Below are 72,089 nucleotides of genomic sequence, written 5' to 3'. Positions count from 1 at the left end.
ATTTAAGGACCATCATACCACCCCCAGTGCTCACAAGTCATACTTGCACTTTCTGCACTTTCACAGGGTCATGTTTAATCAATTGGTCCAAATGACATCAATGTTCAATTTTTTTCATTTTTTACTGTATAATAAAAAGGCAACTTTCCTTATTTCCAGGTTATCGGGGTTGCTTATCCCGGGGCTGTCGGAGGCACTTGTCCGACGCGCGCGTTTCGCCAAGGCTGCTTCAGAGACATCCGATTCAAGCTCTCCAGATCCAGCAATTCCCCTTGCTTAGCGGGGTATCTAAACAGCATTTATTTCATGCAGAATGCTGCGGGTCCATAAATTTTTCTAAGATGAAAAAGCTTATAGTTAAGAATTTTTAGTTTTAGCGGTATATAATTTTAGCAAAGCAACATTTAACGATGTATTTTTGCAAGTGGGAAAAAGGAACAAATTAATCTGACTCACCGGACACCGACGCCGTCTCCCTGCTCAGAAAATTTCAGCAGTGAGGCGGCTCGGGCCGGTCTGATTTTTAAATGCAATGGTTTTTTGCGTCCACCTGACAGTCAAGTGATTCCTGATTTCGGCGGGCAATCACCAAAAATGGAACCATTCAATGTCCTTATTCAGGCCACCAGGAATGACTGATTTCAATTGAAAGATCCACTTTTGCTCACATTGTCTTAATGTTTGAATGCGATTCCCGCCCCGCCAATGTTGATTGATGATTTCAAGCACTGTCCATTTAATATCATCAAACTCGTGTTTACATTCCTTGAAATGAGAAACCAAAGGTTCCTCAACCCGGTTAGTGTTGATACAACACTTATGTTCGGTAAGACGGGTCTTGATTTTCCTTTTAGTCATGCCCACATAAGTTAAGGGACATGGGCAGAAGATCGCGTAAACAGCATGAGTCGAGTGGCAAGAAAATTCAGGCAATAAAATTGTCTTTCCTGATGCTGTGGTGATGTGGGTCTGGGATGATTTCAATGGACAGAGTTTGCATTTAACGCAAACTTGAGTTGGTTCAACGTTTATTACAGGTTTTGAGCAGTTTGAACGTACAACATGATCTCGGATGTTTTTGCCTCGGGAATATGCAATTCGTAGGGGTTGATTAAATAGAGGGTGGATTTGCTGAATAATCCTCCAGTGCATTCTCATGGCTCTACTGATAGGTGCCGAAAGCAAGGTATGCTTTAAAACCACAGTCTGTGGGTTCGATCCTGGCTCTGGATTTTTTGGCAAAAACAAATAATCTCTATTAGAATAGAGTGCTCGCCGATATGCCTTCTTAACACACTGGGTTGGATAACCACGTTGTAAAAAGCGATTAGCCATTTCCTTCGCTTGAGTCTTGAAATCATCGCGATCCGTGCATAGTCTCCTTAATCTGAGGAACTGGCCCACGGGAAGATTGGTTTTGAAGCTGGTTGGGTGGAAACTATCAAATCGAAGCAAATTGTTGCGATCATTTGGTTTCCGGTATATAGATGTGGCTAAAGTGGTATCTTTTCTCTGGATCAATATGTCTAAATAGGCTATACGATCCCGATGAAACTCCATGGTGAATTTTAGACACGATTCCAGATTATTTAGCCATTGATGGAATTCCTTCAATACAGATAAAGAGCCTTCCCATATAACGAAAACGTCGTCAATATAACGTTTCCAGCACTTCAGATGGGGTGTCCAGCGACAATTTTCTATGTGTAAGGCCTCAAATCTGGCCACAAAAATGTTGGCCACGTCTGGAGCCATGGCAGCTCCCATGGCTGTTCCTCTAATCTGTAAATAAAAATCACCATCAAACATGAAGTAGTTCTTACTTAGTGTGAGATCAAGTAGTTCAATAATATAAGGAATTGGAATTCGTTTAAGATGTAAATGTGTCTTTAGTGCCTCTGAAACTGCAACAAGTGCCTGATCCTGAGGGATAACCGTATAAAGCGATTCAATGTCGAATGTGACTAACAAACACTCCTCAGATAATTGTACCGTGTCAAGGAATTGTAGCATACTCGTACTATCTTTGACATATGACGTGGATTTGGACACACAAGGCTGAAGAATTTTGTCCAGGAAGATGGAAATCGGTTCTAACACGGATTCATTAGCCGATACTATTGGACGTCCTGGTGGGTCGCAAAGTGTTTTGTGAATTTTGGGTAGTAGGTACAGAACTGGTGTTCTAGGATTTTCATTGATCAAAAATCGCCGTTCTGAACCGGTCAAAAATCCAAGTTCAAATCCTCTTTCCACAGTCTCTTTAATTTCATGGAGAATCTCATCCGTGGGGTCTTTATCTAAACGGTGATAAAAGTCTGTATTGGAAAGTTGACGGTTAACTTCTTTCAAATATGCTGCCTTTTGCATTATAACTACAGCTGTAGTTATAATATTGCATTATGCCTTTTGCAAAAGGCATTTATGCCTTTTGCATTATAACTACAGCTGTAGTTATAATGCAAAAGGCAGCATATTTGAAAGAAGTTAACCGTCAACTTTCCAATACAGACTTTTATCACCGTTTAGATGAAGACCCCACGGATGAGATTCTCCATGAAATTAAAGAGACTGTGGAAAGAGGATTTGAACTTGGATTTTTGACCGGTTCAGAACGGCGATTTTTGATCAATGAAAATCCTAGAACACCAGTTCTGTACCTACTACCCAAAATTCACAAAACACTTTGCGACCCACCAGGACGTCCAATAGTATCGGCTAATGAATCCGTGTTAGAACCGATTTCCATCTTCCTGGACAAAATTCTTCAGCCTTGTGTGTCCAAATCCACGTCATATGTCAAAGATAGTACGAGTATGCTACAATTCCTTGACACGGTACAATTATCTGAGGAGTGTTTGTTAGTCACATTCGACATTGAATCGCTTTATACGGTTATCCCTCAGGATCAGGCACTTGTTGCAGTTTCAGAGGCACTAAAGACACATTTACATCTTAAACGAATTCCAATTCCTTATATTATTGAACTACTTGATCTCACACTAAGTAAGAACTACTTCATGTTTGATGGTGATTTTTATTTACAGATTAGAGGAACAGCCATGGGAGCTGCCATGGCTCCAGACGTGGCCAACATTTTTGTGGCTAGATTTGAGGCCTTACACATAGAAAATTGTCGCTGGACACCCCATCTGAAGTGCTGGAAACGTTATATTGACGACGTTTTCGTTATATGGGAAGGCTCTTTATCTGTATTGAAGGAATTCCATCAATGGCTAAATAATCTGGAATCATGTCTAAAATTCACCATGGAGTTTCATCGGGATCGTATAGCCTATTTAGACATATTGATCCAGAGAAAAGATACCACTTTAGCCACATCTATATACCGGAAACCAAATGATCGCAACAATTTGCTTCGATTTGATAGTTTCCACCCAACCAGCTTCAAAACCAATCTTCCCGTGGGCCAGTTCCTCAGATTAAGGAGACTATGCACGGATCGCGATGATTTCAAGACTCAAGCGAAGGAAATGGCTAATCGCTTTTTACAACGTGGTTATCCAACCCAGTGTGTTAAGAAGGCATATCGGCGAGCACTCTATTCTAATAGAGATTATTTGTTTTTGCCAAAAAATCCAAAGCCGGGATCGAACCCACAGACTGTGGTTTTAAAGCATACCTTGCTTTCGGCACCTATCAGTAGAGCCATGAGAATGCACTGGAGGATTATTCAGCAAATCCACCCTCTATTTAATCAACCCCTACGAATTGCATATTCCCGAGGCAAAAACATCCGAGATCATGTTGTACGTTCAAACTGCTCAAAACCTGTAATAAACGTTGAACCAACTCAAGTTTGCGTTAAATGCAAACTCTGTCCATTGAAATCATCCCAGACCCACATCACCACAGCATCAGGAAAGACAATTTTATTGCCTGAATTTTCTTGCCACTCGACTCATGCTGTTTACGCGATCTTCTGCCCATGTGCCTTAACTTATGTGGGCATGACTAAAAGGAAAATCAAGACCCGTCTTACCGAACATAAGTGTTGTATCAACTCTAACCGGGTTGAGGAACCTTTGGTTTCTCATTTCAAGGAATGTAAACACGAGTTTGATGATATTAAATGGACAGTGCTTGAAATCATCAATCAACATTGGCGGGGCGGGAATCGCATTCAAACATTAAGACAATGTGAGCAAAAGTGGATCTTTCAATTGAAATCAGTCATTCCTGGTGGCCTGAATAAGGACATTGAATGGTTCCATTTTTGGTGATTGCCCGCCGAAATCAGGAATCACTTGACTGTCAGGTGGACGCAAAAAACCATTGCATTTAAAAATCAGACCGGCCCGAGCCGCCTCACTGCTGAAATTTTCTGAGCAGGGAGACAGCGTCGGTGTCCGGTGAGTCAGATTAATTTGTTCCTTTTTCCCACTTGCAAAAATACATCGTTAAATGTTGCTTTGCTAAAATTATATACCGCTAAAACTAAAAATTCTTAACTATAAGCTTTTTCATCTTAGAATAATTTATGGACCCGCAGCATTCTGCATGAAATAAATGCTGTTTAGATACCCCGCTAAGCAAGGGGAATTGCTGGATCTGGAGAGCTTGAATCGGATGTCTCTGAAGCAGCCTTGGCGAAACGCGCGTGTCGGACAAGTGCCTCCGACAGCCCCGGGATAAGCAACCCCGATAACCTGGAAATAAGGAAAGTTGCCTTTTTATTATACAGTAAAAAATGAAAAAAATTGAACATTGATGTCATTTGGACCAATTGATTAAACATGACCCTGTGAAAGTGCAGAAAGTGCAAGTATGACTTGTGAGCACTGGGGGTGGTATGATGGTCCTTAAATATACATTGTAAAAATTGATAAAAAGATTTACATAGCGTTGTGATTGTTCAAAATTATCAAATACCACGTCTTTATATATAAGTTCATTTCAATCGTGGGATTTTCCATTAAGAGAATCTTTGTGTTTAGATTTCAATTACCCCAATATTGACTGGGTACATGTAACATCAGGACATGCTAGTGACATAACATTCCTGGATGTAATAAACAACTGCTTCATGGAGCAATTGGTTCAAGAACCAATTAGAGAGGGAGCTATTTTAGATTGAATTCTTAGTGGAATGCAGGATTTGGTGAGAGAGGTAACGATGGTGGGGTCTCTTGGTAATAGTGATCAAATTTGAACTAAACACTGGAAGAGGGACAATAAATAAATCTACAGCTCTAACACCAAATTTTCAAAAGGGAAACTTTGATAAAATGAGGAAAATAGTTAGAAAAAACTGAAAGGTGCAGCTGCCAAGGTTAAAAGTGTACAACAGGCATGGACATTGTTTAAAAATACCATGTTAGAAGCGCAATCCAGATGTATTCCATGCATTAAGAAAGGTGGAAGAAAGGTAAAACAGTTATCGGCATGGTTAAAAGGTGAGGTGAAAGAGGCTATTTTAGCCCAAAAAAATCCTTAAAAAATTGGAAGAAGGATCCATCTGAAGAAAATAGGAAAAAGCATAAGCATTGTCAAGCTAAGTGTAAAACACTGATAAGGCAGGCTAAGAGAGAATTTAAAATTAAGTTGGCTGCAGAGGCAAAAACTTATAATAAAAACTTTAAAAAATATATCCGAAGCAGGAAGCCTTCAAGGGTGTCAGTTGGACAGTTAGATGACCGAGGGGTTAAAGGAGCTGTTAGTTTTTCTGCAATGGCCTTCTCTTCCCTAAGTGAATTCTTTGTTTCTGTGTTTACTAATGAGTGTTTTGGGGAGATACCGGTTCTGGAGATGGTTTTCAAGGGTGATGAGTCAGATGAATTGAACCAAATCACTGTGCACCTGGAAGATGTAGTAAGCAAGATTGACAAACTAAAGTAGCAAATCACCTGGACCAGATGTATGCATCCTAGGATACTGAAGGAACTAAAAAAATTAAATTTCTGATCTATTAGTTAAAATTGTAATCTGTCATTAAAATCATCCATTATACCTGAAGACTGGAGGGTGGCTAATGTAACCCCAATATTTCAAAAGGGCTCCAGGGGCGATCCGGGTAACTATAGACCAGTTAGCATGACTTCAGTGCTGGGAAAAATAGTGGAAACTATTCTAAAGATCAAAATCACAGAGCATATAGAAAGACATGGTTTAATAGAATACAGTCAGCATGGATTTACCCAATGGAAGTCTGGGTAAACAAGCATGGGGGTAACTTGCTTGATGCGGCGGTTAATACCCTTAACCATTAAGCTTACGATTCACCTTTGATGCAACTCCAGCATTACTCTCTGCATCAATGACAGGGGATGGCAGGAAACTTGAATCAAACAGTTACCAGCAAGGGCCCTGAACTTGGTGGTCAGTGAAACAGATAAGTGTGGGAAAATAATTGTGGAAGCTTGCTGGGCAGACTGGATGGGCCGTTTGGTCTTTTTCTGCCGTCATTTCTATGTATATATATATATATATATATATATATATAAATCTGCTTCACTTTTTTGAAGGAGTTAATAAACGTGGATAAAGGTGAACCGGTAGATGTAGTGTATTTGGATTTTCAGAAGGCGTTTGACAAAGTTCCTCATGAGAGGCTTCTAGGAAAAGTAAAAAGTCATGGGATAGGAGGCGATGTCCTTTCGTGGATTACAAACTGGCTAAAAGACAGGAAACAGAGAGTAGGATTAAATGGTCAATTTTCCCAGTGGAAAAGGGTAAACAGTGGAGTGCCTCAGGGATCTGTACTTGGACCGGTGCTTTTCAATATATATATAAATGATCTGGAAAGGAATACGACGAGTGAGGTTATCAAATTTGCGGATGATACAAAATTGTTCAGAGTAGTTAAATCACAAGCAGACTGTGATACATTACAGGAGGACCTTGCAAGACTGGAAGATTGGGCATCCAAATGGCAGATGAAATTTAATGTGGACAAGTGCAAGGTGTTGCATATAGGGAAAAATAACCCTTGCTATAGTTACACGATGTTAGGTTCCATATTAGGAGCTACAGCCTTCACTACATATGGATGTATTGGTTAAACGCGAGTAGTATCCCCTTCTCTAGTCCTCCCGTTCCACTTCACACCTTTCCCAGCTTCATGTTTCTCCCCATCTTTCACTCCTACTCTAGTCCCCCATTTCTATCCTCTGTACTAACCCCTGCCCCAGCCCTCATCAGCTTTCTTCTGCCTTTCATCCCCTCACCTGCTCAAACTCCTTCTCCGTTCCCATCTCCCCAGCTCTAGTCCCTTTCTTGTCTCTTATCCCCTATCCAGCTTCCCATTCCTTCTCTCCTTATCCCCCCATTTACCATCTCTCTCCTCCCCTATCCAGTCCTCCGGGACCTTCAGATCGTCTCTGTTGCCCATTCCTCACTTTTAAACCTCCATGTCCACCCCACCACTTGCATGCCCTAGCTGCAGATCATATTCACTGCTCACACTACTTGCTCTCCGTCCCACACATCCTCGCTCAGGTTCCCAATTCCCAGTCTGACTCCCTCCAGTCCCCGTTTACCCAAGCCCCCTAAAGCCACCACTGACCTCCCAATTTCTGCTTTCCCTAGACATCCACCCCCAATCTTTCAGTCCCCACAAATCCCCCTCTCCTCCTCAGTGGCCCAAGTGCTGCTCTCCCCGCTAAATCCCGCAGTCCCCATCCCCCATTTACCGCGCCTTCTACTCCTAATCTCCCAGTCCTTCCTCACTACTCTCACCTCTCTCCCCAAAAACCCTCCCACCCGCAATCCATGCTCTCCACGTCCAGTCCCAGTCTTCCACTCCATGTTCATCCCCTCCCAACCTCACAGTCAAACTGTTCCCCTCCCACACCAGATCCCCAGGTATTTCTCCTCCCCCTCCTAACCCCCGGTCCCCACACTGTCCTCAAATGCCCCAGGTGTGGCCTTCCCTTCTCCCAAACCTGACCCCACTCGGCTCCCTACTGTCCTGGGTATTCCTCTCCCCTCCCTCACTCCCTCCGGCCCAGCCCAAGCTGGATGCCTCTCTCTTCCTCCCCCCGTGGTTTACGCTCAGAGAAGCAGTTTGAATCACGAGGTGCACCTTAGATTTCTAGGGAGCTCCCCCGTGCTTCGAATCCTGAAGGGCCTGAGAGGGAGGGGAAGGCGCCAGCCCCAGTCAGTCTTCCTTGGGGGTGTGCTGGGGCAGCTTGCTCACGTGTTTTGGCTCAGCTGGTGGCTGCAGCTTCTACAGCCCCCACATTAGCTGGCTAGGGAGGGAGGGGGGTCCCATGGCAGAGCATTTTCTGTTTGGCCCCACAGGATCCAGCAGAGTTGGCGTTGGGACAGATGTTCCTGTCTCCTTCTCCTCACTCTGACAATTTCTGTGCCCATGGAGCGGCCCAGTGTTACGGCAGTGGCGCCCTATGGCCACGGGCTCACTCCCGCTCTGCAATAAAGGGGCGTGCTTTAGAAATTGACAAGAGTAAAAGAACCCGCAGTGTTTTGTGCGTGGTTTTGTTTTTTTTTTTTTTATTTCCCTGAGGATTCTCTTTCCCACCAAAACTACACATAGTGTCACATAGTGACCTGTGCCCCAACCTAACCCCACCCTGGGAATGTCTCACCCATGGCTCCTTCCTGCATACAGGGGGTTCAACACAGGGAAAAACGCTTTTAACTGACTGAACCGGCTTTGAAAATTGCCCTCTTAATCTCAAAATCAGCCACAGTGTTGAGGCCCAAATTGCAGCTCATTTAGGGTACAAGGTGGCTGGCCCCCTTCCTCACACATCCGGCCTATGGCTTTAAAAGCGCACTGGCTCCACGAAGGGGCACGAAGGGGCCTATAACCGCAGCAGGGGTGTTATCTTCTGCTGCAGCTCCTGCACTGTCCCTGCCGCCCTCATTAGTCTTTGCGCTGAGGCGCCTTTGTATCCTGGGTGAGGGTGCAGCCGCTATGAATAATTCTTTTGACTTCTTTTCAAACTGCGATTTGCTCTAGATGTAATACAACATGGTCAGTCTGTGAAGGTGCTCGGCGAATCTGGAGAGAGAGAGACTGATAATTCTACACCCCCCCCAGAACTCCTGTGTGCTTTGTCCGGTGTCTCATTAAGATTTTTCTCTCTTTGGAAGCTTCTCCACCCAACGGTGAACAGAAATAGTTTCTCTCATGGGGCAACGTCTCCAATGCGGTTTGTTCTGTGCATTCCATGACAGCAGTGAACCTCACTCGTACGTTGGGCAACAACTCAATAGCTCAAATTTACTGCCGTGCTCACATTAATACATTGTGCCAAAGAGACTCCTGCTGGCATTCATAAGGTTTTATATGACCAGGCAACATCTCAAGGGGCGCCTTGTGATCAGTGGCACCCAATACGAGTGGAACTATTTTTGTATCTTTCACCATATTTCCTAGGCCTCCGATGGCACCTTTTGGTACTTGACTATTAGCCCTCTCTTTCTAGATGTGGTACAGAAAAGGCACTTGGGAGTCATGAACTGCACTTGTAAGCCAGAGTGATGCCGGGTCTGACTGTAATCCCTCAAATTCACTGCTAATATCCTTCTGCATATTTGCATTTTGCCAAAGAGCCTGTCCATCTGGTGTGCTTTCTCTGTAAAGCCCCTTATTTAAAGATAGGATTTGTGGTATAACAATAGCAGCACATTATCCCCTTTTTGGCTTTGCTGGTTCACGTAACTGTATCTCTTCCTTTTTGTTGTTTCTCTTCCTCTTTAGGTATTCCTGCATGGATCCTTTGGTGCATGTTCAGTTCCACATTTTCATCACATTCTGCCCATTTATTTATTTAAAACAATGTATATGCCACATCATCTAAAAGTCTGAGCAGCTCACAATAAAACATACATAACGATTACAAGTTACAATATGCAAAATTGCCACAACAAATGACAACATACATAATAAAACCAATAAAATAAATCATAATCAAAGGCAAACATAAAACAACAAAACTAAACAAAATAATAAACCAAATATCTTCTACTCTCACTGCTAAAGTAAAATAGTTTAAAAAAAATAAAAGCCAATTCAAACCAGTGCATTTTGAGTTGTGAACGGTTTCTCTGGGGAGGGGGTAATGTCTCCAAATGAGTTTGCTTTGCTTTTACCTTGACATAAATGAAATCTCAACCCACGAAAAGTCCAAAAGAATGCAAAACTAATAATGGAAGACTGAAAGACACTCCTTACTAATGTCTCCAAACTGGCACTGCATCTATTATTTTTAAAACCCGGGCATGGCTTAATCTGATCTTGACTGGCTGCTTGATACGCCCCACATGCACTAATTGACAGGGGGAAATATGGATTGACAGGTTCTCTACTTCTTTCTCCGATATTTGATATTGGTAACAGGATGTGACCATTCAGTCCCTTTAAGCATTTGAGCACAAAAAGAGCAAGTGCCGCAAGTAGAATGTCCTCATTATAGAGGACTGATCCCATTATCCTCCAAGGGCAGAGCAGAGTGAATGCCGATGTCTCTTATGTTCTTCCCCCCAGTGCATTCTGTGTTTTCCTTCTCAGCAATCCTGCATCACACATAGATGGGGGGAAGAACATAAGAGACATTGGCATTCACTCTGCTCTTCCTTGGAAGATAATGGGGTCAGTCCTTTATAATGAGGACATTCTACTTGCGGCACTTGCTCTTTTTGTGCTCAAATGCTTAAAGGGACTGAATGGTCTCATCCGGTTACTAATATCAAATATCGGAGAAAGAAGTAGAGAACCTGTCAATCCATATTTCCCCCTGTCAATTAGTGCATGTGGGGCATCCCAAGCAGCCAGTCAAGATCAGATTAACTGAACACCATTACCACTGTCTTTCGTCACCCATTGCACTGACTTTGGAACATGTTTGTGCATATTTGCAAAGGGAGAGTCATTGAATTGATTTATCCACCTGCTCAAGGTGACAATTTGGTTGCACTGCTCAACTATAGGGAACAATTTAGGATTTTTCTACTAGGCTTCGGCCATCACGCAGGCTTGAATGAAGCTCTAGAATGGCCTTCTGGTCGCCGCATCTCAAAAAAGATATAATTGTGATGGAGAAGGTACAGAGAAGGGCTACCAAAATGATAAAGGGGATGGAACAGCTCCCCTATGGGGAAAGACTAAAGAGGTTAGGACTTTTCAGCTTGGAGAAGAGACGGCTGAGGGGGGATATGATAGAGATGTTTAAAATCATGAGAGGTCTAGAACGGGTAGATGTGAATCGGTTATTTACTCTTTCGGATAGTAGAAAGACTAGGGGGCACTCCTTGAAGTTAGCATGGGGCACATTTAAAACTAATCGGAGAAAGTTCTTTTTTTACTCAATGCACAATTAAACTCTGGAATTTGTTGCCAGAGGATGTGGTTAGTGTAGTTAGTATAGCTGTGTTTAAAAAAGGATTGGATAAGTTCTTGGAGGAGAAGTCCATTATCTGCTATCAAGTTCACCTAGAAAATAGCCATTGCCGTTAGCAACGATAACATGGAATAGACTTAATTTTGGGGTACTTGCCAGGTTCTTATGGCCTGGATTGGCCACTGTTGGAAACAGGATGCTGGGCTTAATGGACCCTTGGTCTGACCCAGTATGGCATATTCTTATGTTTGTATATGACATGTTTTGCTATGGTTGGTCTGTTGACTTTTAAATACCTAACTCGAGGCTTTTGTATCGGTTACAGCAAATTCGTTGACGAGATAAGACAAGATGGCCGCCTGCGATTAATGCTACGGACGATTACTCCCCCAGCAGCAGAAATTCAGAAACATGGCCAGTACTGGGAGGTTTCCTTAGTGTTCAAGTTAAATGTATTTGTGTATAAAAAAAAAAATTCTAAAAATGTTGGATTTCAGCCATGAGACTTTATCATAACCGACCTGATGATTGAAACATTAGGTCTTTGCATTCAAAATGGCAGCAAGCTTGTTTCTGATGGTCCCAAAAATGTAATCATGGCAGGGTCAATTTGGATACATTAGTAAGGAGTGCGTTTGAACTTTCCATAACTGAATCCCATTCCTAAGCCAGCTATGTCTGAAATGATCTCCGTTCCTTAAACTTACTGCTAATGCTCTTAAGAGGATAACTTTCAAAACTGTTTGCATGTGCCCATTTACGTGTGTAGATGGGCTCACACAAAGCTGCCACTGCATTTTATAACCGGCATGGAAACTATAGGTGTGGGTTATATAATAAGAGGACGTATGCGGGCACAAATTCTCAACCCTGTAAAAAAGCACAAGCTGGGCGAGTTTGGACAGATCCGGATAAATGCTGGATTTATCCAGCCAAGCAGCGGTACTCCGTGCAATAATTCTGAAAAGAGCTACTCCGACGGAGAAGTAGTGCTTTTCAGACGTATCCAGCTAAACAGCACCTGCTGCTGCCGAGCCAGATAAATGAGACTAGAACTGGACCAGTGCCGCTAATTATCTGGCCAAGCTCACATTTGTTCATCTAAGTAACAACAAATGCACTACTTAGCCAGATAAATAGGAATTTGGCCCAGCTAAGTGTGCAAAGTGATATTTGTACCTCACCTTTTAAAAGGTTTCACAAGTAGACTTTTTCTTTGCATTCATCCGATGCTTTTACTGCCCCCTAAGTCGACTTTTACCTGCGTTAAGTCCGGGGATTTTATGCCATGCGTGCAGCAATTAAATCACCAGTTTTACCAAATCAGCTTACCCGTTCACCCAATAGGTCTGCAGCCCATGAAGACTGTCCTGGCTCTTCAGCCCGAAGTCCTCTCATTTTACCCAGATCCCTACTAGTCCTGTTTTTCACATACACAAAAGATTTATGCACATCACTTTGGAGATTTGTAAAATAGCAACTTACTCACATAAATGTTGGCCCCCTCCTTGGAATGGCCCCAGCCCACCCCTTTTTTTTTTTTTTTTTTATAAACAAGCAAATTTGCTTGTGAACCCTGATTTATGCGTGTAAGTTGCGATTTTTAAAATAGCATGGACTTGTGTGGATGCTATTTTATGCATGCAAGTGCTAAGTTTTACATGTACAATCTTTGAAAATTCAGCTTTTAATGCTTGCATTGTGCCAAAAAGAAGTGCCTCCTTCTGGAGCTCATAGGGTGTAATATATATATAACCAACTTATCGAGGGCTGCTTCAAAATTCTTAATCAGGCCAATGGCACCCTATGCAGTACAGTCCATGTGGTAGGTTGCTCGCCTGTGCGAAACCTTTGCTGCATTTTCAATTGACATTTCTGCCCAAAATCTTTATCATGCTCCATGCATGTGACTGGTTTCTCACCACTGTGGATCCTGTGATGCATATTCAATTCCAGTTTCCTACTGAAACTTTTATCACACTCAGAACATGTGAATGGCTTCTCTCCTGTGTGCATCATTTCATGCTTTTCCAGTTCTGATTTTGACACAAAGCTTTTATGGCATTCAGTACATGTAAATGATCTTTCACCTGTGTGACTTTTTTGGTGATATTTCAATTTTGATGGATAAAGGAAGCTTTTATTACATTCGCTACATGGAAATAGTTTCTCTCTAAGATGAATCTCTTGGTGAGCTTTTAATATTTCTTCATTTGCAAATCTTTTTCCACATTCACTGCATGAAAAGGGTCTTGCCCCTGTATGCATTCTCAGGTGTTGTGTAAGATACTGTTTCAGCCTGAAGCTTCCTCCACATTTAGTGCAAACAAAGGGTCTCTCTCCAGTGTGAATACTCAGGTGCAGTGTGAGATTCCTCTTCACCCGGAAACTTTTGCCACATTCAGAGCAAGGAAAGGGTCGCACTCCAGTATGAACATTCAGGTGATGCATAAGAGATTGTTTCCACCTGAAGACTTTCCCACATTCGGTGCAAGGAAATTCTCTCTCTGCACTGTGAAAACTCATGTGTTTTGTTAGAGATTCCTTGAGCCTCAAGACTTTCCCACATTCAGTACACTGAAATGGTCTTTCCTCCAAGTGCATTCTCTGGTGTTTTTCCAGGTATTTTTTCTGAAGGAATTTTATTCCACACTCAGGGCAGGGGAATGATTTATCTTGGTTAGTGTGGAATTTCTGGTGCGCTGTGAACTGCTGTTCCTGATAGAAGATCTTACCACAGTCTGTACTTGTATGTGGTCTCTCTCCTCCATGCAGTCTCTGGTGAGATTTTAGAGATCCCTGATCCATATAGCAGTCCCCACATTCATTACACACATACTCGTCTCCTATTTTCATTTTTTTCTGTTGCTCCATAGTGTGAGGGTTATCACTAGTACTTTTCACACAGGGAGTCACATTCTCAGCAGAATCTCCTGCAGAGTTTCTTGGCCTCTCCTTTGGTTTACATTGAGTCCAGCTGTTATTCCTCCAGTCACAACATAGACAAGTGTCCCCTACAGTTTCAGGCACTTCCAGCTCTTTAGTGGGTTCCTCAGGATGCATCTCCTCGTGTCGTCTCTTGGACTCAATCTCTGGATAAAAAAAACAAAGGACAGACATTACTTGATGTGAGGGAGACTCACAGTGACAGCAGTCAGGGTTTACCCAGCATTAACATCTCAGAGGGAACAGGGGTGTAAAGCAGCATTCATGGATGAACTAGACCAGTGTTTTTCAATCTTTTGAATGCCAGGGGCCGGCTAGCTACTTTCCTTAAATTCTGTGGGCCGGTGGTAGGACTGGTGGTAGAAATACATCCTCCCCCACCCACTCTTTAATGTCATGAGTCAGCCTGGCAGCTGATCTGTGTTATTTTAAGGAGGTAACTAGCCAATGTCATACCTTGTTTTGGGAAACAGTTGCTCTTAAAGTCCCTCTCCTTCTCCCCCAACCAGCCAACAGTATTGTCCACGAGGGGGGGGGGAACCCTCGCTCCCTCCCTCCCAGCCAGTCAGCAACTCTACTAAAATTACGGCCTCCTCTACCCCCATGGACTTTTTTTTTTTTCCACAGTTGGGGCCAGTTCTGATCTCTGGGAGGGAGCAGCTGCAGCTGAGTGTTAAAGAGTTGATGTGAGACCGCGTCAGTGCCTGCTCCGCTCTCAGGCCCTGCAGTGGCCCCGATTCCCTCCTAGATGTATAGAGCACAGCAGATACGGACTCAGACTCATCCTGGCTCATTAACATTTAGCTGTAGCTGCTTACCCGCCCAGTGTTTGAGCCTCAGAACAGGCCTAACTGGAATAAAATAAAAAAAAAAGGGCTACAAAGCAGGGTGGAGGGTGGGATTTAGGCAGCGGAAGAAGACCGAAGTCTCATCTGCATACTGTTCCCAGCAGCTCCTGGGAGAGGACCTCCAGAGGTCGTAGCGAGCGATCCAGGCTTCAATCTCCACAGCCCCAGCTTCCAAAGGCCCCTTTCCTTCTCTATAAAATCTGTAGCAAATTACTCCTATTAAATGTAAAATAAAAAACATATAAAAGCAAATAAAAACAAATAAGGTATTGCAAGTTAAATGGACAGACTACATAAGGAGGTTTGATGGTGCATGCTTCTGGTCCTCTTCTGGAATTTAATTCAAAACAAGAGGCAATTGTTATGGTTGTGAGGTGTTGGAGTGGATTCTTGGGTACTGCGGAGATGGCCACTCCCATGGGGAGGAGCCCCGTGAGGAACTGAAGTACCAGGTTAGACTCTTATTCAGACAGGCACAGAGAAGTAGTTTTATTGTACAGCACGGTGACACTGCCCAGGAAGCGGACAGCAGTGGAAGATAGCTCCAGCAGTGGTAGTCCAGGGATCCTCAGCCGAGAGGACCCGTCTCACTCTAGAGTTGCTGGAGACAGCGTGGTGGAAGAGGAACAGATCCCGGATGTAGAGCGCGGAAGCTGTAGGTGAGATAGACTGATAGGTTAGTACTCACTGAAGCAGAAGCTGTATCTTTGAGAGTCCTGGCAGGCAGAAGTTGTAGAGTGGCAGGCACCAGGTTAGGGAGAGCAGGCCCTCGAGGAGCGAGTACCTGGGATCCCAGGATAGGCACCTGAAAGAGAACATAAGGGCCCCTGAGGAGCGGGTACCCAAGTTAAAGTAGAATTATCCCGAAGGGCAGAGAGAGCTTCCTGCAGCAGCTAGGAAGCGGCAGAGCAGCTTAGACCGGAGCTATTCCAATCCTTGCTAACTCAGTTTGTTAGCAAACAAAGGGCAGGCTAAATACCCGGATGTCGTGACGTCACTCGGAGGGGACGCCCCCCGAGGTTCCCGCCATGACGTGGATATAGACGTGGATGGCGTGCATGCGCGCATCCTAGCAGGCCCTCAGGAAAAACATGGCGAACGCCGTCGCTGATCCGGGGACGCCGGGGAGAGCGGCATGAAGACGCGGTGGCAGCCATCTTCCCAAGGCTTGAGGAGAGAGAAGGAAGAAAGGCGAGGCACAGAGGTCGAAGCCGTCTGAGACCGGCGGATGCAACAGCAATAAGATGGGTAACTAGGAAGATATAGGTAGATTAAGTGTAGTGTTTGAGGGGTTTTGGCCAGACAAATATAAAATAAATGTATACAGTAAAAGTACTTTAGGTTACGTTTACATTCCTGCTCCCTTAGAAATTTTAATCTATAGAAACATAGAAAATGACGGCAGAAGGCGGCCAAACGGCCCACCCAATCTGCTCAGCAAGCTTCGCACTTTTTTTTTTTCTCTCTCATACTTATTTGTTACTTTTGGCCCTTAGTAACCTATTTGGTTCTATTTCCCTTCCACCCCCACCACTAATGTAGAGCAGTGTTGGAACTGCCTCTAAGTGAAATAGCGTAATTAGCTAGGAGTATTAACCACTCCAATAAGCAAGCTACACCCATGCTTATCTGTTTATCCAGACTATGTAATTCAGTCCTTGTTGGTTGTTGCCTGAATATAGATCCACCTTTCTTCATTCTCCCCTGCCGTTGAAGCAGAGAGCGATGCTGGCTTTGCATTGAAAGTGAAGTATGTCTTGCTCCCCTGCCGTTGAATCTGATAACAAAACAAAATTAAGATGCAGGAAGTAGTCCAGCAGTGGGAGGGAGGCTTCCCAGTCTTTTGCACTGAGTGCCACGTGTATGATTATCTCCCAGCTGGCGAGAGGTTAGTGTTTGGGAACGAGGTGCAAGGAGCTCCTAGCTCTCAGAGAACGAGTGATCTCTGGAGGCTGGAGTGGCAAACCTGCAGGCGCTAAGGGAGACAGAGAGGAGAAAAATAACCCTTGCTGTAGTTAGACGATGTTAGGTTCCATATTAGGAGCTACCACCCAGGAAAAAGATGTAGGCATCATAGTGGATAACACATTGAAATTGTCGGTTCAGTGAGCTGCAGCTGTCAAAAAAGCAAACAGAATGTTAGGAATTATTAGAAAGGGAATGGTTAATAGAACGGAAAATGTCATAATGCCTCTATATCCCTCCATGGTGAGACCACACCTCGAATACCGTGTACAATTCTGGTTGCCGCATCTCAAAAAAGATATAGTTGTGATGGAGAAGGTACAGAAAAGGGCAACCAAAATGATAAAAGGGATGGAACAGCTCCCCTATGAGGAAAGGCTGAAGAGGTTAGGGCTGTTCAGCTTGGAGACGAGATGGCTGAGGGGGGATATGATAGAGGTCTTTAAGATCATGAGAGGTCTTGAACGAGTAGATGTGACTCGATTATTTACACTTTCGGATAATAGAAGGACTAGGGGGCACTCCATGAAGTTAGCATGGGGCACATTTAAGACTAATCGGAGAAAGTTCTTTTTCACTCAACGCACAATTAAGCTCTGGAATTTGTTGCCAGAGGATGTGGTTAGTGCAGTTAGTGTAGCTGGGTTCAAAAAAGGTTTGGAAAAGTTCTTGGAGGAGAAGTCCATTAATGGCTATTAATCAATTATACTTAGGGAATAGCCACTGCTATTAATTGAATCAGTAGCATGGGATCTTCTTAGTGTTTGGGTAATTGCCAGGTTCTTGTGGCCTGGATTGGCCTCTGTTGGAAACAGGATGCTGGGCTTGATGGACCCTTGGTCTGACCCAGCATGGCAATTTCTTATGTTCTTATATTCTTATCTTCAGGGATGTAGTGGCGAAGTCCCACCTCCAATCTGGTAGCCCCTGTGCTGCCTTGGAGGAGAAAGGTCACCCTGAAGGAGAGCATCACTTTGATGAGGAGGAAACAATCCTGTAGCTAGGACCTGTCCTCAAGGTGATGTAGCATCCTCTCGCAGCGAGGTAGGTCTCTAGGAGGGAAGGGTTAGAACAACCATTATAATTGGCAATTCGATTATTAGGAAGGTTGATAGCTGGGTGGCTGGTGGATGTGAGGATTGATCGGTAATTTGCCTGCCTGGTGCAAAGGTGGCGGACCTCACACATCACATAGATAGGGGTTTTAGACAGTGCTGGGGAGGAGCCATCTGTCTTGGTACATGTGGGTATCAATGACATAGGAAAGTGGAGGAGGGAGGTTCTGGAAGCCAAATTTAGGATTTTAGGTAGAAAGCTGAAATCTGGAGCCTCCAGGGTGGCATTCTCTGAAATGCTTCCTGTTCCACGTGCAGGACCCCAGAGGCAGGCAGAGCTCCAGAGTTTCAATGCATGAATGAGATGATGATGCAGGGAAGAGGATTTTAGGATTTTAGGTTTGTTAGGAACTGAGCATATTTTGGAGAAGGGGGCCTTTTCTGAAAGGATTCACTCCGCTTTATCCAGAGGGAAGCAGGCTGCTGGCACTGTTAACCCGCGATTGAACGCATCGAAAATGCGCGTCCAACCCCCCTGAACCTAATAGCCCCTGCAACATGCAAAAGCATGTTGCGGGGGCTATTAGGTATGTGCACGGGATACAGAAAGTAAAATGTGCAGCCAAGCCGCACATTTTACTTTCAGAAATTAGCGCCGACCCAAAGGTAGGGACTAATTTCTCCGGGCACCAGGAAAGTGCACAGAAAAGCAGTAAAAACTGCTTTTCTGTGCACCCTCTGACTTAATATCATGGTGATATTAAGTCGGAGGTCCCAAAAGTTAAAAAAAATTGGAAAAAAAAAATTGAAATAGGCCCACGGCTGTCAAACCGGATGCCGGCAAAATTGAGCGTCGGCTGTCAAACCCTCTTTAGTCTTTCCTCATAGGGGAGCTGTTCCATTCCCCTTATCATTTTGGTTGCCCTTCTCTGTACCTTCTCCATCGCAATTATATCTTTTTTGAAATGCGGTGACCAGAATTGTACACAGTATTCAAGGTGCGGTCTCACCATGGAGCGGTACAGAGGCATTATGTCATTTTCTGTTTTATTCACCATTCCCTTTCTAATAATTCCTAACATTCTGTTTGCTTATTGGAGATATCCATGAGACGTTATTGAGAAATTCGCTAGGCCTATGATATTCACCTTTGCTTACTATTGGAGGACAATTCTAATGATAACACGGAGAGACCAAATCATGGTTCCTCAATCTGCAGCACAGGAAGAACGTTTTTTCCGACCCTCCATGCCTGCCCTGTTCACAGGTCAGATCCAGCCCACCTGTCTTCCTGCATTTCAGCCCAAACTGCCCGGGCCGTCAGAAGGGGCAGGTGGCAAACTGGGAAGCTGGAGAGGCTATAAGGCCATCTTGCTGCAGCCACAATAAGAAAGTGCCTCCTAGGTGGTGGAAGGATACCAAGACTTCACATTAAGACCTCTCCGTGACCCCCAGCAGTGTGCCATAACTTCAGAGTGGGAGACAAACCCCACTGCCACAGACTGCCCCGGTGATCCTCAGCCTCAGTCTTGATGGCCCTCCCCCTCCTCCTCTCCCACTGCTCTGATCCTCTTCCTTCCTGGGAAAGTGGCAGCGACTCCAGGGAGAAGGGGAGAAGGGAGAGGAGCAGCCACTACCCTCTAGAGACCTGGATTACTGAACGAGGTCTGTGAAAGGCCGGCCTGCCCAAAACTCTCCTGTCCCTGTGGTTGCAGCTCAGGCCCCAGCTCTCGCCTGTTACAAGCTGAGCCTCCACCGCTCCGGGGCGTTCAGTGGGGCTCTGTTGGGTCTCCCTGCCCCTGGTTATGCAGAAGGAGTGTGCACGGAGGCCTCTGGCTCCCTTGGCCTCCCGGACTGTAGGATGGGGGGGTTTGCAAGTGAGAGAGGGGACAGGAGAGATAAAAGAAAGGGAGGCAGAGGTGGTGAGCAGAGAGGGGAAGGGGTGAGAAGGGAAGTATATGTGGTGGTTGAGTGTGAGAGTGCGCGCCTCCACGTACCCAACCATCCCCCCATCTCCCAGCCTCCCTGCCACGTCCTTGGGAACCCTGCCTTCTGCATCCCCCCTTCCCACATCACCAAGGGGGGTTGGACTGGTTTGGCATCCACCTCGAAGGGGAAAGGACTACATCCAATCCTTTTGCTGATGTGCAACGCTGGGGGAGAGGGGAGGCGGAGGACAGGCCTGTGACAGATCACCTCGTCCCTTCCCCCCACATATGCCCCTCTGAGGGAGTGAGGGGTGGAGGGGGTGAATGACAGAGTGGAGTGTGTGTGTGTGTGTGTGTGTGTGTGGGGGGGGGGGGGGGCCGCACACTCTCCCTACAGTCCCCACCATCCTGCTCAGCAAACACTCCTTCAAGGGGCGTTTCCCCCACTCCCCCCCAATAAAATCCAACCCTCTCTGTGATTTTTTTTTTTATTTATATTTTAAGCATATGATTACAAATAACTTGAGCATTGCATATCGTACATATGATATAAACATTGCAAACATGTCGAACAAATAAATATGCTAATATACAAGAATATGCGTAGTGTGTCTTTTCTTTATTCCCCCATTCCCCCCCCCCTTCCCCTCCCACCCGGAGGACCTTACCCAAGAGCTGTAACTTATATAGCGAAAAAACAAATGAGACTGATTAAGTGACCAACGATCTAAAGTAGACCACACCATGACTGCAATGGGGTACATATCCAAGGTCAGAGGTTGATATATGTGGTCAGTAGGCCAATTGTGCAAGGGTTACATGGAACTTAATGTTAGGTAACAAGTAAAGGGAGGCAATTGTCCTATAAATACCCATGTACACTTTAGTAAGAATCTGATATCAATTAAAGACATAACTGGTTCTTCATGGGCCTGAAGTAGGCAGCAGAGTAGCCGCCTGTATCTCCCTCCATCGCTCAAAACTGGACCATTGGAGCTGATGCTTTTTCAAACATTTCCGTTTGACGGCAGTCAAATGGTTGAGATAACAAACTTTAGTTAAACGTTGAATCACCCGAGCTCGTGAAGGTATCTCCTTTTGCCGCCAAAGGGCTGCAATTTCTTCCCTGCCAGCTTGGATACTCTGCTGTATTACGTAAATATTCTGTTCATGTAACACAGAAGGGTAAATGTTCAGGAGAAATATTTTCGGCTGCATGGGTACTTGTACCTGCATAATATCAGAAATAAGGTTACTAATCATCGCACAGAAACCCTGGATAGGGATACAATCCCACCAGATGTGCAGAAAGGTGCCCTCAACTCCGCATCCCCTCCAACACCTATCGGTTAACGATGGGTAAAATTTATGCAATTTAGCTGGAGTTAAGTACCACCTATACAACATTTTATAATTTTGTTCCATAATGGTAGCAGAAATCATCCCTTTCCTAGCAGCATTATAACAGTCTGTCCACTCCTGTGAGGTAAGCTTATGGCCTATATCTTTTTCCCATTGTACAATATGTGAGGGTGGAGTCTCCAAATCCCTATTAAGTAAGGTGTAAATCTTGGAAAGAGATTTCTTAATGTTGTCTGCATGGTCGCAGAAGCCTTCAAAAAGTGATTTGCCTCTATTGAGGTCAAGTCTAATTGTTTGCTGTGATAAATAATGTTTAAGTTGTATATAAAAATACTGATCAGATTTTGGGATATGAAACTCCTCTGCGAGCTCCGTAAATTCTTTAATTTTCCCCCGGGCCCACACATGTTCAATAGCAGTACAGCCTAGAGATTCCCATCTCTGGAGATGCCTGGTGTAAATGCCTTATTATGAAAAATAGAGGATTTATGATAGATGATCCTATCTCCTACAATATCACCCTTCCATTTGTCCCAGGTGCGTAGAGTATGAGCAATGGAAGGAGCAACTTGTGACGGCAACGCTCTCGCTTGGGAGGGTAACCAGGTAAATACTTTTGGGTGAATACCATCCAGACTATCCTTTTCGAGTTGTACCCAGCGCTTATGAGCGCCTGCCATATGCCAATCTATAATATAACGCAATTGCGCGGCTATATAGTAGTATTGTAAGCAAGGTACACCTAAACCTCCCCTATCCCTGTGTAACTGTAGGACCCGGCCACAAACCCGAGGAGGCCGTCTCCTCCACAGAAAACGATACAAATGTCTTTGCCATAATCTAAGATCTACCTGAGGAATCGGTATCGGGAGGGTTTGAAATAAGTAACAGAGCCGTGGGAGAACATTCATTTTAAGGGTAGAGATCCTGCCCAACCATGAGAGTTCTATTCGTTCCCAATTCTGTAAATCAGCCTTAATATTGTGCCATACAGGGTCGTAATTTAAAGTATATAGGTCATCCAGATCTGCCCCAATTCGCACGCCCAAGTATTTGAGGGATCGCTTGACTAATTTGAAAGGAAAAAGTTGCTGTATTTTCTGCACCTCGGTAGAACTTAGGGAAATATTAAGTATTTCTGATTTGTCCATATTCAGTTTGTACCCCGAAACCCCACTAAACCGATTCAAAGCTCTTACTAGGTGTGGTAGCGAGTCCAGAGGTTTTGCTACCGTAAAGAGCACATCGTCTGCAAATAGAGAAAGTTTGTACTCTTGAGCTCCCAGTTGGACCCCCTTTATCTCCCCTTCCCTTCTTTATGATCTCAGCTAATGGCTCTAAATAAAGAGCAAACAGTAGTGGAGAGAGAGGACAACCCTGCCTAGTTCCTCTTTCAATCGGGAATAAGGGCGAGTAGCCCCCATTTACTTTTATACAGGCGTTTGGGTTAGCGTATAGTTTCCGGATCAAAGCTGAAAAGTTGCCTCCCAGACCCATTCTATGTAAAACTGAAAATAGAAACTCCCAGTGCACAAGATCAAACGCTTTTTCTGCGTCTACGATGAACAAAATTAGGGGTTGTAAGTTTGAACGTGCATGCCATATCAAATCAATGACCCTCCTAACATTGTCCCCTGCCAACCGCCCAGGTACAAATCCTGTTTGGTCTGGGTGAATTATGGATGGTGCTATATGCCCTAAACGTGTGGCCAAAATCTTCGCTAATAACTTCAGATCTAGATTGATTAAAGATATAGGTCTATATGATCCACACAAAGTGGTATCCCGCCCCGGTTTGGCTAGTATGGTGATCCCCGCTCTGTTAGTGTCCGTAGTGATTTCCCCTCCCACCAGTAAATTATTAAAGGCCGCAGCTAACAGGGGAGCGACCGTGGAAGCCAAGGATTTATAAAAGCTTGCCGTGAATCCATCAATTCCCGGAGACTTTCCCACCTTTAAGCCTGCAATCGCCTTAGAAACTTCCTCTTCAGAAATAGGTTTATTTAAATAATGTTGCTGTTTTTGATCCGCCTGTGTTAGAGAAATGTCCTCAAGATATGAGTCTATGTCTACCTGGGAAATCTCCTCCTGCCGGGTATAAAGTTGTTGGTAAAACTGTATAAACCTCTGACGTATTTTATCCGTATCAGTAAGCATCTCTCCAGTTTCGGATTTAATTTTTAAAATTTGATTCTGGGTGGCTCGGGCTTTGAGCCTACGGGCCAGAAGTCTCCCAGCTTTGTTTCCTCCCTCGAAGAATTCTTGCTTGGCCCTATCCATCTGGAAAGCAATCTCGCCCACTGATATATTTTGCAACTCTTCCCTCAACTCTTTTAGCCGATCTGCGAGGCCTGGTTCTCTTGTCCTCTTATGCCTAATTTCTATTTTACCTAATTTCTCCATTATCTCCATGCGTCTACTATTTCTAAGTTTCTGCAGGAAAGAGGCTCGCGAAATCAGTTTACCCCTGGCAACCGCCTTGAAACAGTCCCATGGCGTATTCGCAGAGACATCCCCTGTGTCATTCTCCTTAACATAGGTTTCCATTTCCCTCTGCAATTGTGCACTATATTCAGTGTCTGTGAGTAATACTGTCATTGAGACGCCAAAATCTCTCTCCTGATTGAGTTCCTAGTTTATGAAGTGTGATAGAGATAGCCGCGTGGTCGGACCACGCGATAGGGAGTATCTCTGAGCTTTTAGTCTTATTAGTAAGATCTCTGTCTACCAAAAAGTAATCTATGGGCGAATATGATTTATGCGTCTTTGAGTAAAAAGTATAATTACGATCTGCAGGGTGGTGAAGCCGCCACCCATCCAACAGATTCCACTCCCTCATGAGGGCTCTCAGCCCCTTCCTATGTCGACATGAGTAGCTCCCACCTCCCCCAGTGGAGTCCAAAAAAAAGGGATATCTAGTTAAATTGAAATCTCCTCCAATCAGGAGGGAGCCCTCCACCCATTGCTGAAGGGTACGAGAAAAGACTTTCAAGGAAAGGGCCCTGACCACCTGTATTGGGCGCATAAACATTTACAGCCGAGAAAATGTGTTGTCCTAATTTAAACTTAACCAAACTATATCTACCCTCGGTATCTCGTATAACAGAGAACAATATCTACTGCTAAGTCTTCAGAGAATAATATCCCCACACCCCCATATTTATGTCCCACAGTCGCCGCAGCGTAAAACTGAGATGGAAACTGCTGGGACACCATCAATTTCTCCCATTTCTTTCGGAGATGAGTCTCCTGGCAGAGTAGTATTTGTACCTTCTCCCTGACTGCATCTTGCAGGAATTGCTTCCTTTTTGTGAAAGGAGTTCAACCCCTTAACATTCCAAGATAATAGACGTATGTCCCCCATCAGGGTATTAGACTCCCCGTTCCTACAACGCACACTATTGACCCTGGTGTATGAAACTGTGTCACCCCTGCCTCCATTGCATAGCTAAAAAGTGTAACACAACGCGTCGCACATCCACTCTTCCATCTGAGGTCTCCCCCCTCCCCTAACCACCACCCCCACACACCCTTCCCTCCTCCAATTAGGACTCTCCCACATTGGGAGGACTAACGCCATAACAGTCCGGTCCAGCGTCCCCAAGCCGCTCCCCTCCCCTCATACATTCTATCTAGAACATGGTAACATTTACAAAACCTTAACTATAACCTGCTCCCAGCCTCCAAGGCCCCCCAAGGGAACACTTTTATAAGGAAAATACTGCAAATGATGAAACCCAGCAAATAGTGTCTCAGCTCAACAAAAGAACTGCAATCTCCAGTTATCCCACTCTGGCAAGATGGTATCCAAGACCAGCGAAAGGTCTGAAAAAAGTCTCACGACACAGCGTCTCTGAAGGCTCCTTGGTCTCCTGATTGACGGCGAAGTCGCTTGCCTCCATGCGTAACTCTCTGCCATTTCTGTGATGCTCCCGGCTGGTGACCTCCATCTCGGTGGCGATCAGTACCTGGTTGAAGTTTCATAAGGCCAGCTGCTTGAAGTAGTTTTGGCTGCTTCCTCCACGGTTCTCACTCTGGAGGAGACACCCTGTACTGTGAATTGAAGTCCAAATGGGAATAGCCACTTGTATCTGTAGTTTCCTTCTCTTAATATCTGAAGCACTTCACGGAACTCCCTCCGTTTCTTAATCGTAATGGGAGAAAGGTCTTGAAAAATCTCCACTTTGGCTCCATGCCACTGAAAGTCCTCCATTTGTCTGGCTTGTTGCAGGATCTTTTCTTTTTGTGCATAGCTGTGAAAGCACACCACGATATCTCTTGGTAAATTGCCCCTGGGTTTGGATAGGGCTCTATGTGCTCTGTCTAATTTGATCTCTGGGACTGTGCCCTCTATACACAGAGGATGTAGCAACTGGTCACATATGTCCTTGATAACTCTGTCACAGTCCTGGAATCCTTCACCTTCTGGTATTCCCCTAAATCTAAGGTTTCCCCTTCTGGAACGGTTTTCCAGATCCTCCAACCAGCAAGATTGATCATTTAAGCCTTTGGTTAGTTGCTCCATTTCTTTTTGTACGCCTAAAAGTGCTGAGCCCTGCTCCTCCGCCTGGGTTTCCAGGGTGTCCACCCGTTCCCCCAGGCCAGCAAAGTCACGCCGGAGCTCTGCAGCTATTTGCTGTATCTCACTTTTTAAGTTCCCCATCCCCTCTTTAAGCTCTCCAAACCATATTTGGAAGTCAGCACGAGTTATACTAGACTCCCCAGCTGACCTGAGTGTGTCTCCGTTCTCGGAGACCGATGGGGAATCGCCAGAGTCTTCGGGTTCCACGTGGTCGGCCATGTTGGTTTTTAGGAGATCCGCCGCTGCTGTGAACGAAAATTGCTTCAGGTCGGCGATTTTTTTTTCCGCAGCCATCGGGGGTGCCTGCTTGGTATAAACAGCAATTTCGCCGGGTTTTGATGAAGTTTGGGAGTGGATGTTCACCGATATCGCATCTGGTGGTGGAGGAGCTCGGGCTTCAGGCAGCCATCTCGGCGGGTGACGTCACTTCCTCCCTCCCCTCTCTGTGATTTTAAATTCCCTGTACGCTTCTTCACATGAAAAGTTTGGGCAACCCTGGACTAAATCAACAAAGATTCTCTGGGCAGGTAAGACAGGTAACCCCAGCCCAACCGTAAAGATGCTCTGGGGGGATCCTGTCTTGCCTGCCCATCTGGTCAGACTGCAGCGGTCTCTAGGGTCAGTCTTTGGGTCACTGCGTATGATGCTGAGACTTGGCCCTTACCTTAGGCCAATCAGATTTAACGACTGCAATGGGGGCTCTGATGACCTCAGGACTGGACGACTGCAACGTTGTGAACACTGGGGAAGGACGAGCGATTCCAAATACCGGGGTAAGAGTTTTCTCAAATTATCAGTTCAGGGGCAGCTTTAGCTTCACTGGCTCTCAATCCATCTCCAGGCCCAATGTTAAGCATTCATTTTCACTTGTAAAGCTTTAAGAAGGGGATTTTATAACAGCTTGCACACTTATGCAGGTAAAGTCCGCTTTGGAAAATTTGCAGGGTTGTCCCGGTGCGGGCACCTACGTGCATCAAGCTACACCTGCTCCTGCATAGGAGAAACGCTCTGCAAGTACAGTAACACAGCTACACTTTATAAAAGCAAATGCATGCACGAAAATTCTTACTCTGCAACCCCGGGACATCCCTTGCTGCACCCCCGTACCCTCTAGGGAGAGAAAAACATGCAAGACCCCTCGTTGGTTTTCAGAGCACCACTCAAGTCCTAGATGGGCCAGGACTAGACCAGCTTAGACAACAATTGGTTTTAAGTAGTCCAGCTCATACTATGAGATTAAGACAAGTGGCCCTCCCTCATACCCCTTCTTTTTCCAATGTTATTGGAATACCAGGCCAAGAAAAGACTACGTAGTGAGTGATTATTTTAAGTCCCTGGATTGTGAAGAATGAGTTATTTTGACAGACTTTGAATTGAGGATATTTTAGTGGCCTGGTCTGGGTACATACTCTTCTTAATCTTTGACTTTTGACGGCTTTTCTAACATGCATTTAGTTACTGGTTTACATGGTCTTCTCTTTTTCTCCACACCTTTCAGTAATTGTGACCTGTCCCCTATCTCTGTCCCATCCCCAGAGCTGTCTCCTTCTCTCTCCCTGCCCCTTCTGCTCTCTCTTGTCATTGATGTCATCCATTCTTTTCTCTCTCAAGCTTTCATTTGGAGAAATATAATGGATAAAGGCTTTGTTTACTCTAAACTTTTATTTGGTTTATAATGAAACTAGCCATTAAGCCCGTAACAACGGGCTACATTTAAAAAAAAAATTTTCGGTCTATTTCCTTCCTACTTCCTCCCCCCACCCTCTCTCCTCCCTCTCACCTCCCCCCTCTATTCTCCCTCTCCTCCCCCTCCCCCTCTATTCTCCCCTCTCTCCTCCCTCCCCCCTCTATTCTCCCTCTCTCCTCCCTCCTCCCCCTCTCCTCCCTCCCACCTCTATTCTCCCTCTCCTCCCTTCCCTCACTCTCTCCTCCCTCCCCTTTCAGCCGATCCACAACTGTCCCTCCCGCGCGCGCGCCGCTACTGCTCCTCCCTCCCTCCCTCCCGCGCGTGCCGCCGCCGCTCCCGCTCGTCGCCGCCGCTCCCGCTCCTCCCGGCCACCAATCCTGCTCCTGCTGCCGCTGCCGCCGCTCCTGCTCCTCCCGGCCACCGATCCTGCTCCTGCTGCCGCCGCTCCCGCTCCTCCCGGCCGCCGCTCCTGCTCCTGCCGCCGCTCTTGCTCCTAAGGAGCAGGTGCCATTTTTTTTTTGGGGGGGGGGGGGGGGGCCCGCTCTGCTCTGGCCGACGTGCTCGCATGCGCGGTAGAGCTGCTCTCTACTGCGCACTTGCGGCACGTCGGTCCGGGCTCCCTTATACCGTGTTTCCCCGAAAATAAGACATCCCCCCAAAAATAAGACCTAGTAGGGATTTAGCCGAATTCTTAAATATAAGACCTCCCCCGAAAGTAAGACATCCCTTGTAAACAGGGGCGGATTGACCTATCGGGGGATCAGGCTTCCCCCGGTGGGCCGGTCAATCCTGTGACGTCATTTTTTATTTATTTATTTATTTTTTTAAAATAAAGTTTCCAAAGTATTAGGAGCAGATGCGAGCAGTGGTATCCGGAGGGGAGCCGATGCCCCCGGGCGCAAGGAGGCTCATGCGGCTGCTGAGCCTCCTTGCCCGAAGAAAAAGATCGCGTTCAAATGCGCTGATGCTCTTTCTCCTTCCTGCCCGTGCGGCCCCGGAAGTAAACGTTGCCAGAGCCGCATGGGCAGGAAGGAGAAAGAGCATCAGCGCGTGAAGAAGAGGAGCCGCCGCGGGCTGCTGCGAATCCCAAGTCGCAGCGGCCCAAGAAGAGGAAGAGGCCCGAGAAGTTCAGGGCCGCTGCAGAGCCGATCCTGCGGCGACCCGCGAAGAGGAGGCCCAGAGGTGAGAGAGAGGCTGAGGGTCTGTAGAGGGTGCGTGCGTGTATGAGATGAGTTGAGAGATTGTGTGTGAGAGTGAGGATCTGAATGTTTGCAGAGGCAGCATGTGAGAGCCTGTGTGTGTGTGAGAGACAGCATGTGACAGTGAGAGCCTGTGCTTGAGCAAGACAGCATGTGGGAGTGAGAGAGAGCCTGTGTGTGTGAGCGTCAGACAGCATGAGCCAGTGAGAGACTGTGTGTGTGTGAGAGAAATGCATGTGAGAATGAGAACCTGACTGTGTTTGAGGGAAGAAGACGGAGAGAAAAGAAATACGGAAGAAAAAGGACAATATAAAAGGAATTGGCAAAAAAAATAAGAAAGGGAAGGTGGAAAAAAAAAAAGCCTGTGACCAACCGATTAGAAAACTAACATCAGCCAGCAAAGGTAAAAAAAAAAATAAAAATTACTTTTTAGTGATTGGCACATGTGATCTTTGGGAATGTGCAAGAATAGCACTTTCTCTATGCAGATCTCACAATGTACGAGATCAGCATGGAGGAAGTGGAAGCCCACGGGGCCTGCACAGAGGAGGCAGCAGAATGGGCTTCAGTGTCAGTAGCAGCAATCGGCGCCTCCCCAATAGCCAAGTGGCAGCAGTGACAGTGGCAGCAAGATTACAGACATCTGGGGATGGTGGCAGTACCAGTCGGGGGACCCCTTCCAAGCAGTGTGCAGAGGTTCAAAAGCAGCAGAGTCAGCCCAAGCTGACTACCATGAATGCTGCACACTCTTACCTCTCTCTGACAGCACACTGGTGAGGCATGGCTGACGCAGGGGCAGCCAGCAGCTCAACGGTATTAGACATCCCCTGAAAATAAGGCCTAGTGCATCTTTGGTACCAAAAATTAATATAAGACACTGTCTTATTTTCGGGGAAACAGGGTAGGTATGATAATATTCTATTCCTTCCCTTCCGAAAGTAACTTAATAAAAAAAGAAAATTCCTTTACCCAGTGATCTGAGGGTCTGATAATTCTCCTTCATCACCTCCTTGTAAAGCTCCTTCTGCCATTCTTCTAAACCCTCCCACTCCTCCTGGGAGAAACGGACAGCGACATCCTCAAAGGTTACTGGGACCTGAAACACAAACCAGAAACATCAGGAGACCTCCCAGCGCTGGGGCTCAGTGGAGCAGGGGGAGGGTTTCCTGTGTGTATATAAATCAAAGTCACAGAATGCACAGTTCCAGAGCAGGACTATAGCAGGTAGAAACCAGTTACACACAGAACCCAGGTTATAAAATCTCTCTCTTTAAGTGCCTTTTCTGCACCCCAGGTTTGCTCGGGGTTCCTCTGCAGCTCCCCAGGATAGAGCACTACAGTTTAGTAGTGGGGGTATACTACCATCCTCCAGACCAAATGAGGGAAATGTATGCTGAGAGCAAATGAGCTGAGAAAGTGAGGACACAATAATAAATTACCCAATCATCAATTGCAAGAATGTCTCCTCTGCTTCTTGGAGCAGTTGGTCTGAAAGCCCAGGAGTGAAGGCGTAATGGAATTCGTCTGGGTCTGGCCAACTCCAGATTAACTGAATGAATCCACAGCAACAGGCCTTAGAGCACCTTGTATCACACCCATAAGATAAGACTAACTGCCAATGCTTGCAAAATATATAAGAGGAACTGCTAAGAGAATAAACACTCCAAGGAACGAGGAAGAAGCTATGGATGTATCCCGGGTAGTTCAAACCTACCAAATGAAATAACTGAACTAGATTTCCGAGAGAAGGCCCCCCCTCCAGTGGCTTACTCTCAGCTCTATCACGGACACACATAAAAGCGGACAGTGCTGCCACTTTTCAGAACATTTGCTATCCTGAACTTCCAGAAGCGACAGATTTCCTTGGGCCCTTCAGATCAGTAAACAGTGTAAGCTTTTATTTATTCTGCTATATGACTTATTGTAATCGTTGCTGCTCCTTGTGACCCGGGCAAGTCACTTCATCCTCCATTGCCTCAGGTACAGACAGACTTGTAAGCCCTCTGGGGTAGGGAAATACCTACAGTACCTGAACGTAATCCGCTCTGAAGTGCCTGAAAGGCAGGATAAAGATAAAAACATATAATAAATAAATTATTACATTACCATCATGGTATACATTATTAATCAAGCTCATAATAAACCGGCTGCTATTACCTGGAATCTCAACGTGCAAGAGTACGTGTGAGAGTGTGTAACAGGGAGCTCTCATAAGGGATAAACTACAGCGAGGCTCCCCCGGGAGGAATAGTTGTGGTGAGCTCCTACCTGGGATAAACTGTCGGTGCCGAGGATGACCTGCAACACAAGGGGCTACCCTAGACCTGGCCCTCAGTGGGGTGCAGGAAGTTACAGTGGTGGAGTCAGTGGGCAGCATCCACTGAATTTCAAACACATATTGGAATAAAAGTCCTGAACAAAGCTGAATTTCAAGAAGAGGGCTCATGAAAGAATGAGGAAGCTGATTAGAAGGAAACCAAAGAGAATTGATCTAGATTTAAAGATACTGGCTAAAATATTAGCAGATAGGTTGAAGTGGGCAGATGACATACTCTGAACTAGGGAGGATGGCCTCCAATACGTGCGGAAAATAACTGATATTGCGTGGTGGGCGCAACAGGAAAACTTTTCTTCGCTGTTACTGTCGGCGCGGAAAAAGCTTTCGATGTGGTACAGGGGCCCTTTCTTTTTTGCACCTCGGAAAAAATGGGTTCTGGTCGTGACTTTCTGACTCGGTTGCAAAAATCATACCGTTCGCCTCTGGCCTGCATTAAAGTTAAGGGGGGGTTGCGCCAACAATTTCCCGGATGGGAGGGGAACTTGGCTATTTTCCTTGAACCTTTCGCTAATCAGATAAGAAGCAATTCCGACTACATCAGGATTTAGCTTAGGAAAAGAAACGTATGATCTATCTTTGTTCGCCGATGATATTCTTTTTAATTTTAATGGAGCCCCAGGGTGGAAAAGGAAATGGCTACCTTTAGTAAGGCTTCGGGGCTTAAACGTGATTGGGGCCAATCAGAAATTCTGAATATAAGGTGTCCCGATAATTTGAAACAGGCTCATCTTTTTTTTAAGTGGGCTTCTCATAAAATTAACTATCTGGGGGTAAAAGCAGAAGATTTATTTCCATTGAACTACCCGCCCCTTAATACATACAATTTGGAAGGCTCTCGAAAGGAGGGAGAGATCATCGCTCTCCTGGCTGGGAAGGCCTGCGGAAATACAAAAAAATGAAATGTTCTGCCTAGGACAGGATATTTATTCCAAACTCTGCCTACTGGCGTCCCTAACGGAATGCTGAAGGGATGGCAGACAAAGATGTTTTATTTTATTTGGAGAAGGAGAACCCCCCTCCGGCTGTGTAAAAGGATTCGGGCGGTCCTAGCGAGCCTCCTTTGGGCTGGTATTACGTGGCAGCAGACTGGCACAAAACAAAAGACATGAAACCTCGGGTGTCCACGGAACAGGCTTGGACGGGCACTGGGCCTCTATCGGCTTTATTACGGCAGCCGCCCCGCACCTGGCACCCCTGGGCAGGGATGGCTCCGAGTACCGGGAGCATTTTAAATATACAGAAGAGGGGGATTAACGGGTCTGGGGGCAAGAGCGAGCACTTCTACTTGAAGGACTTATTTCCTGACACGGCGCTCTCTCCGGGGAGGATTCTGGGTGCATTTCAAGTTTGGAAATCTTGTGGAATTACTCAGATGAAGCACATCTGGGAATTGGGGAGGAAATGGTGTCTTTCAAAAAAACCACAGTCAAGGTATAATCTAAGGATGAATTCTTAGCTACATAACCGCGGCGCTCTTTGAAAATTAAAGGACAGAGCGCTCATCTTTCCCTGGGGAAGACCATGTTTGAAAGTACTTGTCAGCAAGCTGATAAAATGAGGGAGGCAGTATCCAAATCGTGTGCGGTTCTGAATGCGAACTCAACTGATACCCGACGCGTCTTAGGGCCCCGAGAAAAGGACTTGGGTCAGGCTGTGACGGAGGACAAATGGAGCTCGTCTTTTGAAAGGATACGTAAAGCTTCTATATCTATTCCCTTAGCCGCATAAGTTGGGGGCATTACAGGGGCAGGCAGGAGGCGTTTCGGGGAGCAGCAGAGTTGGCGGCATAAACTCTGCGGCTAACCTTGGCCCTGCCTTGAGAACGCGTCGCGTGCATCCCTAAACTGCCTGGCGAGGGCCGCCCTTTAGAAATGTGAGTCGAGTCCATCGCTTCCCTCAGCCACCGCACAACTGCAGCCTTAGACGAGTCATTTCCCCTTCTTTGGACCCCGCCGCATTACAAAGAGGTGAAAGACTGTCCCTGGCTTCCCCCTCCAGCGGAAGAGGAAGATGAAATTCTTCCAATCAGGGAAACCAGCGGGAGAGAAGAGCCCCCTGCAGAGGCCGCAGTACGTGTGAATGCCCAGTGCCTCAATTCCAAAACCGATGCCATAGAACCCAGGACCTGAAAACGGTCCCAGACCCTGGGCCCCGAAAGCTCTATCAGAAGCCTAATCCGACGCTGCAATTCCAGCACTCTCTATCCATGAAAAACATCCTCTCCACCAGCGCATTGAACTGGAGCTCCCAGATACCCCAGAGTTTGAAAGCGGACTGAATGGCTCTTTGCCAGGTTCACCACCCATCCTCGAGACTTCAAGCGCATCGGTACCTTTTGTATCGACTGTCGACAGAGGTCATTTGATTTTGCACGAATGAGCCGGTCCTCCAGATACGGATGCACCAACACACCACCCCTCCTTTTGCAATGTGGCTGCCCCCACCACCCTCAACTTGGTGAAGGTTCGTGAAGCCATCGCCAGCCGAAGGGAAGGGCTCAAAACCAAAAAACGTTCCCTTAGGACCATGCACCTCAGGAATCTCTGGTGCTCCGGCCTGATGGCCATGTGCAGATGGGCCTCTGTCAAGCCGAGAGATGCCAAGGACTCTCCCTTGCGTACCGCCGCTAAGACGGACCTCAGAGTTTCCATGCAGAAACAGGGAACCTTGAAAGACACAGTTAGCTTCTTAGAATCCAATATCTCTTGAATTGAATATAGGAGGGAAAGAAACAGGATGCTTAACTTAAAATTGATCTCTGGCCACATTAAATGTGTTCAGGGTCTGAGCCAACAGACTCGGGCCATGCCCAGCATGTTCAGGGTCTGAGCCAACAAACCCAGCAAGACATCTTTGTGAAAAGAGAAAAAAAATCTGAGCAGAGTCTGAAGAAGCTCTCAGTCATATACAATTTCTCCCTCTTCTAGAGGTGAGAAAGTCAATTCTCCCTCAGGATCCTCCGGTGTCGCATGATCCACATCCCCTTGAACATAACCAGGGGCGGCCTCCCTCTGACATTTGCCCACCGTGACTGACAAAAGGGAGGCCCGAGCATGCGATCCCTACATACTGGTTGCTTCGCCTTCGCTGGGCGCCCCTGCAGAAAGGTCTGCAGGCCCTGGAGGAGGAGGAGGATGCATCTATACCGGAGACCACAGGCCCAAACTTGCTCTCCAACCTATCTCTTGGGAAAGCTTCTGCCCTTGGGAACAAGGGAGGAGGAGAACAGACTATTGCCTCGCCTCCCACTCCAGAGGCACCATAGGCCGAGGGGATGTCCCAACATGGGCAAAAGCTATAGTAATCAAATCACTTTGAGCCTGTAAACAGCGCGGACACAAACAAGATAAGCGTGAGGATTAAATTACTATCAGATAGAAAGCCTCACAGACACAGCAAGGGCGCTTGGACCTGTTCGTCCCCAGCGCTTGGCTCTCCTGAACTTCGGCTCTAGGCGGCCTCCTGCACGCACGCTAATGCCACCCGGGCGTACATGCAAGCTCCCTCCAGGACGCGCGCAATTACGCACTCAAGACCAGGTCACGGTTGTATGCACACAAGTACATGCACAAATGTGCGCTCGCGCAGGCCATGGTCGTATGCGCACAAGTTTAGGTTGTGCTCAGGTTTAGGTTGCAGTCTTATGCGCACAAGTACCGGTGCAAATATGCGCGCCAATCTAAGTCGTGGCCTTACGCACACCCACGCAAATACGCACTCTCTGTCCAATAACACCTGTGGGGGAAGTTCACTCCGGCCTTCCCTGAGGGATGTTGGACCCAACACAGGAGGATTTAAGACGCAAACCCTTCCTCCAAAGTAGCCTGGGGAGAGAATAAGAAGGGGAAAGCCAGGTTAAGCGGAGTCTCCTATCTGGCCTGGGCATCCATGAGCAGTCCACCCTTCTCTGCCAGCTATAATCTCCCTAGATGAAGGCAACGCTCATTTATTGATTCCAGTTTCTCCCTATTGGAACAAGAATACCAGCTGGTTAGACGTAGTAGACACGTAAAGTCAGAAAAAAACAAACGCTCAATCACCTTACTGATGCGAGGTTCCTCAATCTGTTTGCACAATTACCAACCTCCACTCAAAGTGGATTGCCATATTTCATAACCTACATTCATTTGACAGCTCTTGAAATAATGATCTTAAGAGCCCCTTTAGGAAGGGGTCAACCGCTAATTTCCACGGGCAGCGCCCTCCATTGCCTCCTTCCCAAGGAGAGGGGAGAGGAGCGCTCCCGTGTGCCTGGCATCCGCCAGCTGCAGGCCGTAAGACGTCTGTCCTTATAGGCCAGACTGTCGCCCTCCTGATGGCTCCTCTCCAATAGAGTGTGGGAGGGAATAGGGAGAGATTGCCTGAAAATACATTCTTACAACCTCTACATAACTGCTTGTAGATGATATACATACATATATATCCACATATTTATTGATAGCCTCAATGAAACAGTACAGAAACTGCTGAGCCTGGTACATTTACCTTCCGGGGTTTGGAGGTTTAGTTCTTTCTATTACTCCTCAGATATCTCCCTACCCCTGGTGGGTAGGGAGATATCTGAGGTGGCCTTGAAGCCAAGCCAGGTTCCCAAAAATCAGCTGCAGCCAAGGCTACCAATCACCTGTTCAGGAGTGCAAGGCAGGTAGCGGCCCCTGCCCCCAGCTGCAAAGCCCAATAATTAGGGTTGCTATTCACTTGCTCCACCCCTAACTGGGCTTGCTTGCTGTTATCCAGTCATCAAGAAGATTCTCACAGCGGTGCCAATCAATGGCTTCAGACCCTGCAATGAGTCATTTTTTTCCAGGGTTTGTTTTTTCTTCACCAAATATGAGATTCTTTGCTGTGAAGTGAGAAGACAGACACTCCTGGGATCTGAACCCAGGATTCTCCTGTCTATTAGGGCTGGTGCTTTACACAACTAGCCACCACCCTGCTCCTTCCTGAGGCCCTCTGGTTCACCGGAATCAGTTATGAAACCAGCACTGGCCCTGCTGTCTCCCTACAGGGTGCCAGCATGAACTGGGGAGCGCACCCAGCCTTGCTTAAGCTATAGAGCATACATCATGCTAACAGAGGGTGAAGTGCCATGTACCCAGTCACGGGAGAAGCAAGAGGATTTGTGTAGACTTACATGCAGGGTTTTCCTTATCCCTCCCCCGCTCCTGCCTTACCAGGGAAACAGTGCCATAACTGACCATGTCACCCCCTCCACCAGGGGAAACCAGAGTCACGTGAGGCCTGTCGCCCCGGAAGCATCTGCTGCTCCTGCCACTGGGAACTCCCTGCCACTGCTCGCTCCTGGGCACCAGAACGCAAACTCCACCGAGCAGGTTCCACGGGAAGGGAAGGAGAGGCAGCCGTCAGTGCAGCCTTCCTTTTTCAGTGATTAAGCTCCATGAGACCCCAGTGAGCCAACCCTCCTGGTTGCTCTGAGGAAGGGAAAATCAGCTCTATGAGGACTGTTGTCAGTGGGGCCCCTCCCAGCCCCGGCTATCTTAGGGAAAGTGACCTTAGGAAGGCTGTTGCCCTGGAACCACGTTTCCATGTTTGCTCTGTGTAGCTCCAGCACCAATCCATACGTCTGCACATCTGCTGAGGCAGAGAAAAAAATTGGGGAGCTAAGGCAGCACCAGACTCTTATATGGGGAGGGACATCAGCATTGAGCTTTTTGTTCTCTGCCTCTGACTGCTGGTCAGAGGACATAACCCATTTGTCTAGACTGGTTTGGCAAGACAATAAGGAAGTCGCCAGGGCTGGATGGAATCCACCCAGAGTTCTAAATGAAGTGAAACTAGAAACTGCAGACAAACTTATTCTGATTTACAATCTGTCAGAAACAACTACTGTATCAGAGGACTGGAAGGTGGCCAATGTGACTCCAGGAGGGAACCAGAAAATTATAGACCTATAAGCCTAAGATCAATATCAGATACTATAGTGGAAGCAATTATCAAGAACAAAATCTTAAAAAACATAGAAGGAAATGGTCAAATTAGGAATAGTCAGCATGGGTTTTGGGAAGGCGAGTCATGTCTTATTCTTTGAAATGGTAACTAGGCATACCAAAGCTGGTGGATCAGTCAACCTAATATATCTGGACTTTAAAAAGGTATTTGAGAGATTATGCTGGAAACTTCTGGACTAGCCGGCAAAAATAAAGGTGGCAGTGATTCGGACTGAATGGCCAGTTCTGTGTACAGATCTAGTCACCCCATCTCAAAAAGAATGTGATAGAGCGTGAGGAGGTACAGAGAAGGGCAACCGGAATGGGGAGAGGATTGGAGTACATCTCAAACATTGAAAAGCTAAAACAAATTAGGGCTTTTTACCTTGATAAAGTGAAGATTGAGGCAGGACATGATAGAGGTCTACAAAATCATGAATGCAAAAGAACAAACCACAAGCTAGCAGCTGTTTATGCTGTCCTGGCAAGTACCCAAGAAGACACCAAGAAGATCCCATGGTAGTAATTTCAAGATGACCTCAAGAAATTATCGGGGGAATTTTAAATCCCCGGCACGCGCAAATCCCGGCAGATACGCGTGTGGCCGGGCTGCGCGCATTTTCTAAATAGCCCGACCATGCGCTTAACTGCTGGTACGTGCAGAAGAGAGAGGGTTTAAAAAGGGGCGGGCTAGGGGCCTGCCGGGACAACACCATTAGGTGCTGTCCCGGCTGTCTCTGCAGGTAAGTTCTTCAACAAAAAAAATTAGGGTAGATAGCTAGGGTTTAGGGATCAGGGAAGAGAGGGGAAAAGGGAGGAAGGAAGGTTAGGGAACTGGGGATATTCCAATTGCATTGTGCACTTTTTAAGAAAATCCCCCCTTACGCACCACGTAAAATTGGGCGTGTAAGTTATAAAATCAACACATCTTTTAAAATCTACCCCTATTTCTTTAGTCCAAGGGGTGGCTAAACTGTGGAATCTGCTGTCCTAAAATGTTGTCACAGCATAGCACACAACTTCATGGAAAACATGAGCATAAACTGATATCAGAGATGGGTGGAGGCCAAGTGGCTTCACAGTTTTATAGATCTACAGGGAATACTTAGTTGAACTCTAGTTTTCATCTGGTGATTCTGGGGACACTGCTGGAGACAGCGTGCAGGGCTGGATGGAGAAATGCTCTGACCCGTCTGGCATTTAGTTTCTTACTGTTTATATAGAGAGGGCAGGAAGCTGGGGGCAATCTCCTACCTGAGCAGAAGCTCCTGCAGGCATTTTCCTCTCTGCTTTTGCTGCTTTCGGAATTAGAAATTAATTGGGCTGGGGAAGAGCTGTTTGCCTCTTGCTCTTACAAGTAAAGAGGAAAGCTGAGAATCAGAGCTCGAAGGGAGCGAGGCTCTTCTTCCGGGATCTGACTTTCAACCGTTGCACATGAGCAGGACAGCTCCACCTCCAGCTCGGCGCAGACTGATGACATCACACTGGAGGCGGGGAGAGATTTACAGAGTGATGACATCACGCTGGAGAATGGGGGGAGATGTACACTGAGAGCACAGTGATGACATCATACCAGAAGAAGAGCTTTAGCACACGCAGACTGATGACATCACAGAGGATGTTTTACGTTGTAGCAGGAGTTTCTTTTTCTCAGAGGTCGCAAGGAGATGATCTTCCTAGAATATTTGTTTTCTTTATTACAACGTAATGGCCAAGTTGATTACTCCAGTTTATTAAGGACTTGCCAGCAGAGTTCCTAAGGTTCAGCAAGTTTTGAGATTTTTAGTTCATTCTCTCCCTCCCCCACACTGCCCTAAAAGAAAAATCCCTTATTTACCCTGCTGAGTGCAGGGCTGGAGGAGAAGGGCAGATATCAGCTTCCCCCCCAGGCTTGACCCAGCCCAGCTTGCACAGAAATCCTCATCAAACTTTAAAGAAACAAGTTTTCAGCTTTTCTGGCTGTGCTTACATTTCTCTCTGCAATGTTTGCACTGGGTCATCTTTTCATGTTTTCTATCCCTCCTCATTCTTTGTCTGTTAAAACTGCCATTTCCATATCCGAAATAGCAGAAAAACTTGTCACCAATTACAGAGTGAAATTAGAAGAGCGATGGCCGGCAAGAGCAATGGTCCAGACCGGTATCATGCTGATTTCTATAATAAATGGATAGATTTACTTATCCTTTCCATATTGGAATTATTAAATGTTTTACAACTCAAATCCGTCTTCTGTAATTTGTTTCATATTATACACAAAATGAAAGGGGACAAGCAAGATGGGGGATCTTATAGGTCTATTTCTTTTTTATTATTATTTTTTATTTATGAATTATCAAAACAAAAATCAAGACAAAGTCTTCAAATGGCATAGAGGAATTGAAGACACAAATATATAGAGGCCTATTTCTTTAATTAACACTGATAATAAAATTCTGGCTAAGGTCTTATAGCTTCATCTCAAAGACATCAAGATTTATGAAGGGAAGGTAGTCTGTATATAATATTAGGAGGTTATTTAACATTCTTCATATTACCAAATTACTTAAGGTTATTACCTTGGATGCCAATAAAGTGCTATGATAGGGTGCTATGGCCTTCCTTGTTAAGAGTTTCTATAGAGTTTGGGTTTCCAGAAGAGTTTAACTGTTGGATTACTGCGATTTACCGTGAAAGGTGGTGGTATTGGGCGCGCTACTGTCTACGACAAAGTTTCTTACCTTATCGCCACCAGCATAGACACCGCGGAGTCCGCCTCCTTGCCACTCCAACTCCTCCCCTCGCCGCCCCCAGCATGCTATCGCACACGAAAAGGGATTTTTCGCGTACGATAACAGCTTATCACATGCGATAAGTGTTTGAAAATGACCCCCTTAGAGCTCCTATCATGGTGAATGGACGTTTATTAGAAAGCTTTTTTAATTTTTTTAATTTTTAATTTATTGCAATTTAACAATTTCACAATCAAGTACATCCTTGAAAGAACAGAAATTATATGGCATAGGCAATTTAAAGATATCTCAATCTTACATATATAGTATCTTCTAAGCAAGAACCGACAATAAAGACAAATGCCTTACTTAACCTTGTAAATAACGTATGTTATATAATTTCCTATATAACCTCTTGTGTAACGAGTGTTATATACAGGGTTATATAACAGTGTACACAACTTTGTATATAACGAATGTTTCGCTTAACTCTGTACATATCCTTTCCCCTTGTGTCATTGTTTTACTCCCCCCCCTACCCCCACCTTTGTCACCCCCACCTGAATTCCTCCTTTCTAATTTAGCTAGCCTTGCTTTGTTATTGTGTTCCATTGTTTAATGTTCTTTGTAAAGGCAATGCCTATATATACTTTGGTTGTAAGTTACTTGTAAACCGACACGATGTGCAAACGGCTGTCGGTATATAAAACCGTTTAAATAAATAAAATAAAAATAAATATATCAAGCCATTATATATCAAAGTCCTCTAATGGGGGTATCCAATAACATATAGAAGGCTAAATTTTTTCAAATAATCAACAAACAAAAATAATTCTAGCTGACCCGACTGAGTGGAGTTACAATTTTCTCATTTATAAAGAACATCACAACTTCTAAGGAGTCTCCAAATCACGTCCATCGACAACACTTTTATCAGTTATAAATTTTGTACGCTGAGATTTATTTTATTTAACATTTTTATATATCGACATTCGTTCGGAACATCACATCAGTTTCCATAGAACTAGCAATGCAGTGTAATAAAGCTTTACAATGAACGATTTTAAACAGGGGGTGAGGGGGGGTAATTAAAACTATGACATGGGAATTATAACAAGCAACAACAAAGAACTAGTAATGCAACAACAAAGAACTAGTAATGCAGCGTAACAAAGCTTTACAACGAACAAGTTTGAAACAGGGGGGGTGTGGGGAGAGGTATTTAAAACTATGACATGGTAATTATAACAAGCAACAACAAGTTATTGAAACTATAACCGAGGGGATTATAGAAAGCAGATAGCAAATTATAGTAGGCAGAAAGTAAGTTGGGAAAGATGTAAAAGGTGATTCAGGTCAGTCACATCAATCAATCACAGGAAAATAATGGGATAAGCAAGTCATAACAATTACAAAGATCAAAAAGGTTGCATAAAGAGCATCAAATTACTAATTAACAGGGACTGGGAGTATTTACAGAATAGTGAATCACTAATTACAGGGGCGGGGGCTATTTACAGTTTAGTGAAAAGTGATAGGTTGAAATTGGGGCAGGAAGGTAGGGCAAATAGCTCACATAAGATCGGAAAGTCACTTATAGCAGGGAGAATCTATTTAAGATTGTGACCGGAGAGAGGGAGAGAAAGTGGGTTACGTGTTGTTTCTGTAGACTTGTATGAACAGCCATGTTTTGAGTCTTTGTTTGAATTTTTTGGGGCATGCTTCTTGTCGTAGATCAGGGGGCATGGTATTCCGTAATATGGGTCCAGCAATAGATATGAAGCATTCTTTTGTAGACGTAAGGTGGGTGAGTTTGGATGATTGAGTTTGTAGTGTTGCTAAGTATTGTGATCTAGTGGGTCTGTTGGTGGGGCGGAATAGAAGTGAGTCGTTAAATCAATGTATGTTGGGATTGTGAAGCGCTTTGTGAATGAGGGAGAGTGTCTTGTATTTAATTCTGGCAGAAATTGGGAGCCAGTGAAGTTGTTTGAGGATGGGGTGATATGCTCTTCTTTGTGTGTACCGGTCAGGATGCGTGCAGCAGCGTTTTGGAGCATTTGTAGAGGAGCTAGAGTGATTTTGGGGAGGCCTAGGAGGATGCTGTTGGAGTAGTCAATTTTGGATAGAATGATGGATTGAAGTACAGAGCAGAAGTCATTTGGGTGCAGTAGGGGTTTGAGCTTTTTAGAGTGTTCAGCTTGAAATAACATTCTTTTAGAGTGGAGTTGATACATTTTTTCAAGTAGAGATGGGTGTCAAGGGTGACGCCTAGATCACGTAAGTGAGGGGAGAAGTTGAAAGTGGGCAGGCGAGTGTTGGTTGGGATGATATTAATAGAGTTGTGTTGGGGGCAATGATCATAAGTTCTGTCTTGTTAGTGTTGAGGGCAAGATGGAACTTGGTAAGGAGGTTGTTGACGGCCGACAGGGCAGAATCCCACGTCTCGAGGGCTTAATGTATGGAATCTTTGATGGGAATAACTATTTGCACATCATCTGCGTATATGAAATGTGGAAGAGAGAGCTCTCAGAGGAAGTGGCAAAGGGGCAGTAGGTAAATGTTGAAAAGGGTAGAGGAGAGAGAGGAACCTTGAGGTACACCTCGAGTTATGTTAATTGCCTTGGATTCGCTGGTGCCTATTTTGACTTTGTAATTCCTGTTGCTTAGGAAGGATTTAAACTAGAGCAGTGGGATTCCAGAGATGCCTAATTCAGATAGCCGTTTGATTAGCAAGTTGTGGCTAATGGTATCGAAGGCTGAGGAAATGTCGAGCATGACCAGTATGTACGAATGTCCTTTGTCTAGACCTTTCAGGAGATAGTCAGTAAGGGAAGTCAGAAGTGTCTCTGTGCTACGATGTTTGCGAAATCCATGTTGAGATGCAAAGAGAAGGTGGTGTTGTTCTAGGTAGTCTGTTAGTTGATGGTTAACAATTTTTTCAAGGACTTTTGCTAAGAATGGGAGATTGGATTGGGATGGTAGTTGGCCAGGTTCGTCGAGTCAAGTTTGGGTTTTTTAAGTATTGGTTTGACAATGGCTTGTTTGAGGGGGGAAGGCACAATTCCAAGGGTGATGGAGCTATTGATAATGTTGGCTAAGGGTTTGGCAATTATATTAGGGATGGAAAGGAGGGATTTAGAAGGGATTGTGTGTGATGGGTGTGTGGATGATCTCATTTTTTATAGAATGGCTTCTATTTCAGTGGAGGCAGTGGTCTCAAAGATGTTTAGTTCGGCGTTGTGGGTTTTAGTGGGAGCTTTAATAGGGGATGTAGCTGTGGGGAATCGTGTTGTGAGTTTTGATATTTTATTGTCAAAGTATTTTGCCAGTTCTTCGCATTTTATTTTGGCTTCCTCATTTGGGATAGAGGTTGTTGAGGTTTTGGTGAGGTCGGCCACAAATGAAAAGAGGGCTTTGGGATTAAATTGTAGGTCATGGATTCTTAGCGCATAGAAGTCTCTTTTGGTTTTAAGAATATTTTCACAGTAGGAGTGTAGGAGGGATTTGTATTTCGCTAATTGGGTGGGTGAGGGTTCCTTGCGCCATTTCTTTTCTTGTGTTCTCAGATTGTGTTTCAGAGTTTTTAATTCTGAGGTGTACCAGGACTTTTTTGGTGTTGTGTGCAGGATTTATTTCTTTTGTTCTTAAGGGGCAGATCTTATTGGCAGTGTTGCAGATAAGGTGGTTCCAAGATGAAAGAGCAGATTCTGTATTGGTTAAGTCAAGTTTTTCAAGCTGGTCAGAGAGAGCATCTATAAGCTCATCTTTGGTGTAAGTTTTTCTAAAGTGGATGGAAGTTTTTGTGTTTGACCTGGGTGCATTGCTTTTTATAGAGCAGGAGGTGCGGATGAGAAAGTGATCGGACCAAGGGATGGGGGTGTAGGATTGGGGGGGGGGGGGGGTCAGGAAGGATTAAGGAGTTTGTAAAGATTAGGTCAAGGGAGTGACCTGCTTTGTGCGTGGGACTAGTTATGATCTGTTGGAATCCCATGGCATGGAGAGAGGCTAAGATTGTTTCACAGGTGTATGATAGGGGAATGGCGTCTACATGCAGATTAAAGTCTGATGGCTGAAAGAAAATTAAAGTCTGATGGTTGAAAGAAAATGTATTTTACATCCTGATATATAATAAAACATTTACAAGGGAACCTCAAAGTAAATGAGGCTTCCATTTGAAGTATTTTAGGTCTCATAATTAGAAACTTTCTTCTTTTTTGGGTATCCCTAGATACATCAGGAAATATCTGAACATTCAGTTGAAAAAATCTTTCTTTACGATTCCTAAAATATATTAATACCCATTCCCTGTTAGTATCAAGTAAAAAGCAAACAATCTTAGTGGCGGGTTGGGCAGATAGTGAGTCCGAAGACTCTAATATTTCAGATACGTTCAAAGGTGTTAATTAATACTTGAAAATCCTGTCCTTCCTTAGGATTTATCTTCCACGAAGGTACACAGTAAATTTTCGTCAGTGGTGGGAGTGCTTGCTGAGGAATTTTTAGAACTTCCACTGCATACTTAATCCACATCTCCTTAGCTGAGGTTAGTGGCATTTTCAGAAAGTTAATCAGTCTTAAATTTTTTCCACGTAGCTGGTTTTCTAGATTTTCCATTCTTCTAGTCAAATATTGATTTTCCCTTATTAAGGTTGTATGTTGCTCATTCAATTTCACTGTATCTTGGCTAATACAATCTAATGCCCAATCCCGCTTTATATCTTCCTCTTGTATCTTTTTAACTTGAAATTCAATATCCAACACTTTTTTTGTTAAGGGCTTCAGCTGAGATGTTAAGTTACTATTAAGAATTACCAGAGTTTCCCAAAGTGCCTCTAACGAAAAGACCAAAGGTCTTACCAGTGGTAGTGATTTCACTTCAGACTCTGAAGAATCTGGCAAAGTGCTGTCGATATCGGCATGGAACTGGGACAGTCCTTCCGCTGTGATTTCTCCAGAGACGCTGCTGCTAGTGGCTTCAGCCGCAGTGAGCTTCGAAGTTGGTCCCGGGACTCCTATGTCGCTGACCTCATCAGGGAGCGACAGGATAGCCGTCGAAGTGGCTGTTCTCACTACCGCGGGCTTCTCCGGAGGTGTTCTTTGCACCGGGGACGGTGAGGTTATCGAGTCAAGAAGAGAGTCCGATGTCCCCATGCCTTCTTGGCCCTCGTCTAGTGACTGCATCTCGCCTGGGTAAGTAGCTCCACACATAATGAGAGCGTCCAGCGGGCCGACCACCCGACTTGCTGGGAGAGCTTCCGAAGCCAACCTCTCCCAGGCCCGGCGTTTATGGCCTGAATGAGGCATTAATGCTTGAAGAAAAGAAAAATTACACAAGGAAAATAGAGAGACGCTCAGCTCAGCCAGGTCAGACCGCCATCTTGGCTCCCCCAGCATGTCCCATCAGAAAGCTTTTTGATATCTAGTGGTACGTACCATGGTTTCCCTCTCTCTCCGCTGTTTTTTGGTTCTACCTATAGAACCCCTAGTTCAGGAAGTAAGGGCAAGGATTGAGATCAGAGGGGGTAAGGGTGAATGGGGTTATACATAAGATTTCTATATTACACTGAGGAGGTCTTGATCTATTTAACATATCTTAATAGGTTGTCCTCCTAGCCTGATGCACTTACTAACCGAATTTGAAAGGTTGTCTGGATAACAATTGAATCACTCTAAATCTGAAATTCTCCCCTTTAGTTCAGTTAATAACATTCCTGAATGCTTTGGTGGACTCCAACTTGGAGCTGGAGGATTTATATATTTGGGAGTTTGTGTTTTCTCTGAATTTTGGGATCTTTTTAAAATTAATTATATTCCTATGATTGCAAAAATTTGTCAGGATTTAAAGGATTGGCCTGATTTTTTTCTCTCTTGTTCTGGCTGTATCAATTTGGTTAAAATGTGCAAACTACCCAAGCTCTTATATTTGTTTAACATGTCCCCTATGATCTACCACCCAATACTTTTACGTAAGGGGCAAGTGGTATGGGTCTGCCAGACCTGCACTGTTATTATTGGGCTACAAGGTCATCTTGTATGCGGGAATGGTTTAACCCCGATTCTGCTGGTTTTTGTATTTAGTTTGAAGGAGCTCAGACTGAGGGCACTGAACTCCCATTATTCTTGAATTTTTAAAGTCCTAAAGGCTCAAGAATGGCAGCCTTTGCCAGCACCCGAGGAACTCTGGACACACATCGCGACAGACTTCTTGTTGATCTGCCTCTTTCCAGCGGAAATAACACTATATGGGTACCGGTAGACCGCTTCTCGAAGATGGCGCACTTTGTGGCATTGCCAGGATTACTATCAGCCCCAGAATTGGCTAAGTTGTTCATTCAGCATATTTTCCTCCTCCACGGTATACCCAAGCACATCCTGTCAGATAGAGGTGTGCAATTCACGGCCAAGTTCTGGCGAGCTCTTTGCAAGAGGTTGGACATTTCTCTAGATCTAACGTCAGCATACCACCCTCAATCGAATGGTCAAACCGAAAGAAAAAAATAGAACTCTCAAGCAGTTCTTACACTCATACGTCAACTCAAGACAGAATGATTGGGCAGAACTACTTCCATGGGCTGAGTTTGCCCTAAACTCTCATGCTTCTGCTGCCACTGGATCTTCACCTTTCCAGATTGTATATGGCCATCAGCCACTACCACCTTTACCACTACCCTTGTCGGTATCATCTCTGGCTGCCCAGGCTTCTGCGGAAGAACTTCATCAACTATGGAGACAGACCAAAGGCCTTCTGGAGAAGGCAGAACAATGGGCCAAAAAATGTTATGACGCTCATCACAGAGCTGCACCTCAATTCCAACCGGGACACAAGGTATGGCTCAGTACCAAATAGATACGTCTCAAATTGCCATCCGTCCGATTCGCTCCTCACTACATTGGCCCTTTTGCTGTCACGCGCCGCCTGGGACCAGTAGCATACAGCCTAAAGCTCCCTTCATCAATGAAGATACACAACGCCTTCCATGTATCACTTCTAAAACCACTCATCCTCTCCAAGTTCTCCAAAAAGACTCCAGACTCACAGCCTCTTTCAGCTGAAGAGGACATCGCGTACACAGTTGATGGTATCTTGGATGTCCGCAAGAGAGGAAAGATTTGGAAATACCTCATATCTTGGGAAGGTTATGGACCTGAAGAGAATACCTGGGAGCCAGTCACTAACATCCTTGACAAGGATCTTCTTCGACAATTTCACCTAACTCATCCAAGAAAGCCAAAACCACCCGAAAGGGACCCTAAGAAGGGGGGTACGGCTGCAACCTCTGTTGCTCACCTCTCTTTTGCCTGCTTCAGTGATTTCAAGGATTCTTTTGGCCTAAGCCTGCAAACGCTGCTCTCCCTGGCATCCCCGGGATGGCATGGGCGAGCCCAGATGCCATCTTGATGACGGAGTTACCTAGGACGCGCGCACATCAGCCTCTCTCTTATTTCCATCAAGGTGGGAACCTCTGGGGCGTTCCCACCTGTGACGTCACCCACCAAGAGGTATTTAAACCCTACACTTTCTACCATCCAGCGAGTTAGCAAGGACTTCCATCTTGTCTGATTCCACGCCTATGGAGAGCTTCTTTTCACTTCGCAATACTCGTTCCTGATTACTGAAATTGGACTTAAGGTACCCGCTCCTCGGGAGCCTATTGTGCTCTGGCTATCCGCTCCTCGGAGAGCCATCTCGTCTGCAGGAATCTACTACTTCTGTCTGCGAGTACCATCATCTACCACCTTGGTGACAACATCTCCAGCATACCCCGTACCTCGGGCCACTACCGAGTGTTCTATGTTACCTGCCTCATCTCTACCCAGTGAGTGCTTTCGTCTTCTCTGCTCCTCTGCTACGAGTGCTTCTCTCTCATCTCCACCTGATTCACGGCGTAACCCGCGCTGTGGGCCACTACCAGATCACATCTAAGAAGCATCTCCACTCCAGAGGAGCTGTCCTGGTGTACCCCGCTCTGCGGACCACTACCAGGAGGACCAGCTTCGCAGCACTTCACTCCAGACTGAGTTTATGCCCACCTAGTGGGCTACCTATGTTCCTGCTTAATAAAATCTATTACTGTTGTCTGTCTATTGAGGCTAGAGCCTGTCGTACTGAGTCCCCACAGGGACTCAGTACGACAGCCAACTCTCACTACGACCAGGGGTCCACAACCACACTGAACAATAACAAATGCTCCCTGAATGGGATTTGCTTTTGGACTTGGCTGTAGGAGCAGACCTGCACTTTTTCCCTGATGTCTGTGTATCAGTACCCGGGACTGTAAAAGTGAGGGCCCAGCGTTGGCTGTCATCTGAATCCTATTTCCCTTCCTTCCACACTTCCCATCCCTGCTGTCGAAGAGGAAAGCAGCAAGGTTGCAGTTGCATCAAAATCATAAAAGCTAATTAGTTAAGGGTAGTAATCCCCATGCCTTCTGTTAGGGGAAGTAGCTGCTGCTCCATGCGGGGTTACCCCCGTGCTTTCTTTCCTTCATTTCCACCTCTAGCCTTTAGGGATCCACAATGTTTATTCTTCTGGCTTCAGCTATCACCTTGTCACATTGCTTCTCCGCCTTCGGATCACCAGACCCTCACCCCAAATTCGCCCTCTTGCTCCGTGCACATCAGTCTTTCAGCCCCCATCACACACAGCTCTTTTGGATTACCTCATCCCAGATGCTTGACTCTCAGGGGCAGATTTTAAAAGCCCTGCGCACGTAAGTCCGGTTGGATTTATGAGCGCAGAGGGGTTACGCGCACAAGCCCCGGGATGCGTGTATGTCCCGGGGCTTGAAAAAAGGGGTGGGGAGGTCCGGGGGCGGGGGCAGAGCCTCCAGGCATGGCGGCCATTTGCCGCTGTGCCTGGGATTGTGGGCCAACCATCGGCTGGCGCGCACAACCTACGCCTGCCCGGAGGCAGGTGTAATTTATAGGATAAAGGTAAGGGGGGGGGGGTTAGGTAAGGCTGGGGGGCGGGTTAGGTAGGGGAAAGGAGGGGAAGGTGGAGGGGGCAGAATGAAAGTTCCCTCCGAGGCCACTCTGATTTTGGAGCGGCCTCAGAGGGAACAGAGGAAGGCTGCAGGGCTCGGCGCATGCAAGTTGCACAATTGTGCACCCCCTTGTGCACGCTGACGTTGCGCGCACAAATGTACACCCACGCATACCTTTTAAAATCCGGCCCTCAGCGTTTAAACCCAGCTGCTAAACCTTCAACCAGTCTTCAAGCTTTCTTAACTCGCTTTTCATTATCTCCTTTTTGTCTTCAGAGGTCCACATAACAGTAGCTCATCCTCTTAATTTTTTAATTAAATTCAATGTATTATCAGACACTAGAGTGGGTGTAGTGGATAGGAAAATTGGTGATTATTTTGTCATGATGAATCCAGCAAAAAAATGGCTGCGGCCTGCAAAAGGCCGCAGCCATTTGCACCACAGCAGTGCAGCCAGCTGCAGCCTTTCGTGCAAATAGCACCAACCGTGAAAGGTGGTGCAATTTGCCGTGCTACTGCCGGCGATAATGTTCCTCACATTATTGCCGGCAGTGGTGCCGCGGCCAACTTCCCCCCCTCCCCCTAATTTGCATTATATCGCTTGCGGAAAGGCTCTTTTCGCATGCGATAAGGCCCTAACGCACGCGATAATGCTTTGAAAAATAACCCCCTAACTTTGTACCTGAGGCAATGGAGGGTCAATTGACTGGCACAAGGCCACAAGGAGCAGCAGTGGATTTGAACGCTGGTCTCCCTGGTTTGTAGTCCACTGCTTTAACCCCTAGGCTACTCCTCAGACTTATAAGTCTGAGAATAAGTAATAAAAACATACAAGATTAGAGTTTGCATTACAGCATATATACAATGATACTTCCCTTCCAGTTTCCAAGGTGAACACCTTTGGAAAGACGGAAACACAATGTCGGAAAACCAGAGGCAGTTTATCAGGCACTTCATTAACCACTGTAATGTTCAACAGCTTTTCCTCTTATCTGTTCTCTCTGATTTACAACAGTTAGCTTGAAGTTGGTCTTTTTATGCTGATTCTGCTGACCTTTGTCCTAGTTCCAGTTTTTCTCTGGGCTACTCCCATGGATTCTTGAGGCCCCAACTGTCTGTCCTTATCACGTCAGCGAACACTTAGGTGTGACCAATTAACTACTGCCCTGTTTTCTCTAAAATTTGCACAGTTAGCCTCCTGAGTAACAGCTCTTTAATATATCTGATCCCATGACGTGTTTCTTGTTACAAGCAGGCTAAGAAACATGGCATATTTATTTTCAGAACTTACAAGCCTTATATCAAATAATTACACTAGCAAAATTAGTGATTTTCTGCCCCACTAATTTCTATTGCGGTACAAAGTTCTTTACATAAACTAAATAATTATATAAATTAATTTCCCACAGTGGGTCAATGAAGAAATCCATCATGGCCTATAATTGTATCTGAAGAATCTAGACTATCGCTACCACCATCATAAGCCCTACTGCTGAAACTAAGGATGGGCACCTTTTTATCCTGGGTAATGTGTGGCCTGTATAAATTTTTATTTTTCTTCCATTATACTTTAAAAGTAGTGCTCACCTTGCTAAGTTAATAAGAACATAAGAAAATGCCATACTGGGTCAGACTAAGGGTCCATCAAGGCCAGCATCCTGTTTCCAACAGTGGCCAATCCAGGCCATAAGAACCTGGCAAGTACCCAAAAACTAAGTCTATTCCATGTTACCGTTGCTAATGGCAGTGGCTATTCTCTAAGTGAACTAAATAGCAGGTAGTGGACTTCTCCTCCAAGAACTTATCCAATCCTTTTTTAAACACAGCTATACTAACTGCACTAACCACATCCTCTGGCAACAAATTCCAGAGTTTAATTGTGCGTTGAGTAAAAAAACTTTCTCCTATTAGTTTTAAATGTGCCACATGCTAACTTCATGGAGTGCCCCCTAGTCTTTCTATTATCCGAAAGAGTAAATACAACGAGGTCACTGTGTGAAAGTACTCAGCAAGACAATTATACAGATTTCATTGTTTTCCTCTTATCTCAGATCTCATGTGTATCCCTTGATGCATTTTCAGTTTTATCACACTCAGTACACATAAATCATTTCTCCCAGAGCAATGTCTCCAACTGGACTTGATTTGTGAGTATCTTGAACTTCATTCATAACTCAACGTATGTTTAGAATTTATTTATGAAAGTTATAGCCCGCTAATCAAATTTTAGCAGGGTACAACTTCCATACATAATAAAACATAAAACAATAATATGAACACAAACAAAACTAAAACATTAAATTAAAATCCCTCAAATTTACTACTGTCCTCTTCTTAGTACCTGCAATGTGTCAAATAGAACATCCTTCTGGAATCAATGGGGTGTAAACTTTATAGACAACATATCAAGTCATACTTGGAAATTATTCTTAATCAGAAAAGTGGCATCCATTCTAATACTGTATAAGTGAATGATTTCTCTCTAATGTGGATCATTTGATGTCTTTTCAATTCTGCTCTCCTGGGAAAAGTTTTATCACACTCAGTACCATGTGCAAGTTTTTCTGGGGGCACCAGATCAAGGTGCAAATGGAAAGTCCTCTTAATCCGGCCAGGGAGCACCCAATATAACTGGGACTATTTCTATATCTTTCTGCCATATTTACTTGGTCTCTGATTGCATCTCTTGGTGCTTAAGGATTAGTGTGGATCCCTTGGTGTATTTTCAGGTCTGAATTCTTTTTGAAGATTCTATCACATTCAATACACATGAATAGTTTCTCTTCTGCATGGATCAACTGATGCCTTTACAGCTGTAAGCTCAGACTTAATATTTTATCACAGCTCAGCACATGTAAATATTTTCTGTCCTGTGTGGATCATTGTGTGCATTTTTAATTCTGATCTCCAAAAGAAGCTTTTATCAAACTCAGTACATGGAAATGGCTTCTACAATGAGGACTATTTGGTATGTTTTCAGGAACAATTTCCTTTTGAAGCTTTTAGCAATTTCATTACATCTGTATGGTTTCTCTCTAACATGGATCATTTGATACCTTTTCAGTTCTGAGCCCCCAAAGAAGCCTTTTATCACACACAGTACATCTATATGGTTTCTCCAGCATGTGGATTATTTGATGTATTTTGAATTCTGATCCCGAACAGAAACAATTATTACATTTGATATGTGTATTGTTTCTTTCCAATGTTTATTATTTTATGCATTGCAAAATTATATTTCTGCCACACTCCGAACATGTGAATAGTTTCTCTACTTTGTAGATCATCTGATGCATTTTTAGGTGTGATTTCCAAAAGAAACTTTTATCGCACTCAGTACTTAAGATTTGTTTATTTGCTATGTGGATCCATTGATGCCTTTTCAGATTTGATTGCCTGCAGAAATTTTTGTCACACTCTGCACATGTGTATGATTTCTCTTCTGTGTGGATTTATTTGATGCCTTTTCAGGTTTGATCTCACACAAAAACTTTTGTATATGGTTTCTAACCCATGTGGATTATTTGATGACTTTTGCATTTTGATCTTACTTGGAAATGTTTATCACTCCCAGTACATGTGCACGGTTTCTCTCCTGTGTGGATCCTTTCAATCTTTTCAGTTTTGATCTCTCCCAGAAGCTGTTATCACACTCATTTCTTGTGTATGGTTTCTCTCCCAAGTGGACCATTTGATGTATTTTCAATACTGATCTCCAATAGAAGCATTTATCACACTCAGCACATGTATAAGATTTCACTCTTGTGTGGATAATCTGGCGTGTTTTCAAATAAGAATTTTGCTCAAAGCTTTTATCACACTCTGTACATGCAAAGGTTTTTTTCTGCCTTGTGGATCCTTTTCTGCTTTCTCAGGTCAGTACATGTAATTGATTTTTCTCTTTTGTGACTCCTTTGGTGGTTTTTCAGTTGCAATGGAACAATTAAGCTTTTATTGCATTAACTACATAGAAATGGTTTCTCTCTCATATGATTCTTCTGGTAAGCTTTTAATATTACTTTATTTGCAAATTTCTTTCCACATTCACTGCATGAAAGAGGTCTCATCTGGGTAAGCACTCTCAGGCATTTTGTAAGATTGTTTCATTCTGAAGCTTTTCCCATATTTAATGCCAGGAAAGGGTCTCTCTCCAGTGTGAATACTCAGCCAATTGTCCAGATACGGAGGCACCAGAATTACCTCCCTCCTGAGCGCCACCGCTACCACCACCATTGCCTTAGTGAAGGCGCACGGTACTGTGACTAATCTGAAAGGAAGGGCCTGAAACTGAAAAAGTTGTCCTAGAATCATGAACCGCAGGAATCGCTGGGAGGCTTGATGAATGGGGATGTGCAGTTCGGCCTCCATAAGATCCATAGACGCTAGAAACTCCCCTTTTCCAACGCCGCAATCACAGACCTCAGTGTTTCCATCCTGAATCGCGGAACCCTGAGTGCCGCATTTATCTTCTTCAAATCTAAAATGGGGCGGAAGGTTCATTCTTTGGAACCAGAAAGTAAATGGAATCTCCCCTTGCAAAGCTCTTCTCAGGGAGCCGGGACTTCAGACCCAGGCGACACAGACGGTCCAGCATCTCTTGAACTGCTGCTTGTTTCTCTAAGGAACCGCATGGGGAAATGAGAAACAACTTGCAGACGGGCCGAGCAAATTCTAAAATGTAACCGTCCCTTACCACACTGAGAACCCATTGGTCCTCAGTAATACTGGCCCGCTCCTCATAAAACCTCGCCAGGTGACCTCCTATAATGGGAACGATGGAGTGGACCAGCCTCGCCTCATTGCAAGTCTTAAGACCAGAAGCTCTCCCCCCGACGGCACCTCGGAATGGCCCTCGAGCACCCTGAAAGGACTGATCCCCAGACTGTCCCCGAAGAGAAAACTACCTTTGAGGCCCGGACACCTGTCTTGATGGCTGGGCTCTACCCATCCAACCAAAAACATGAATGTTTCTGAAAAACTGCTTGCCCTTAGGTTTATGCTCCTGCAACCTGAGAGCTTTATTTTCCCAAGGGAGACACCGATGACTTCTGTACCAGAGACCTGATTTTGCCCAGAGCATAACTGCCTTGGGTCTCACATACATCTCTCATAGGCTGGGCCGTAAGGGACTGTGGCTCCCTGGTTGCAGAAGCTGCCTGCTGCTTGGCCATGTAAACTTCGTGCAACAGCAGCACAAAGTCAGCAGAAAAGGGCCTCACAGTTCCAGCCTTCACAGGCAAGGAACCAGAAAATGGCAGCATGAGAGCGACTGCCTCCTCAAAGTCTCCTCGATTGCGGCCGGAGAGAGAACTGACTGGAGACAAACATGGAGAAGCATCCCCCCTCCACCCCTAGCAGCGCAGGAACGGACGAATGTAAATCCAAGATGGCCGCCATTGCCGCGCTGATCAAGAAGGAATCAGCAACTCGGTCAGCGGCCCGATGCGACGGTGGGGCGGTAGCAAAGGACCCCGACACTGTTTTGTGGCAGACGGATGGTCGGACAGGCTCTCCCCACTCTCAGAATACGCAGCACAAAGACCGAGTCTGCTCAGCCGCGACCACATGGAGCCCGATGCGCGGCAAGCCGACCTGCGGTCCATCACTGAATGCTCAATGATTAAAAGGGAGAAATAAAGCTGCTGCTTAATACTGAGGAGAAAGCTGCTGAAAGAGAGGAAAAAACCCAGAGAAAATAAACCTACCGCATTAAAAGCTGAGGAGGGAACAGCACAGCTGAAAACTACTACTTGTTTTTGTTTAAACTTTACTGCAAACTACCCTGAGACAGAATCCTACAAAAAAGCATAGGCTGACCCAGACCAAAACATATACCTGAGCCTGCAGCTGCCTAACGGCCTCATGAAGGGGAGGGATCTGGACCACCAGATTTATACCCCATGAGTGCACGGAGCGGGCACACACAAGGGTCACCAACCCCCAGCCCACCTGCCTCAACCGGACAGGGAAGAACCCACCAGGATTCAAAACCCCCCAGGAGGAAGCCACAAAAAGAAAAAAATTGTCTCAGTTGCAGAACTGCAGGTTTGCACCCATCTACCATCTGCTGGAGACAGAGAAATACTGAGGAACTGCAGGAAGCACATGAGGTTAAGTAGCAGTGTCAGTAAAACTTTCTCTGTCTCCATCTGCTAGAAGGGAGGCAAAACCCAGGAGTCTGGACTGATCTGGGTACGTACAGGCAACATTGCACTTACATTACAAGCATCAAGGCTTTTTGGTTAAGAGTAGTAACTTATTCTGCTAAGGGTAGTAACTGCCTTACTGATATCAAACCCCTATCTGATGGGAGGAGCAATCAGATAGGAGTAGCAATCTGTTATCATTCGGAGTTAACAGTCTGCATGGAGTAGCAATCTGTTATACAGGCCTATCCTGTAAAGTGCGGCCGCGTTTACCCTGCTCCTAAGCCGTTTTTAACTTCGTTTTCGGCCGCGTTAGCCCTTCCTGCGATCCCGAATCCCCTTTAACCTACTCCTACCGCGTCCTAAATTCCCCGGGCAACCCCTTCCGCCCACGGCATGCATATTGCATGCAAACGAGCGAATTAGCACGATATTGCATGCAAACGAGTGAATTAGCTATTCACCTGCAATCCCGTAACCCGCGCCCCGACTATCGCTAGTTTTCCCTGCCGTTTTGTCGCGCGTTTAACCTGCAAACTTACCGCCTACCCTGACCCAGGCGGTAGAGGCATGGGTAAGGGTAGGTGAAAAGCTTTCCCCCGGCCGCGATCATGGGTGCCGGTCTCCGTGGCAGCCCCAGTCCTCTCCCCTGCTCCCGAAGCCAAAAAAAAAGCGTAAAAATCGTTGCAGCCCCCCTCCGATGTCCGGACTGGGGCTGCCACGGAGACTACAACGGCAAAGCGACTTTTGGGTTTTTTTTTGCTTCGCCGCTGTCAGTGTGCTCCCCCTCCTCTCGGAGCAGGGCGCGAAAAGCAGCCTTGCTCCGGGAGGAGGGGGAGCACACTGACAGCGTCGAAGCAACGGCGAAGACAGCGGCGAAGCAACGGCAAAAAAAACCCAAAAGCAATTTTGGTGGGTTTTTTTTTTCAAAGCGACAATTTTTTTTTTTTTCCAAAAGCGACTTACTTTTGGGATCTGTCAAGATGTCACCTTGGCTTTTTTATCTAACTTTTAAATGACTGATTCACTAAAATGTGGTTGATTGATTGAAATAACTACACAATTATTGATGATGTCATTTTTATTATTTTATTCTTATTCTTAAAGTTTTTATTTATGTTTTTAGCCCCTGAGTTCAGTTGCAATTTGAGCTGCAAAGCTCCTCCTCTTTCTTTTGCTTGTAGTTTAGCTCCAAAAGATTCAGGACCTTTGCTGTCTTGCTACCCAGGGCCCCCACCAGCAGAAATGCTCACTGCTTGCTGCCATCCTTTACATTTATAGAAACCGTGGGCAGCTTTACCGTTTATTATGTCACCTACTGTCATCATATCATCACAAGAGGGTGCGAGACAACATCTGAGAGTGATTGTGAGGGTAGAGGAGAGAATAGGTCTTAATAAAGAAGATTATGCAATTAAAAAAAAAATCATCTAATTATAATAAAGATGAAAGTTGCTCCATGCCTGCATCACCGGCATGCAAACAGAACTGCACCCTCTCTCCCTGTGCTCTCCAGCTCTGCCCTCTCTGTCTGTTTGGAGGTTGAGTTCTGGCCCTCCCTTGCTGTACTGTACAGCACCATTTCTCTCCCTCGCTGTACTCTGCAGATCCACCTTTCTCTCTCTCGCTGTACTCTGCAGATCCATCCCTCTCTCTCACTGTACTCTGCAGATCCATCCCTCTCTCTCTTGCTGTACTCTGCAGATCCATCCCTCTCTCTCCCTGTACTCTGCAGATCCATCCCTCTCTCTCACTGTACTCTGCAGATCCACCCCTCTCTCTCTCCCTGTACTCTGCAGATCCATCCCTCTCTCTCTTGCTGTACTCTGCAGATCCATCCCTCTCTCTCTCCCTGTACTCTGCAGATCCATCCCTCTCTCTCCCTGTACTCTGCAGATCCATCCCTCTCTCTCTCCCTGTACTCTGCAGATCCATCCCTCTCTCTCTCCCTGTACTCTGCAGATCCATCCCCTCTCTCTCCGTACTCTGCAGATCCATCCCTCTCTCTCCCTGTACTCTGCAGATCCATCCCTCTCTCTCTCCCTGTACTCTGCAGATCCATCCCTCTCTCTCTTGCTGTACTCTGCAGATCCATCCCTCTCTCTCTCTCCCTGTACTCTGCAGATCCATCCCTCTCTCTCTTGCTGTACTCTGCAGATCCATCCCTCTCTCTCCCTGTACTCTGCAGATCCATCCCTCTCTCTCTCCCTGTACTCTGCAGATCCATCCCTCTCTCTCTTGCTGTACTCTGCAGATCCATCCCTCTCTCTCTCACTGTACTCTGCAGATCCATTCCCTCTCTCTCTCCCTGTACTCTGCAGATCCATCCCTCTCTCTCCCTGTACTCTGCAGATCCATCCCTCTCTCTCGCTGTACTCTGCAGATCCATCCCTCTCTCTCTCCCTGTACTCTGCAGATCCATCCCCCTCTCTCTCTCCCTGTACTCTGCAGATCCATCCCTCTCTCTCTCCCTGTACTCTGCAGATCCATCCCTCTCTCTCCCTGTACTCTGCAGATCCATCCCTCTCTCTCTCCCTGTACTCTGCAGATCCATCCCTCTCTCTCTCCCTGTACTCTGCAGATCCATCCCTCTCTCTCTCCCTGTACTCTGCAGCTCCATCCCTCTCTCTTGCTGTACTCTGCAGATCCTCTCTCTCCCCATACTCTGCAGCTCCCTCCCTTCCTTGCTGTACTCTCCCGATCCATCCCTTTCCCTCATGTCAGAATTGTCCAATCCACTTTGCTAGGGCCCCCACTCCCCTACAATTCTATCGCTGTGGCAAGGGCTACAAAATTCAGTTCTTACCATGGAATTGGCCAGTCCTGGGCAAACTGCTGCGGGACACTAAGGACCCTCTGAAACTAAAAACATTGCTGGCAGTGAAATAGCACATTTACCCTCCCGTGCCCTGCCCAGAGAAGAAACATTGATGGTAGTGCATGGTGCGTTAACCCTCTCTTACCCGCCCAGCCGCCTGCCCCAGAAGAGACATTTTAGTGGCAGTGGACAGCACAATCTTCCCGCTCCCCTCCCCTGCATCTCCTCACTCTCTGGCTCCTATCAAGTGCATCCTCCCTCCTCCCTCTCTGAACCCTGAGTGGTGCAGTTTGATCCTCGAGGTTCAAAGCAGGATGCTCAAGCCTGGCAAGGGAGGAGGGAGGGTGTATCATGTCCTGTCCTCTTCCTGTTTTGCCGATAGTGCCCTCTGAGTGAGGGGGTCCATGGGCATGGGGAGCTCTTGTAGAGGGTCAGCCTGAGATTGTGCGCTGGAGGGGGGAGAGCCAGAGTGAGTGAGGGGTTTGGGAGGAGTGAATGAAACATGGAAAATGAGGGGCTCACAGGGGGTGGGAGCCAGGGTGAGTGAGGGGAGCAGGTGGGGGGAAGAAGTGAAGGACAGAAGGTGAGCGGGTCAAGGGGGGTTTGGAAAGGGGATCAGGTGGCAGGAGCAAGTGAGAGTGAGGAGTGAAAGGGGGATAAGGAAAAGAGAGGATGGGGGTGTGATTCTGCTTCCAGACATCTTAATTACGCACTTCCTACACTTCACAGGATTTCCCCATCATTGGATTGGTTTTACTGCTGGTGGAATGAATGATGCATGAAATGTCTGTCTCTCGCCCCTGATCCTCTCTGTACTGCAGTTTTTCTCTGTCTGATCTCAGCCTCTCCCTGCCTGTAATTCCCACGCCTGCACAGCCCAGACTGTCTGCTTACAACACAATGCAGTGATGATGTCAGCGAGAAATCTGATCTTGTTAGCAGGACCTGAACTTTCTGATTAATGGTGGCGCAGTCAGACATTAACCTGAGGGGGGATCTTAGTTAACAGATGGTTCTTCAGCAATCCTAGATGTAAGCAGCTCTCCAGCCCATCTCAGTCCTGTAATTTGCTGTCAGATTAAAGAAAAAAATCTCAAAGAAAAAAATCTCTGGAATACTGAAGACTCGCTGGCCTGGAGGATTGTTTTACTTCCAAAATATGTCTCTCGCCCCTGTTCCTCTCTGTACTGAACATAAGAACTTGCCATGCTGGGACAGACCAAGGGTCAATCAAGCCCAGCAACCTGTTTCCAACAGAGGCCAAACCAGGCCACAGGAACCTGGCAATTAGCCAAATACTAAGAAGATCCCATGCTACTGATGCAATTAATAGCAGTCGCTATTCCCTAAGTAAACTTGATTAATAGCAGTTAAGGGATTTCTTCTCCAAACCATTTTTTAACCCACCTACACTAACTGCACTAACCACATCCTCTGGCAGCAAATTCCAGAGCTTAATTGTGTGTTGAGGGAAAAATTTTTTTCTCCAATTAGTCTTAAATGTGCTACTTACTAACTTCCTGGAATGCCCCCTAGTCCTATTATTTGAAAGTGTAAAAAACTGATTCACATCTACTTGTTCAAGACCTCTCATGGTCTTAAAGTCCTCTATCATATCCCCCCTCAGCCATCTCTTCTCCAAGCTGAACAGCCCTAACCTCTTCAGTCTTTCCTCATAGGGGAGCTGTTCCATCCCCTTTATCATTTTGGTAGCCCTTCTCTGTACCTTCCCTATCGCAGCTATATTTTTTTTGAGATGCGGCGACCAGAACTGTACACAGTATTCAAGGTGCGGTCTCACCATGGAGCGATACAGAGGCATTATGACATTTTCCATTTTATTCACCATTCCCTTTCTAATAATTCCCAACATTCTGTTTGCTTTTTTGACTGCTGCAGCACACTGAGCCGACGATTTCAATGTGTAATCCACTATGACGCCTAGATCTCTTTCTTGGGTGGTAGCTCCTAATATGGAACCTAACATTGTGTAACTACAGAAAGGGTTATTTTTCCCTATATGCAGCACCTTGCTCTTATCCACATTAAATTTCATCTGCCATTTGGATGCCCAGTCTTCCAGTCTTGCAAGGTCCTCCTGTAATGTATCACAATCCGCTTGTAGTGTAACTACTCTGAATAATTTTGTATCTTCTGCAATTTTGATAACCTCACTCGTCGTATTCCTTTCCAGATCATTTATAAATATATTGAAAAGCACCGGTCCAAGTTCAGATCCCTGAGGCACTCCACTGTTTACCCTTTTCCACTGAGAAAATTGTCCATTTAATCCTACTCTCTGTTCCCTGTCTTTTAATCAGTTTGTAATCCACGAAAGGACATCGCCTCCTATCCCATGACTTTTTAGTTTTCTTAGAAGCCTCTCATGAGGAACTTAGTCAAACGCGTTCTGAAAATCCAAATACACTACATCTACCGGTTCACCTTTATCCACATGTTTATTAACCCTTACTCTTTTTTCCTATCTGAGCTCAGCCTCTCTCTGACCTCTAATTCCCACGCCTGCACAGCCCAGACTGTCTGCTTACAACACAATGCAGTGATGATGTCAGCGAGAAATCTGATCTTGGTAGCAGGACCTGAACTTTCTGATTAATGGTGGCGCAGTCAGACATTAACCTGAGGGGGGGATCTTAGTTAACGGATGTTTCTTCAGCAATCCTAGATGTACGCAGCTCTCCAGCCCATCTGCTGTCAGATGAAAGAAAAAAATCTCAAGAATACTGAAGTCTCGCTGGCCTGGAGGATTGTTTTACTTCCAAAATATTTAATAATATCCTATAAATAAAGCTTCCAGAGCTTCTCCACATCCCTGCATCATATGGATTTATTCTCTTGTGAGTGCCTCTTCAACCCACCAACCGGATTTCCAGTTACCTATGGACAAGTAGCCTGTCCACAAACTACTTCCCACATCTGCTCACTTTGAGCCTCACACCATGACCACTTATCCAGACCAGACATGGCCAACGTTTCACGCACCAAGCGTCGTGGAATCAGAATTTACCAAAGAGCCTTAGCAAAAGGGGGTCCCAATGAGTGCCCCTCGTCCCTTGCAGTCTCTCTCTCTCTCAATCCCCCCACCCATCTTTCTTCCCACCCAGTTCCCCCCCCCCCAGTCTCTCCCACCAGACTCTCTCATAACCCCCACCCTTTCCCTAGCAGTCTCTCTTAATCCCTCCACCAGTTTCTTCCCAGTCCCCCCTATCTTTCACCCACATCCTCTTCCCACCCGTCTCTCTCTGTCCTTCTACCCTGTTCCTATAAGTTTCTCAGTCCCCCACCTTATTCCCACCAGTCTCCGCCAGTTTTCCCAGCCTCTTTCTTCCAGTCTCTCTCACTCCCCACCATTCTCTCTCTGTTTCCTCACCCTGTCCCTTCCAGACTCCCTCTGAATGCCCCCATCCTATCCCCACAAGTCTCTCTTATCAGGCATCCAAAGATTCTCTCACTCCGTCTCTCTGCAGCCCAAGCAAAGCTCCTCCAACCTCCACAATAATAATGATGGGGGCTCAGCCGTCAATCATTCTTTCTCTTCCTCTTACTTGACCCCTTTCCCTCTCTCTCCTCCCCATCCCGTTTTCTCTTTGTCTCTCTCTCCTACAGCATCCTTCATTAACCCTGCTGGATCTCACTCACAACTCTCCATATACCCTCCAAGACTAACTCCCTCCTGCACTTCCATCTTTCAAACCCTCCAACTTCCCAATCTCCCTCTGGCTCTCTCTCAATCCTCCACCCCATCATACCTCCAGCTCTCATACTCTCCCTCCCCATCACTACTTCTGACTCTGTTACTCTCCCTCTTCCCCTTCATTACCTATGACTTTCTCACTCATCCTCACTAGACCACTCCACTCTGTCACTCTCCCTCCTCCCAGACCTTGAGAAATAAGGAGACAGAGAAGTATATAGAGGAGACCTTCAAGGACATCTTGGAGCAGTCACACTTCCACTCAGTCAGTTCTCCATCCTTGGACTGGTTTTACTGCTGGTGGAATAAATGATCTATGAAATGTCTGTCTCTCACCCCCGATCCTGTCTGTACTGAACATAAGAAATTGCCATGCTGGGTCAGAGCAAGGGTCCACCAAGCCCAGCATCCTGTTTCCAACCGAAGCCAAACCAGGCCACAAGAACCTGGCAATTACCCAAACACTAAGAAGATCCCATGCTACTGATGCAATTAATAGCAGTAGCTATTCCCTAAGTAAACTTGATTAACAGCAGGTAATGGACTTCTCCTCCAAGAACTTATCCAAACCTTTTTTGAACCCAGCTACACTAAGTGCACTAACCACATCCTCTGGCAACAAATTCCAGAGCTTAATTGTGCATTGAATGAAAAAGAATTTTCTCCGATTAGTCTTAAATGTGCTACTTGCTAACTTCCTGGAATGCCCCCTAGTCCTTCTATTATTCGAAAGTGTAAATAACTGATTCATATCTACTTCTTCAAGACCTCTCATGATCTTAAAGACCTCAATCATATCCCCCCTCAGCCGTCTCTTCTCTAAGCTTAACAGCCTTAATCACTTCAGTCTTTCCTCATAGTTGCCCTTCTCTGTACCTTCTCCATCGCAAGTATATATTTTTTGAGATGCGGCGACCAGAACGGTACACAGTATACAAGGTGCGGTCTCACCATGGAGCAATACAGAGGCATTGTGACATTTTCCGTTTTCTTCACCATTCCCTTCCTAATAATTCCTAACATTCTGTTTGCTTTTTTGACTGCTGCAGCACACTGAGCCGACGATTTCAATGTATTATCCACTATGATGCCTAGATCTCTTTCCTGGGTGGTAGCTCCTAATATGGAACCCAACATTGTGTTATTACAGCAAGGATTATTTTTCCCTATATGCAACACCTTGTCCACATTAAATTTCATCTGCCATTTGGATGCCCAATCTTCCAGTCTTGCAAGGTCCTCCTGTAATGTATCATAATCCGCTTGTGATTTAACTACTCTGAATAATTTTGTATCATCCTCATATTTAATAACCTCACTCGTCTTATTCCTTTCCAGATCATTTATAAATATATTGAAAAGCACCGGTCCAAGTTCAGATCCCTGAGGCACTCCACTGTTTACCCTTTTCCACTGAGAAAATTGTCCATTTAATCCTACTCTCTGTTTCCTGTCTTTTAACCAGTCTGAAATCCATGAAAGGACATCGCCTCCTATCCCATGATTTTTTAATTTTCTTAGAAGCCTCTCATGAGGAACTTTGTCAAACGCCTTCTGAAAATCCAAATGCACTACATCTACCGGTTCACCTTTATCCACATGTTTATTAACCCTTACTCTCTTTTCCTATCTGAGCTCAGCCTCTCCCTGACCTGTAACTCCCACGTCTGCACAGCCCAGACTGTCTGCCTACAACACAATGCAGTGATGATGTCAGCGAGAAATCTGATCTTGTTAGCAGGACCTGAACTTTCTGATTAATTGTGGCGCAGTCAGACATTAACCTGAGGGGGGATCTTAGTTTACTGATGGTTCTTCAGCAATCCTAGATGTACGCAGCTCTCCAGCCCACCTGCTGTCCGATTAAAGAAAAAATCTGGAAACTGAAGACCCGCTGGCCTGGAGGATTGTTTTACTTCTTAAATATTTAATAATATCCTATAAATAAAGCTTCCAGAGCTTCTCCCCATCCATGCATCATATGGATTTATTCACTTCCGAGTGCCTCTTCCACCCACCAACCGGATTTCCAGTTACCTCCTCAAAGTCTCCCAGAGACAGAAGGGGCAGGCGACAAACATGGAGGAGCATCCCTCTCCCCCCTAGCAGCGCAGGAATGGCCAAATGTAAATCCAAGATGGACGCCATTGCCACACTGATCGGGAAAGAATCAGCACCTCGATAAGCGGCTCGATGCGACGGTGGGGCGGTAGCGAAGGACCCCGACACTGTCCCAGACCAAAACATGTACCTGGAGCCTGCAGCCGCCTAACGGCCTCATGAAGGGGAGGGATCTGGACCACCAGATTTATACCCCATGGGTGCATGGGGCGGGCACACACAAGGGTCACCAACCCCCGGCCCACCTGCCTCAACCGGACAGGGAAGAACCCACCAGGATTCAAACGTTCCCAGGAGGAAGCCACACACAAAAAAAAAAATGTCTCAGTTGCAGAACTGCAGGTTTGCACCCATCTACCATCTCCTGGAGACAGAGAAATACTGAGGAACTGCTGCTAGCACATGAGGTTAAGTAGCAGTGTCAGTAAAACTTTCTCTGTCTCCATCTGCTAGAAGGGAGGCAAAACCCACGAGTCTGGACTGATCTGGGTACGTACAGGCAACATTGCACTTACATTACAAGCATCAAGGCTTATTGGTTAAGGTTAGTAATCTCCATGCCTTCTGCTAAGGGTAGTAACTGCCGAACCATCAAGTTACCCTATCCACGATTTCTTCATTTCCTTTAGGGCTTGGCCATAGATACAGTCCTGTGCTTTTTCCCTTATGCCTGCATATTTGTATCTCAGACCACAGAAGTGAAGGTCTTGAGTTATTGTCAATTCCAATTCCTCTTTTTCCCCCTGCCATGTAAGCGGGGAGCAATCTTGCAGTTGCATTGAAAGCATCAGAGTTTATTGGTTAAGATTAGTAATCTCCATGCCTTTTGCTAAGGGTACTAAGCGCTGCAGCAAGTTACCCCCTGCACGCTTTTCTCATTTCCATCCACTATCTCGCCTTTAGAGACCCACAGTGTTTATCCTCTGCCCCTTTGAATTGTTTGGGTGGTTTTGTCTTCACCACCTACCCTGTGATAGAAACAAACAAATCCTTCTTGGAAGGAAAGAAAGTGAACCCAATTTTAGTGAAAGAGTATAAGTTTTTATTTCACGAACTTGCAAGTATGGGTGTCTTACAAAGTAGGCACACCCTGGAAATGTGTACATGGTTATTTATACATTTTCAGCCTATGCAAGCCCCCCTCCCTGGTCTACCCTCATTTTCTCTCCACCAATATCTCCCTCCGTGTTTTTACAAATTCGTTTTCCCAGGTGCTGTTCAGCTCCTGCCAAGCCTTAGCTCTCTGACTTCTTTTGTTATACAAAACCCCTGCTGAAGCTGGTACCAGCGGCAAGAAGGAGGAGACCTGTGTCAAGCCTCATCTCTTAGACTCCTTCTGTTTATACAAAGCCTTTCCTGAAGCTGGTATGCCCATCCTTGTTTTTCTCTCTGCACATTTTCTACCGAAAAAGCAAACATTCCATTTTACTCTCACCTGGAAGGGCATTCCAGGCGTCCACCACCCTCTCCAAGAAATATTTCCTGATGTTTGACCTGAGTGCCCCCCAGGAGTTTCATTTTGTGACCATTAGTTTATTATTTTCTTTCCAAGGGAAAACCTTCAAAGTTAATGCATTATTAAAACGTTTTAGGTATCTGAAGGTCTGTATGATATCTCCCCTGCACCTCCTCTCTTCCAGGATACATATATCTTCAGATTGTTCAGTCTCTCATTGAGGATCTTCTAAAACCAACCCCACACCAATTTGGTTGCCCTTCTCTGGACCACCTCCATCCCGTCTATCCTTTTTGAAATAGGGGCTGAAGAACTGAACACAGTACTCCAGGTGAAGCCTCACCAAGGACCTGTACAAGTGCATTATCACCCCCTTTTTCTTACTGGTTATTCCTCTCTCTATGCAGCCCTGCATTCCTATGGCTTTAGCTATCTTTTGTACTTTCCTGCCCCACTTTAGACAGAGGAGGTCTCACTCTTGGGGGCACTCAAGTTGGGAGCCTGATGGAAATTACAGAGCTGTGAGAAAGTCCCTAGATTTCTAACTAAATTGTACAAAAAGAACTAAATTAGCTCCTCGTCTCATTCAAATCTCCATTTGGTTCATAATGTCACCAGATATCTAGCTTCAAAATCTCTAAATTTGCAATACTGTATCAGCCTCTGCCCTCAGAGTAAAGCTCCCCCTCCTCCCGCGTGATGTCATCTTTGTGAGCCCTCAGAGTAACCGTAACCTCACCCGGATGTCATCAGTACGTGCCCTAAATCTAAAGCTCCCTCCTCAGTGATGTCATCAATCTGTGCCCACAGTGAAAGCCCTGGGCAGGATAGGGGAGGGGTGGAGCTGTTCTGGAAGTTTGATTCTTTTGAGATTCAGATTCAGGCAATGAGAGAGGAAGATTCCCTCCCCTCCCCAGCTGTGCAGCTCTGATGCGTTAGAGATTGAGATTTAGGGAACAAGAGACTCCCTCCCCTGCCAGGCTCTGCAGCTCTGAGTCTCAGCTTTTCTTAACCCCCCCATAACAGCAAGAGGCAAATACTCAGCTCTTCTGCGGCCTGAGAAAGAATCCCCGATTCATTTCTAATCCTGAAAGCAGCAAAATCAGGGAGGAAAATCCCTGCAGGAGCTGCCGCTCAGGTAGGAAATTGCCCCAACTTCCTGCCCTTTCTATATAAACACTAAGCACATAAGAAATGCCAGACTAGGTCAGAGCAATGCAGCATCCTGAATGAATCAGGCAAATCCCTATACAAAAGTCTGCTCTCCACAAGAAATAGACTTTGGCTTCTCCATCTCTTATCTGTTTGGCTAATAAGTATTTATGGACCTGTCCTACAGTCTGTTCTTTTTCTGCATCTTTCATTTCACTCCAGGCTGCCCCTTTAATTTCTCTCAACCTCATTAATCTTCTTCCTCTCTTCTCTCTCCTGCCTGCTCACTCTCCCTGTCCTGCACTATAGCCTTCCTCTCATTTTCTTCTCCAGCTCCCGAATAAGTCCTCCCTGCTTTACTTGCTGCTGCTATCAGCCTTCTGTGCCCTCACCACTTCAGCCAAACCATGTGGCTTTGTTTATTGTACATCACTGCTAGAATTAGCTGCTAGTCTAGCACGGGGTACTGGTGGCAGTTCAGCTGAAAATCATAAAATAAGATAAAAGGGAATTTTACATGGTAGACAAATAATATTCCACACAAATTGTGGAAATGTGAGCAAACCAACTAAATGAAACGAGAGAGCAGGGTGTTTCAAAAGGAACTTGCATATGGGCTATAAACCTTGCAAAGTAGCTGAATACAATAAAAAGGAGGCAATGCTGCATTCAAAATATATACAGAGCAAATTTTATTTAACAATCAGTCAAATCAGAAGTGGGGGAGGACAGGGGGAGGCATAAACAGGAGGGAGAAGGGAATGGGAAAGAAAGGGGAGAAAAGGGAACAGCAAAGGCTGGTGGACAAAAGGGAAGGAGCAAAGGAGAAAAAGTATGAAAAATAAAAGAGGGAACATGGAGAGAGAGGAAGGAGATATAGGGAGGGGGCATGGGAAGGAGAAAGGAGGGATTGGCTCTGCGCTCCAATGGTCCTGCTCCTTCAAAGGAGCAGGACCATTGGAGCGCAGAGACCATTGAATTCTGCGCTGCAGTTCTCCACCTTTCTTCTCTTACTTGTAGTTTAGCTCCAAAAGATTCAGGACCTTTGCTTTCCTGATATCCAGAAGCTCAACCAGCAGAAATAATCACTGCTTGCTGCCATCCTTTGCATTTATAGAAACCCTGGGCAGCTTTACCTTTTATTATGTCACCTACTGTCATCATAACATCACAAGAGGGTGTGAGACACCATCTGAGACTGATTGTGAGGGTAGAGGAGAGAATAGGTCTTAATAAAGATGATTTTGCAATAAAAAACCCAATCTAATTATAATAAAGAGGAAAGTTGCCCCATGCTTGCATCGCCTGCATCACCGGCATGCAAACTGAACTGCACCCTCTCTCGCTGTACTCTGCTGGTTCACCCCTCTCACTGTACTCTGCGAGAGGTTGGGATGTTTTGATATTTCAGTGTATTACTTTCCCTGTTAATATAAAAGTATTTGGACAAAAAAAAAAAAGAATTGTCCAATCCACTCTGCTAGGGCCACAAAATTCAGTTCTTACCATGGAATTGGCCAGTCCTGGGCAAACTGCTGCGGGACACTAAGGACCCTCTGAAACTAAAAACATTGCTGGCAGTGAAATAGCACATTTACCCTCCCCTGCCCTGCCCAGAGAAGAAACATTGATGGTAGTGCATGGTGCGTTAACCCTCTCTTACCCGCCCAGCCGCCTGCCCCAGAAGAGACATTTTAGTGGCAGGGGACAGCACAATCTTCCCGCTCCCCTCCCCTGGATCTCCTCACTCTCTGGCTCCTATCAAGTGCATCCTCCCTCCTCCCTCTCTGAAACCTGAGTGGTGCAGTTTGAACCCCGAGGTTCAAAGCAGGATGCTCAGGCTCAGCAAGGGAGGAGGGAGGGTGTATCATGTCCTGTCCTCTTCCTGTTTTGCCGATAGTTCCCTCTGAGTGAGGGGGTCCATGGGCATGGGGAGCTCTTGTAGAGGGTTAACCTGAGATTGTGCGCTGGAGGGGGGAGAGCCAGGGTGAGTGAGGGGTTTGGGAGGAGTGAATGAACCATGGAAAATGAGGGGCTCACAGGGGGTGGGAGCCAGGGTGAGTGAGGGGTTTGGGAGGAGTGAATGAACCATGGAAAATGAGGGGCTCACAGGGGGTGGGAGCCAGGGTGAGTGAGGGGTTTGGGAGGAGTGAATGAACCATGGAAAATGAGGGGCTCACAGGGGGTCAGAGCCAGGGTGAGTGAGGGGATCAGGTGGGAGGGAAGAAGTGAAGGAGAGTGAGCGGGTAAAGGGGGCTTTGGAAAGGAGATCAGGTGGCAGGAGCAAGTGAGAGTGAGGAGTGAAAGGGGGATAAGGAACCAGGGGATAAGGAAAAGAGAGGATGGGGGTGTGATTCTGCTTCCAGACATCTTAATTACGCACTTCCTACACTTCACATTATTTCCCCATCCTTGGACTGGTTTTACTGCTGGTGGAATAAATGATCCATGAAATGTCTGTCTCTCGCCCCTGATCCTCTCTGTACTGCAGTTTTTCTCTGTCTGAGCTCAGCCTCTCCCTGCCTGTAATTCCCACGCCTGCACAGCCCAGACTGTCTGCTTACAACACAATGCAGTGATGATGTCAGCGAGAAATCTGATCTTGTGAGCAGGACCTGAACTTTTTGATTAATCCTGGCGCAGTCAGACATTAACCTGAGGGGGGATCTTAGTTAACTGATGTTTCTTCAGCAGTCCTGGATGTACGCAGCTCTCCAGCCCATCTCAGTCCTGTAATTTGCTGTCAGATTAAAGAAACAAATCTCTGGAATACTGAAGACTCGCTGGCCTGGAGGATTGTTTTACTTCCAAAATATGTCTCTCGCCCCTGTTCTTCTCTGTACTGAACATGAGAACATAAGAAATTGCCATGCTGGGACAGACCAAGGGTCCATCAAGCCCAGCATCCTGTTTCCAACAGAGGCCAAACCAGGCCACAGGAACCAGGCAATTAGCCAAATACTAAGAAGATCCCATGCTACTGATGCAATTAATAGCAGTGGCTATTCCCTAAGTAAACTTGATTAATAGCAGTTAAGGGACTTCTCCTCCAAGAACTTATCCAAACCATTTTTTAACCCAGCTACACTAACTGCACTAACCACATCCTCTGGCAGCAAATTCCAGAGCTTAATTGTGTGTTGAGTTAAAAATAATTTTCTCCGATTAGTCTTAAATGTGCCACATGCTAACTTCCTGGAATGCCCCCTAGTCCTATTATTTGAAAATGTAAAAAACGGATTCACGTTCAAGACCTCTCATGATTTTAAACACCTCTATCATATCCCCCCTCAGCCGTCTCTTCTCCAAGCTGAACAGCCCTAACCTCTTCAGTCTTTCCTCATAGGGGAGTTGTTCCATTCCCTTTGTCATTTTGGTTGCCCTTCTCTGTACCTTCTCCATCGCAGCTATATATTTTTTGAGATGCGGCGGCCAGAGTTGTACACAGTATTCAAGGTGCGGTCTCACCATGGAGCGATACAGAGGCATTATGACATTTTCTGTTTTATTCACCAATCTCTTTCTAATAATCCCCAACATTCTGTTTGCTTTTTTTGACTGCCGCAGCACACTGCACCGACGATTTCAATGTGTTATCCACTATGATGCCTAGATCTCTTTCTTGGGTTGTAGCTCCTAATATGGAACCCAACATTGTGTAACTATAGCATGGGTTATTTTTCCCTATATGCATCACCTTGCACTTGTCCACATTATATTTCATCTGCCGTTTGGATGCCCAATCTTCCAGTCTTGCAAGGTCCTCCTGTAATGTATCACAATCTGCTTGTGATTTAATTACTCTGAATAATTTTGTATCTTCTGCAAATTTGATAACCTCACTCGTCATATTCCTTTCCAGCTCATTTTTAAATATATTGAAAAGCACCGGTCCAAGTTCAGATCCCTGAGGCACTCCACTGTTTACCCTTTTCCACTGAGAAAATTGTCCATTTAATCTTACTCTCTGTTTCCTGTCTTTTAACCAGTTTGTAATCCATGAAAAGACATCGTCTCCTATCCCATGACTTTTTAGTTTTCTTAGAAGCCTCTCATGAGGAACTTTGTCAAACGCCTTCTGAAAATCCAAATACACTACATCTACCAGTTCACCTTTAGCCTCATGTTTATTAACCCTTACTCTCTTTTCCTATCTGATCTCAGCCTCTCCCTGACCTGTAATTCCCACGCCTGCACAGCCCAGACTGACTGCTTACAACACAATGCAGTGATGATGTCAGCGAGAAATCTGATCTTGTTAGCAGGACCTGAACTTTCTGATTAATCCTGGAGCAGTCAGACAACCTGAGGGGGGATCTTAGTTAACTGATGTTTCTTCAGCAATCCTAGATGTACGCAGCTCTCCACCCCATCTGCTGTCAGATTAAAGAAAACAATCTCTGGAATTCTGAAGACTCGCTGGCCTGGAGGATTGTTTTACTTCCAACATATTTTATAATATCCTATAAATAAAGCTTCCAGAGCTTCTCCACATCCCTGCATCATATGGATTTATTCTCTTGTGAGTGCCTCTTCCACCCACCAACCGGATTTCCAGTTACCTATGGGCAAGCAGCCTGTCCACAAACTACTTCCCAGATCTGCTCACTTTGAGCCTCACACCAGGACCACTTATCCAGACCAGACGTGGCCAACGTTTCACGCACCAAGACTCGTGGAATCAGAATTTACCAAAGATCCTCAGCAAAAGGGGTCCCAATGAGTGCCCCTCATCTCTTCCAGTCTCTCTCAATCCCCCCACCTATCCTTCTTCTCACCCAGTTCCCCCCAGTCTCTCTCTCCCACCACTCTCTCTCAATCCCCCACACTCTGTCCCTACCAGTATCTCACAATCCTCCCACAAGTCTCTTCCCAGTCCCCCCTATCTCTCGCCCACATCCTCTTCCCACCCGTCTCTCTCTGTCCTTCCACCCTGTTCCTACAAGTCTCTCAATCCCTCACCTTATTCCCTCCGGTTTCTGCCAGTTTTCCCAGCCTGTTTCTTCCAGTCTCTCTCTCACTCCCCACCATTCTCTCTCCGTCTCCTCACCCTGTCCCTACCAGACTCCTTCTGAATGCCCCCATCCTCTCCTCACAAGTCTCTCTATCATGTACCCAAAGATTCTCTCACTCCATCTCTCTGCAGCCCAAGCAAAGCTCCTCCAACCTCCATAATAATAATGACGGGGGCTCAGCCCTCAATCATTATTTTTCTTCCTCTAACTTGACCCTTTTCCCTCTCTCTCTTTCACCTCCCGTTTTCTCTTTGTCTCACTCTCCTACACCATCCTCCATTACCCCTGCTGGATCTCACACACAACTCTCCCTGTACCCCTCCAAGACTAACTCCCTCCTGCACTTTCATCTTTCAATCCCTCCTCCTTCCCAATCTCCCTCTGGCTCTCTCTCAATCCTCAACCCCATCATACCTGTGGCTCTCATACTCTCCCTCCCCCTCACTACGTCTGACTCTGTTACCCTCCCTCTTCCCCCTCATTACCTATGACTTTCTCACTCATCCTCACTAGACCACTCCACTCTGTCACTCTCCCTCCTCCCAGACCTGGAGGAGATAATGGAGACAGAGAGGTATATAGAGGAGACCTTCAGGGACATCTTGGAGCAGTCACACCTCCACTCAGTCAGTTCTCCATCCTTGGACTGGTTTTACTGCTGGTGGAATAAATGATCCATGAAATGTCTGTCTCTCGCTCCCGATCCTGTCTGTACTGAACATAAGAAATTGCCATGCTGGGTCAGACCAAGGGTCCACCAAGCCCAGCATCCTGTTTCCAACCGAGGCC

General features: G+C 45.7%; 1 protein-coding gene across 1 annotated transcript; it reads right to left on the bottom strand.

The window, feature by feature from the left end:
- Window positions 1-11,469: 11,469 nt before the first annotated feature.
- Window positions 11,470-38,637, bottom strand: LOC115083791 (zinc finger protein OZF-like). Its single transcript, XM_029587809.1, has 3 exons — window positions 38,440-38,637; window positions 29,869-29,995; window positions 11,470-14,419 (listed from the first exon to the last, which is right to left on the bottom strand). Exons 1-3 carry the CDS (start codon window positions 38,461-38,463, stop codon window positions 13,116-13,118), a joined length of 1,455 nt encoding a protein of 484 aa, XP_029443669.1. The 5' UTR covers window positions 38,464-38,637; the 3' UTR covers window positions 11,470-13,115.
- Between the last annotated feature and the right edge of the window lie 33,452 nt (window positions 38,638-72,089).

This window comes from Rhinatrema bivittatum, chromosome 2 (assembly GCF_901001135.1).
Source record: "Rhinatrema bivittatum chromosome 2, aRhiBiv1.1, whole genome shotgun sequence".
Classification (NCBI taxonomy): Eukaryota; Metazoa; Chordata; class Amphibia; order Gymnophiona; family Rhinatrematidae; genus Rhinatrema; species Rhinatrema bivittatum.
Note: the sequence above shows the minus strand (reverse complement) of the source record. Positions and strands in the feature narration are given on the sequence as shown.

Bases quoted from the DNA above. Each gene is read 5' to 3' on its own strand.
- LOC115083791 (XM_029587809.1), bottom strand. From the start codon at position 38,463: ATGCCTGCAGGAGCTTCTGCTCAG. The intron at 29,996-38,439 runs GTAGGAGATTGC...TTTGTGTTTCAG, and splicing joins CTGCAGGAGCTTCTGCTCAG to GTCCCAGTAACCTTTGAGGA. The intron at 14,420-29,868 runs GTAAAGGAATTT...TTTTTTATCCAG, and splicing joins TCAGACCCTCAGATCACTGG to AGATTGAGTCCAAGAGACGA.